Raw genomic sequence first — 72,089 nt, forward strand, 5'->3', positions numbered from 1 at the left:
ATAAAAACAACACAGGACATTTTAAATTTCTTTTAAATATCTTGACACAAAGAATGTCCTGTCTACAAGAATTGTAAGATAAGTTACTATAATGATCAATAAGCTTACAAGGCATATTTTATTTTACAAAAGAAATGCTTGCAACTGCATAAAATGGGACATGAAAAGAAAGCTGGTGTGTTATGATATATGCAAGCAAATTTTAAGCAAGCCAACCGACACGTCTGTGCCATGTTATGTCAAAACTACATTACTATAAAACCATGAATGTAAAAAAGACAACTGTTTCCATCAGAAAATTGAATTTATAGAATGTTGACAATATTTATCAGGGTACATAGAGAAGGAATAGTTTCTAAAAACTTCCTGGATCCTCTGCAGTACTAACAAATTGAGAATTTTTAAGAAAAATAGGTCTTCTAAGAGTCCGTTTTCTTACCTGCCCATTACATTACCACATCTGAAGTGCTGCCCCTTTATCAGCACCTTCATGCATGAAATCCTTTTCATGGAGAGCATACTTTGCTGTGAACATGCTGACTCTTCCTGGGTAAGATCATCACACTCTCTCGCCACATACCTTTCCTTATAGTTTTAAAATAAAATGATTGTGTAAACATCATATTGTCTCCTTGGTGTAGGAACCTGAAAGAATCAGTAAAACTCAAAAAGTACAATAGATGATAGGAAAGGGAAAGAAATTGCTCAAAGGAAGGAACGACTGGAATGAGGGAAAGAAGAAAAAAGGAAGAAGGCAATATATATATATATATATATATATGAATAGCTGCAATGACTGTACTGCTGATGTCTGATGATATATTGAAAGGAACAGTTAATGCTTAAAATTTTTTATGTTCTGATCAATTTTGCATGCTCGTGTCTGGTAATCTGGGTAGCTGATTTGAAGGTAACAATATGCAATGGAATTTCTTACCATGGTGAATTCTTGTCATCTTATCTAGTGTAACTTTGAATTATCTCTAATATTTTATCTCGTAATTATTTCTTATTTTCTTGAATGGTTTGAACAATCTTCCATTCTTACATCTGGTAATCTGAGCAACGTAGTTGAGGATAGTGATATGTAATATAACAACCACTGTTAAGTCGTATTATTTTGTCTTGAAACCCTGTATCACTTTAAATGTTTTTGCTTTGGTTTATTTATATTTGTAATACGGGTATGCTGCTATTGTTCTATTTTTTCTTTGTTTGTGTCTCGTGTATTACTCTCTTTAAAATAAAAAAATTGTAAAAAAATAAAAATAAATAAAATAAAATTATTTTAAAATTGTGTGTTCCATGGTGTCAGAAACTTTTTTATCTCATGCTCATGTCCAGCCGCTAAGAGGGTCTGACCTTAGCAGATGGCTCCTAAATGCTGTCATAAGTGACCATTTTCTTTAGGGTCATCAAGATTTATTATTCAGTCTCACACTGGCAGAAATAGACACAACTAGTTTTTCACTCTTCATTGTAAGGTTTTATTCATTATGTGATTTTGCTTGTGACTCCTTCCATCATAATTTGTATATGAAGAGCTTCATATTTACTACTCAACTCAAAGAGAATAAATGAGAATTCCAGATGAAAAATAAAATGATATAGTCATGTTGAAATCCTATTGGACCTTGCTTTATAGCTGAGTTTGTTTGTGAATGCATGTGACCATCCAAACTGTCTTTATTAGAGGGTGGGGATGGAGATTATTTTCTTACTAACACATCTGCCTGACAGATAAGGACATCTCTTATCTTCACATGTGGCCATTGGTGATTCTCATTTTTGCAGCAAATGTACACCTTCAGTGCATACCCAAGCCTTTACAACTCCACTCTGTATCATCAGCTCAGTATAAGGGAGAAGAAATTGTGATACCATGGGCCTATCTGTGATGGGACGGACTATTTTAAAACATAAGCCTTCAAGAAAAATTAAAAAAAAATAGAAATAAAATATAAGAGTTAGATGTTGTTGGTAGGTTCAAGTAAAAGTGGATCACCTGTTAACCAGATATATAGGTGGGATTTCGTTAAGGGTCAAATACATGTTGCCACTGTTAAATGTACCAGTATATTAATATTACAGCTCCTCACCCCCTCTAAAACAGATAAAAATATGTACTCTTAAGAGAATCCTTCCCTTGAGCCCTAATCACATCCTTTCTCCTCAAAGATCACTGCAAGAATTCTGTCTCCTGCATCTGAGGTTTGATGTCACTCTCCCCATACCATCTGATATCCTCCACTGAGTCCCTCCTCTGAGCCACCTTAAATCTCACCTCTCTTAACAATGACCATATTTCTGAGTTCTGCTATGCAGCAAATAGATCATAGATGCATCTCATTTTCTCTCCTTTTCCTTAGTCTTATTTTCCCTGAAGTCCACTTCAATTAGCTTTCTTATTATTCTGCAATTGCTTGCAGGAAAGCACCACAACATTCATGGACCAAACCCACCTCAGGGTCATCTGGCAGAAGGATGTGAGATGTGGGTACTGATCATCCTGAGTGTTGGGGTCTAGTTACTGGAAAACCTCATTAACCCTTTCTGATGAGCCATGCACTTTAGAAGAAAACAGGGAGCAGTGAAGCAGAAAAACTTGGGAAGTTGTTAGCATGGACTGAAACTGTCCCTAGCTGGGCCTAAGATTGGTCAAAGGTGAGTGGGCAACATGACACGCAGGAAAAGGTTCTGCTTCGACATTTTCTGTTTGCTGCATTGTACTCTGTGTTCATTGATCCTCCTCATTATCCTACCAGTTAAATTAGTATGTTTCAGAAGCTAATCCTCAGAACTTCCTCTTTTCTTTTTTTATTTTAAAGAGAAAAAATAGTAACAATAAAACAGTTTCAAAACAGGTTCGTAGGAGAGTTACAATAACTAATACATTGTGCTGTTTTCATAATAGTTATTCAGAGCACATTCAGTGACTTTAAACATCTTGTTTATGAAGTTAAAATTCATTTTTTCTTTTGTCCTTTTTTGAATTCTAAATCCCATGTAACAGGTACGAGTTTAGCCCCCGTACTTGTATGTTAGCTTAAAACAGAATCCTTGACATAACTGATCTTGTAATAGAGAATTTTCCTCCAAGGGACCTACTTCGAGAAACAAAACTGATTTCTGTACAGAGACTTGTACGTGATTGTTCAAGGCCAAATTATTTATATAACCCCAAACTAGAAACCTTGTGACTAGTGATATATGCATACAAGGGAATAATGATCCTCATCAAAAAGGAATGAGGTATTGATACATGCTATGTCACTGATGAGCCTCAGAACATATTACTAAATGAAAAAATTCAGACGTAAAGACTACATATTGTACGATTGGTGTGTGTGAAATGTCCAGAAAAGGGAAAGCCAAGGGAACAGAAAGTAGTTCAGAGGTTTGAGGTGAAAATAAAAAGTTAGCAGAAATGGATCCACAATGACTTTTGGGGGGGTGATTGGATTGCAATGTTCTGAAATTAGATTTAGCGACTCTAAGTTGAGTAGAAAGTCACTAAATGCTACCCTCAGGTGGATGAAGTTTATGGTATAGGAAAGGTACTTCAAACAGATTGTCGTGAAAAAATATTAACTCCTGAGCCTTGGTCTCGAATGTTTTCTTGTGGTGTTTTCCCTTTTCAGGAATTAGCAGCTCTCCTTTGCAGTCATGTAACAGGTAAGAAATCTTGGAAATATTTTAGCTCTTTCCTTTATTACAAACATAATCTGCCCCCACTACCAGATATCTCCTTCCATACTATCTTCTACTGTTAATCTTCCTCCCCATAACTCTGGCAAGCCACTTTCATCCCTTGCCTTGACTATAATGATAACTCTCAGCCAATCTGCACATATTTATCCTTACCATTGCATGATTTATTTTCTACATTATAAATTATTCTATTTCTTTGTCCAAAACCCTCCAATACCTTTCTTTATTACTGAGAGTAAAATCCAAAGATATTACTGTGGTAGAATTTCCAGGTTAATATAGGACACCCACTTATATATGAATTTCAAATGAACATCAAGTATTTTAAAATACATATGTCCTATGCAATAGTTGAGACATACACATATTGGAAATTGCTGTTCATCTAAAATTCAAATTTAGGAAGGCATTTTTTGTCTTTAATTGCTAAATCTAGCACCCTACATTTTGATTTAAAAAAATATGTACAGCCAGGCATGGTGGTGCATGTGTGTAATCCCAGCACTTGAGAGGCTGAAGCAAGAGGATTGTTGTGAGTTTGAGACCAGCATAGCCTACAAAGTGAGCTGAAGGCCAGCCTGAACTGCATAGCAAGACCCTGTCTCAAAAAGACACACAAAAAAAATGTATCATGATCTTAGTTCTATGTCTCTTTTGTCTTGCTTTCCTCCTGACTTCTTTTCATGAACTTACTAAGAATGTTTCACTACCATTCAAACAGAGTAAGAATATTTTTCACATAGGATCCTTGAACTCACTCTTCCCTCCACCAAGAAAATGCTTTCTCCAAATACCCTGCCTGATTTATTCTCAGGTTTCATTTACTTTTCTGCTTTCAACCAATCCAAAGTCACTCCTGTAGTCTTCCACTCTCAGGCCTCTGGTTAAGCTTTATTTATCTTCTTAGAATTTACTGCAAAGCACATGAAATAAATCCAAGTCATATCAATAGTGAAATAAAGGCAGAAAATTTTCCCCATGCCCACTTCTGCATGTGAAAGACTAGAATAGTATGTAATAGATAGTAAATGACCAATAAATTCCATCATCCATCATCCACCCACTTGCTCATCTGTATCTATTCATTTGTGCACTCATCCATTGAATATTTTTCTTTTCCTTTTCTAGGTTCTAGGTCTCAGATCACATGTAATTCCCCTGTCAGTGCTTTAAGTAGTATATTTTGGGGAGGTAAGTGGAAAAAGAAAAGTAGGGGTATCATGAAGCTAGCAGAGACAAATTGTCAGACAGAAATAGATGTGTGCCTTTGGACTAATAATAGCAGAGTCAGATGGATGGGAACATGTCTGCTGCACTTGTGGTGTTTGCCTGAGTGACAGGCCCACCCACTAAACTGGAGTTCAAGGGAGAGGTCAAGGGAAGAGACGGTATTTGGGAGTCATCTCCCTAGGGGTGATAGTTAAAATTGACATGTCCTGAATTCTTGTCAGCAGCTGCTCCTGCACACATAGGAACTCTCCATTAACATTTAAAGTGACTGTCAAGTCCATAATTTCGTCCTCTTCCTCCACCAATTACTCTCTTCCTTCTAAAATGCTGAAGTCCTCACTCTCCAATGGCACATTTACCATTGTTTATGCAGTTATGCTGTCTTCTTCATTTTAAAACATGTTTCTCATTTACTATCCAGAGTTGTTCCACTTTACTTCTCTTTTCTTTTATTCCTTTACTTTTAAACATATTATTCACTTTAGCTTTTGCATTGGAAATAAATTGTCCAAGATTATCAGTGACAACTGCATTATATTCTTCCACTCTTTATTTTCCTATACTTCTCAGAAGAATCTGAGACCAACCACCATTTCTTTTACCTTTATATTTTTCTTGCTTTATCTATCCAACATTACATAGCAAAGCCTGATATTTTTCCTGCCACTTTTATTGTCTTATTCTTCTCCAAACAATTGGGTATTTTTCTGTATGGTTTCACCCTCAAGTGTGAATCTTCCTCAAACATATTTCTCCTTCTTTATTGCTCTCTCTGGAGTCTTTTGCCTTTAGAAACTTCATACAACCACATGACTCTGAATGTCAGCACCTCCTGACTTTTCTTCCTCAATCAGAGTACGTGAATTTGCTTTCCTTTGCCCCCAGCACTGGTGACATATCACTTCTTGCTTACTAGATGTGCTCGTTGGAATGCACTGAAGCTACATAAATTTCAACCTGTTTAAAATATAACTTTTACCAGGCTTCTCAAAGAGACTTTTATGTCACTTAGCACACTGTGCTCTGGAAAATATTTCCAAAAAATATTTTTCTGTGTTCAAATTTGGGTAAATACTGTTTTAAATTCAAAGAAACCAGAAAGCTTAATTTCTTTATATAGCTTAAGGAGCATACATTAACATATACAAAGATTTTTTTTTTTTTTTTTTTTCTTTTCTTTTTTTTTTTTTTTTTTTTTGCTCCATTCTTGGTACTTTGCAACTTAATGTATCAGAGACACTGTCAGAAAGTTGGATGGTAATGCATCCATACCTGCCCACACACACACAATTTGCTTTCACACTCAGGGCTTTGGTTGGTGGCAAGCCATCACATTATACTCTAAACTGTGTCCTCTGCTTTGTTCTTGTCCAGCTCCAAAGATAGTGATTGAATAGCCAGCTGTGTTGGGAGAACTAGGACTGTGATTTCTCACCAAAACCAACCTGCCTCATTCCTGGTGATTCTCCCTGATGTCAGGGTTGCACAGCCTACTCAGCAGGTGGCAGGATTCTCATGAGGCAGAATTTTGCTACAGTTGAATTTCTGCCTCTTTAAATATGTTCCTTTTTTAAAATTCTTTTTCTATTTTAAAATGAATTTTAAAAAGATACAGAATTCCTAAACAAGATGATAGGAAATTAACAATGGTTACTATACTGTATGCTGTTATCTTCAAAGTAGTTGCTCAGATTACCAGATATAGCCACGTAAAATTGATCACAGTATAAACATTAACTGTTCCTTTCAATGAACTAATAGAAATTAGTAGCACAATTATCTGAGCTATCTTGTAAATTTGTACTTTCTTGAAAAATTTGTATTTGAGATTCATGTTGAAAGAATTTATTTTTCAGAACCTTATGAAGGATCAGCAAAGATATAGGTAAGCACAAAGATGAATGCAAATTAATCAATAAATATATTCTTAACTATTTGAAAAAAGGGGTAGAATTATGCACTGCTTTATGTTTCTTCTTCTGTATTTATTCTGTAGAAGGGCACTAAAGAAGAAACCTTGGGAACTTGAAGAGGGTGAGGAAATTTGAAGAAAACTTTTCAATTTTTAAGCCACCAAATTAAACAGAATTCATAAAAGAATGAAGGGAAAATGACAAAATGGAAATTCAAAAAGATGAGAATAGTCAGAGAAATTTATAAATCCACAAGCAATAAAAGATGTGTTAGTTTCATCATAGAGCTGTGTTATTACTAAAACAATAGTTTTAAATTAAAATAAAATACATAGAAAGGAAAACATTATGACCAAATATTCAAAATACATTAATGTTATAGAAAATAAATTTCCTTCATGTCAGAACACAAAAAAGAGTTTCAAATAATTGGCACAACGTGGTACAGTTCTGTGACTATCTAGATCTTTATGGAAATATTTTGCTGTTTACACATACCTACCTAAACAGTGTAAAGTTAGAGAATATGAATGAGAAATATATATAATCTAAATAGAAATTAGATGTAATTATCATATAGTGTCTTTCTATTTTCAAATATAGGCTATGAATATATATCAAAATCCACTGTAATAGATATAAATGGGAAAAATTTTTGAATCAGTAAGGCAACCATTAAAAATGTTAATATTATTAAAATGATAACATATGGTTACCTTTAACTGTCAAATTTCCTAGCCTAATCTGTCACATCAGTGTCTAATAGTGACAGTAAAGAGGGACAAAGTGGGATGGAAAAATCCAGTACATTGGCCCTTCCAGGAACGCAAAACTAAAAGCTCAGAGTGCCCCAGCAGGCAGGGCTGAGTGTTGTGGGTCAGGAGTCAGAGAACGCTGAGCTTCTTTGCTGAAGGAAGAGGTGCCAGCATAAGGACGAAAGTGTGAGTCCACCCAAAACAGTGTCTTAAAGTACTGTGTATTTGATGTGTCTATTAGGACATTAAGCCAAAATTCAAGTTTATGTAACTACCGTACTTTACTGGGTTGACCACAGATACATTTTCACAACATAAACTTGTAGAAATTAAGGTATGTATTACAGTTAATGTTAAATTAGACCATTAATTAGCATTAAATTATGCATTTTTTTTTCTCAGTGGTGATGCATTCTACAATGAATGGCACTTTAGAATTGAAGGGGTGCCTTCCTCACCTTCTCACCACTTTCTCACCACTGATGGCAGTGCACATTTCCAGGCACCGCCATCTTGAAAGAGGAGTTCATTTTGGCTCAGGGTTACAATCCATGGTGGGCTGACTCCTAGGCAAAGACCACTTGATGCAAAAGGTCCAGTAGAGGAAAGTTGCACACATAGTGGCAGAAAGCAAAAAGAAAAGGGAAGGTGGGGGTTCACCCTTCCAAGCCCCCAGTGACCCCTCTCTAACTAGGACCCAGCTCCCAAGGGCAAGCCAGCCATAGCTCCCCGTAATCCAGTCGCCTCTCCCAGTATGCTCTTCTGAGTGCTTGAGGGTTGGCAACACATTCTAGATACAAACCACAATAGAGAGGGAGGTTCACCTGTGACCCAGAAGAAAAGGGATGTGACTCTATTGCCTGCCACGGAGACTTAGCATCATTTGTACTAAAAATACTATCAGGATCAGAATATTTCTAGCCTTTAATTGCATGACCAATTTTCCACAAATATACACTCAACCTCCTCACTTGCTCCCTTTCCTGATGGAGATGATGTGATGCTGGGAAAAAGTTAAAGTAGCTTGTCTTTATAAAAGCATCTATAAAAACCTCAGGATGCTTCTTAATGATTTTTAAAATTTTGGAAGACACCGAGTTTTTGCAATTTTCTGTAGTGGAAAGGAGTGTTTTCACGGAGTAACAGATCTGAGCTGTAAACACTGTGTTCTATCTCAGAGTTTTCACTCTGTTAAGAGGAGTGCCATCAACCTCTGCAAGCAAAAGCTTCGAACTGACTGTTGCTAGCCGGATTCTCAGTTTTTGTTTTGTTGTTTAATAAGGCATAGTTTCCCATGCAGTAACATATGGTTTCAATATCTGAGCATTCTCAGCTATTTTCCCCATATGTTTGTTGCAATCAAGCAACCACACATGGCTAAATCCTGTCCTTAGACAAGCACAGAGGCTGCTCATCAAGGCTGAAGAAAACAAGAGCATTTTAGGCAACAAACTGTGACCCCAGAACAGGCCTCCAAGTCTCGATGTGCCCCCTAATGAATGGTACAAATGAGTGATTATTTATACAATTCCAAAGTGACACTGAGTGCAGTAGCTCATTGATTTGAGAATGTTCAAGATTCGCTGTTTGACAAAGGAGTTGTTGAGAGATTTGGGGAAAATTATGTGTGAAGGTACGCCAGTGTCGGGCAGGGAGACGGAGAACATCAAATACTATTTGTGCTGGGCCATGTTAGACTTCGCGGAATTAGTCATTATTGCATTCACTCCATAATGGTAGTGCACCTTCTAGACACTCCGTTTACATTTTCTGCTCTTACAGTTTTCTTTCTAGAGGCACAATACCGACAATAAACCATGACTGTAGTAAATAAACCAGGATACAGATGAGGAAACAAAACAATGCCATTGAAACTCATGTGAAAATTTTTGCTAGGGTAATCAGGTAAGTTCTGTCTCTGAAGAGTGGGTGATTGACCTATGGCTACAAAGACATGAAGGAACCAAGTATGTGAAATCTTCAGTGGAAGGAAGAACATGTAAGACAAGAAGAAGTGCCTTGGGATTGAATGAATTCAGGATTTGGAAACGGGGAGGATCAGTAGTACAGGCAAGGGCCAGATCATGTTAGTTTATGTAGACTATATTAAGTTTTGTGGATGTTGCTGTAAGAATTCTGAAGTGTTTTAAATTAAACAGTGATACAAGCTGAGTTAGTTGCACTTTCCTTTTTTTTTTTTTTTTTTTTTTCAGTAAAAACACAAGATATCACGGAGTTATTATGCTGTCCAGGCTGGGTTTGAACTTTGTATCTTCCTGCCTCAACCTCCCAGACTGCTGGATTTACAGGCATGTGCCAACACACCCACCTCATTTGCATTATTTATCTAAAAATCCCATTACAGTTGCAAATGATTACAACAAGAGTAATAATTAGGATATTACTGAAAAATTCTACTTTTTGTTGGGAAAGAAAATGGCCAGCTCAAGAACAACATGGCCTTCATACATCTGATTTGAGAAATCTTCCTATGAGCTTTCAGGAAATGAAGTTAACATTAACACTCTTACATCTAAAATAATTATTTAAAAAGTGGAGTAAGAAGTGTGATAGAGGTATTGTGTTTACACAAACATTTTTAAAATAGAAAAAAATGAATGTGTTTCAAAAGTATTAAATGGTTGTCAAAAGCTGAAGTTTGGCAGATTCACATTCAATAAATCTTCATACAGCCTTGTACACTTTCAGTTTAGGTCAAGTTTTATTCACTTTAAAAGTAGTACTGTGCCATTCACATATCAATGTCTTGTTTGGAAGAAGTTTCAACTGTTAGAATAGAAAAAACAAATATTTTTTTGTTGTAGCATCATTATCCAGCATCTGACCTTCTTACTTTGGTCCCCTAATGACAATAAAATGAAACCCCAGGGAAGACATTGGATGAAATTTGGAAACATGTAGTATTTGCTTATGGGTTTATTTTCCAAACGTTTGATGTGCATTTTTCAGGGTTCAGTTCCGTCACACTTTCAGATGGTTGTTGTATGTTCAGTAGCACAGTGAGATATGCTACAAACTCAAATTGCTTCCCAATGGGCTGCAGGATTCTGAAACTGATATATGTGGAGCGACTGAAATTTGTCTCACTGTTTGGAGAGGGAACAAACTTGCTAAATTAATTTGTAGCCAGAGACAGATATTTCTTATCCTTTGGGAACATCAGTTTGAATAGAGGCATTTTCCTGTGATAATACAAATTTCAGTGACTCAAAGAAGTTCATTTCTCCCTTATTTTTAATGTGATGGGCAGGAAGATTCTGCTGTTTATAGTCACTTGGGAATTTGAGTTGATGGAGGCTCAATCACTCTTTTTATTATAGTTCAGGTAATGCAACAAAACTCATGACTTTTAATTTTAATTTTTATATACACATTGTAGCATTGCACAATCGTCACCACTATTTCTCTACAATTTCTGTCAATCCATTCAGAATGACCCCTACTTCCTATTTTCCCTATCTCCTTGCCAAAAACCCTGCTCCACTTTCTTTCTTCAAGGATTTGGTGATCCTGGACATTCCATAGAAATACAAACATATATTAGGTGGCCCTTGGTCACTAGCTTCTTTCATGGAATATATTTTCAAGGTTCCCTCTCCTGTTTTAGCTAGATTCAATACCTGTTTTTGTCAAAATAATACTCCATTGTATGGATATACCACATTTGATTCATTAACTACTTAATAGACACTTGAATTTTTTCCACTTTTTTCATGTTACAAGTAACTACGAATATTAATGCACACGTTTTATGTGTATTTATTTTCGATTTTCTTGTGTATACACTCAGATGTGTAATAGCTGTGAGATATAGTAACTGTATGTTCACTTTTTTGAGGAATTCAAATTCCCATAGCTAGCATTTTATCATCCCATTAGCAGTGACTGTAATTTAAACTTCTCCACATTCACACCAAAAATTTCTTATTTATTTGTTCTCTCTTTTTTAATGGACATGCTTGTGGATATAAGGTGCTGTCTCACTGTGGTTTTGATTTGTATTTCTCTAATGACAGGTTTGGAGCAATATCTAATTAAGTCTTTTTCCATTCTTATAATTTCATTATTTTGTGTATGTTGTAAGAGTTATATTTATATTGTGGATAATATATCCTTATCAGATGGGACATTTACAATGTTTTCACTAATTCTGTGATTGCTATTTTACTATGCTGATAATGTTTTCTGAAGTACAAAATTCTCATATTTAAAGTCCAAAATACCTATTTTTAGTTTCTTGTGCTTTTACTGTCATACCTAGAAATTTTTGTCAAGTCCAAAATCATAAAGATTTATGTCTATTCCTTCTAAAATGTTTATACTATTAGTCCTTCTAATTAGATCTGTGCTCCCTTGGTTAATCATTTTCTCAATTTTCATTCTTTTGTTTGTGAACATGGAGTTTTTTAATTCCATTTGTTGAAAAGATTGTGTTGGAAATTGATAACAATAAATAGATTCATTTTTAACTCAACTTTGTTCTATTGATTATATATCTAACTTATCACACATTGATAGTGATAGTTTTAAAGTAAGTTTTGAAACAGGGAATTGAAAGTCCTCTGCCTTTCATTTAATTTTTAAAGATTGTGTTAACTTTCAGAGATCCTTTAAATTTCATTATAAATTTCAGTAATGCTTGTCTTTTTCTACAATAAAAGAGGAGGACTAGGAATTTTCATAGGGGTTTGTGCTGAATCTATACATCAATTTAGAAAGTACACTATTACCATCTAAACAATAGTAAGCTTTATAACTCATTATCAAAGAAGGTCATGCCATTTATTTAAGACTTTCTTTTTTTTGGTATCGGGAATCAAACTCAGGACCTTGCATTTGCCAAGCTCGCACTTATGCCACTGAGCTATATCCCCAGCCCTACATGAATTTTTAAATGTCTTTCCATACTCTTTCTGGTTTTTAGTATACAATAATTTATTTAAATAAATGCAATTATTTATTTAAAATTTTTCCTAAGAATATTATTTATTTCAATATGATTTTCCTTAACCTGAGGTACTCTCTTTTTTTTTTAATTTTGAAGATAAAAGAAAGAGCACACATTAACAAACACACATAAACAAAACAATACCAAAAAAATAGAAGCAATACAGAATTTCAGACAAAGTGATGGGAAATTAACAAGGGTTGTTGTATTACATATTGTTATCTTCATATTAGTTACTCAGTTAAACAAATATAGGCATAACATTTAAATAGATTTTTAAAATATTTTCTGATTGATTATCGAGTAATGTATTCTATAACTTTGTTGAACACATTTACTAGCTCTGGTTGTGTGTATGTGTATTCTTTAGTGTTTTTCTTTTTATATGTAGATGAGCATGTCACCAGCAAATAGATAATTTTAATTCTTTCTTTCCAATCTGGATGAAGTTTCTTTCCTTTTCTTGCCTCAATGCCCTGACTCCTTACTAGCAATTCTATTCAGTTACCTTACTCAGTGTCCTATCACTGGACACAACACCCAACACCCACAACTTAAAGGAGGAGAGGTTTATTTGGACTCTCTTGGTCTGTGGCTGGCAGAGAGCAAATGGAGGAGCAGAGGATAGAAATGAACCCTTCTAGGTCACACACTCACTGCTCCGGCTCTTCCAGCCATGACTTTCCCACTATCAGCACATTCATCTCTGAACTCAGCACTGGCGAGTGTAGTGCCCCATGACACCATCCCTTCCAGAAGTCTTACTTCTGAATACGTGAGTATTTTGGTGAGCATTCTAGATCTAAACCATAAGAATGTTCAGAAAAAGTGATAAGAACAGATATCCTCGTCTGGTTTGTGATTTTAAAGAGAAAGCTTTTGGTCTTTCTCCATTATGTATGATGTTACTTATGGGTATTTCAGAAACGTCCTTTGTCAGGTACACAGTGCCCTCTTACATTCCTAATTTGTTGAGTGTTTGAACTATGAAATTGTGCTGGAGTTTTTCACATTATTTTTTGCTTTTGAGATGATTACATGTATTTCCTTTTATTCTATTAACATGGTGTACTACATTGGTTTGTTTTAATATGTGACTGACTACATTTATAGGATACACTCAACTTTGGAATGGTATATAACTACTTTTTGTGTAATGCTGAACTCAAGTTTATAACATTTTTTTGAGGCTTTTTCTCCATCAGCATTTGTAAGGACGTTAATGTGTAGTTCTTTTGTGATGTCTTTACTGGCTTTTGTATTAAAATAATAGTGGCCCCACAGAATGAGTAAAACGTGTTCCCATCATTTGTATTTTCTGAAATTTGGAAGTGGATGGGTATCAATTCTTTTAAAAATACTTGTTACATTACAGCAGTAAAACCATCTGGGCCTGGACTTTTCTTTGATGGGAGTTTTACTAACTCAGTCATTTTGTTTATAGTAGTTCTATTCAGATTTTAATTTCTTACTGAATTAATTTTGGAAGCTTACTTTTTTTCAAGAATTTGTGCATTTCATCCAAATTACATAATTGAAATACAATATTCATAGAATTCACTTATAATCTGTTTTTTTCTGTAAGATAAATAGTAATGTCTCTCCTGCTGTTTCTGCTTTTAGTAGTCTTGTTTTGTTTTTTTCTTCATTATTCTACTTATAAGTTTGTCGAATTGGTTCTAGAGGTAGAGCTCAGTGGCACAGCACCTGCCTGGAAAGTGCAAAGTACTGAGTTTAAGTTTGTGTACCAAAAACAAAGTTTGTCTAATTATTTTATCTTTCCAAGGCTCAAGTGTTGTTCCACTGATTTCTCTTTTTCCAACACTCTTCAGTTATTTACACTCTAATAATATACATTATTTCTTTTCTACTTTGCTTTGGGTTTAGTTTTCTCTTTTTGTACATTTTATTAAGATAGATGGATAGGTCATTAATTTGATATCTCTCTGTTTAATGAAAGTTGGCCTGTAGATCTTTAAGCTGTAAATTCACCCTTAACTACATTGTCTAACATTTTATAAGCTTTGGTGGTCTGTTCTCTTTTTATACATTTCATGACTATTCAAATTTTTCTTGTAGTTTCTCTTTTGCTCCATTGGTTATTCAGGAGTTTATTAAGTATCCCCACTTATGATTAGCTTCTGCAAGTGATTTCTAGTTTCACTGCTATAAGAAAACATGCATCTGTATTTTCATATGTTTTAAACTAATGGAGATTGGTTTCATGGCCCCAATATATGGTCATTCTTGAAAAATGTTCCATGTGCTTTTGGCATTAATATGCACTTTTTTCTTGTTGTGTGGAATGCTTTATTGATACCCATTTGATCTATTAGGCTTATACTGCTGTCTAAGTTCCTTGTTTACTTATTGGTATTCCTTCTAGCTATCCTATAATTAAAAGTGAAATACTAAAGTTTCCAACTCTTCTTATTAATATACCTGTCCTTCCTTTCAATCCTCCCAGGCTTTTCTTCATGTACTATGAAAGCTGTGTTATTTGGTGCATCTATATTTGTGGTTGCATAGCTTCTTGATGGATTGGCCCTTATGTCAGTGTACAATGTCCTTCTTTTTCTCTGCCACACTGCTTTTGACTGTTTTTTAAATTTTGTTTTTTTACATATGTCGCCATTCCAGCTTTTTTTCTTTATTGATTACATGGAATATCTCTTTTATTTTCAACTGATTTGACGACCTCTTATATATATATATATATATATATATAATATCTATCTATCTATTTATCTTTCTATCATCTATCTATGTCCATTGGATTGTAGTGAACATTTTTCCATTATAGTCTAATTCATTTTCATTCTAACTTAATTTCAATAACATGCAAAATTTTGCTTCTTATTAACCTAAGGAATTTCTTTCTTGAAAAGTGAAGTAATATGCCAATGATGACTGTGATGGTTAACCTTCATTTGTGGACCTAATTGGCTTAAAAGAGACCTAGGAGACTAGTAGAGCACATTTGTGAGTGTGTTTAGATAGACTGCAGACTTGTGTCCTTGGCAACTATATCTGGTCCCTAGTCCTTTTCCCTTGGGCTCTTCCCTGGCTCTCTGCATACCAGATAACGTCAGTTCAACAGCTTTCCTTCACTGTACCCTTCTGCCATGATGTTCCTTCCTTCCAGCCAGCCAACCATGAACTGAGGCCTCTGAAACCATGAGTCAAAATAAATCTTTCCTTTTTAGGTTGCAAGAGTCATGTGTTTTGTCACAATAATAGAAAGCTGACTAGTAGACTAACTTAAAATATTTCAGAATTTTTGTTCAAACATATTTTTAAAAGCTTTTATGATTTTTTTTTTTGTACTACATGGTTCCATGGCCATGTCCAATTTGCCCTATAGTATTGCCCCAATATGAAACACTAAATGGGGTATCTGTAACATTCTAGTGAATGGAAAAAAACCAAGCACAAAAATGCATAGTCACTTAACTCAGAAAATTTTAAACTACACTCTTTTTCAGATGAAATTAATTAATTGAATAGGTTATATCATGGTATCATTTACATTTTATCAAAACACTTAGGGGTTGATAGTCTCCAAAGAGTCTGCACAAAGTCTTGAGGTAAGTAACATAGGTATTGATGGACGTAAATATGCTCCTGTCATAAAACTTGGAAGGGTCTATGAAAAACCTTATGGAGATAGAAAAAACTATGACCACAATTATATTAAATTCAACACAATTAAACAACTATGTACAACCTGCGGTCACTGCTGAAGAAAGGGTTTGGGTTCCTACATGCTAGTAATGACTGAGGAGATTTAGGGTGAGCCTCACCTAATGAACAGAGTAGAGTTAATCCTGTGGACAGGGCTGAAATCATGAATAACTTTCTTCAGTATATTATTTACTACTGTGTATTCAATTAGCATTAATTAAACATCGTTATTGACTCCAAAAACAATTGAAATACATTATAGTAAAAAGGCTGAGACAAGATTTTCCAATTTTTTTCTCTTAACTGCTGGCAAAAAAAAAAGTCTTGCTCACTCTTGTACTGTTTGCAATAATTCTTTTATCTATTTTAAAAACAAAAACCCACTAAAAATGCATATTTAATAACAATCAAATGAAAACATCTAGACAAAGTTGCCAAGGAAGGAACAGCCAAAGCAGTTTGAGGAAAATGTAGCACCAAATGACCCTAGGAAGGAGGGGAGGAAGTACAGAGAATCCTTCAATAACCATGGAATTCTTGCTACTGTCAACTGACGAAGAGGTCAAATAAGAGAAAGAGTGAAGCTTATCCATGTGCAGCATTTGTGACAGCAATTTTGGTAGACGAATGTGAGTGGGAGAGAGATGGGAAAGAGGACCTTGGATAGGTACCTGCTGATGTCAGCAAGTGGAAAGAGTTGACTCGTGATGACTCCTATTTTCTCCACTGAGTGGGAGGAAAGGTTATTTTCTGAGAATGAGGGATTGGGGTTAGGGCAAATGGTTTGGAGAGATGGCACTGACTTTGAAACTGTCATTCTGAAGAATAGGTGAGAGTGCTGATGAGGAAAATCAAAGAGCTACTAGGCAGCTCTGTAGACATGATCAGGTTTGCAGACCATGACGGTGGAGGGACACAGATGTTTTAGAGGAGACCAGGGAAAAGCTGTGATATTTCCTGTAAACTCAGGTTCCCTTGAACATAAACACTATCTTTACTCTCTAAGCTCAGCAGAAAACATAGTCCTTGTACTGCAACTAGTAACCTAAAAATGTACATAGAAATGCCCATCTCTGCCACAGGATAACAATGGTAAGTATTTAAGCTGATTTCTGGGCATCAAAAGACATACTACAATTACCCTCTCTACTCTCTTTCTCTGATATTTTCCCAGTCAAGGGATTGCAATCATAGAACACTAATTATCCATTAGCTTACAATTGCAAATCTTTCCGATGGTGATGGTTGGTATTACACCTCTGTTAAGTGAAACCTCCAAAAAGGAAACAACCTACTTGTGGAAATTTATTTCTTGATTTTCATTTCTAAATGCTGTTCTCCATCACAAAACTTGATATGTCTTAATAGTAAGCAATCAGAGACTCAGAATCAAATCATAAAATCAGTGTCTATAATACTAAACAAATGGTATTAGAACTAGACAGCTTCTGCTAACCAAGTAGAAAATCATCTCAAATTTATACAGTAGAACTTTAAGCAGAATGAATTCAGAGCTAAAACTTGAACTCCAGCTCTAAACTGGTTCAGGGAAAGAACAGCACTAATTCAAAGTAAGATCTTTCATTGCTCCGTTTTCAGTACTTATGATAACTTTTTCTAAGCATGTGGTTAGAAGTGAGCAATGACTATTGTGTGGTCTTTCATTTTCTGTAGACTAGTAGGGAGGAGTTGAAGGAATCAACCTGAGTTCACAGCAGCACATCTCACCCATGTCAGAGGACCCATGGGACAAGGTTTTTTCCACTTTGATTTAAATAATTTCTGTGCTTTTCCATTAATTCTTCCTTTATTAATGAATAGGATAGACTAAGACTCAAGAACATTATAGATAGATAAATAAATTTTAGATAGATAGATATAGATATATAGAGAGATAGATAGATACAGATATCATAGATTTCAAAAGGGTACTATCTGGGAAGTATAAGAATATCAAGCCCTCATCCTAAATTGTGCAGACACTAGTCTGCACTTACAAAAGTATGCCAGAAAAAAATTGCCTGATCACAGCCATGTTTTAAGATCTTTAATCCTTGTCTATGATTAGGGGTAAAATGGCTTTAAAAACTTTTTTTTTTTTTTGGAATTTCTGGCTTTTCTGTGAAGATCAGCCTCTTCCTAAGCTGCCTCAACTTCAAATATTCTGCTGGCAGTGTCTGCACAAGAGGCTGCTAGGCTTCAGTCTGTCACGGGCCCTGGGATTCTACAGGGTCTAGAATCCTATGGTGTATGTCTATTCATTTCAAATGGTTTTCAAAAATAGAAAAATGTGAGAGGATGAATGCTTAATATTAAATGAAAGGGATCTTGTGCTACAAAGCACACATTCTACTTCTGGTGTACCGAACCATAATTTTGAGGTTGAATTTATATTCTTAATGTAATTCTAAAGTGGAACATAGCTTTTAAAACAGTAAAACAATAAAGGTGGTCATGCATAGCTTACAGATATCACTGTACTGGTAATGCCTGTACGAAAGGAGTCAGAGTTCTCCATGCACAGGTTGCTTTTAAATCCAGCCAAGATTCCAAGATAGTTTTAAACACTTGGACCACACTCTAAGAAAATATATAATGAGAGCGAGAGCCAGAGCACACAAGAGAAAGATAGTTGTGAGTTTTGCATGAACACTCTTCCAATACTAAAGCTTAAATTCTCATTTTGTTTCTGCTTGAGTTCTCCAGGCGCTCTATAACGTTAATTATATCTTACAACTCCAGGATATCATTAAGAATATGTGAAATCCTCATTTGTATTATTGTTAATTTGCATTTGTTCTTATACGTCTTTAGGGCTTGAATAATACTAACAGGTAAAAATTTAAAAAAAGAAACTCAAACAAAACTCTCAGTATGAATCACAATGATAAAGATGGGGTATTTATTCAATTGTACCCTGCACCCATTTAATAGAATTTGATGTTTATAGCTATAGTCGCCATGTGTTTTATATTCCATCCAGAGGATAGAAGGCCATTAATAGATTTCTGTTTTCAAAAGCAGTATTTTTACAAATCAGAGTCAGAGAATGCAAATGAAAATTACAGTAACTGATTCTGCAGCACAAGGTTTGCCTTGCAGGTGAGGGATGATCTGGCAAATCGATTACATCACATTTCACCATTCCTTACCTGAGCAACATTATATTTTCAAGGGCATTAATTCCAATTTAAGTTCGTAAATAAATGACAAATCCAAATATTCATTGTGCTATTTTGTCACTTAGAATCTTTCTCCAATTACACAAAGAGAAAGATGCAGAATAGCACTCTTTTAGGATCAATTGTACCATATTAAAATTGAAAAAGACATTGTATTTTGTTATCATTAATAAAGCTGTTCCTTAAGTGAGAGAGGTCTATCATTTTTTTGAAAGGCTCTCAATTTTCCTTCCTAGTATATCATATGCTTTGCAGGCAACAATGACAAAAAATAAAGCAGAGAAATCATTTATACTCTAACTTGTGTCACCCCCTCCCGGCCACACCTTCCTCTCTGTGCTGCAATCAACAAAAAATGACTTGAACTTTCAGGAAGAGTTTACCGTGATGAATTGCTTCCCTGGTTTGTGTGTGCCCCGCTTCATTTTATGGTGAAGATTTCTGTCTCAAGAAATTGTCGACCCAAGACACTACATCAAAGATTAGATATTAGGAATAAAATAGTACAGGAGATATTCTGTGACTTCTTAGAACCGAAAAGCATTTTATTGAAAAAGGTTTGTTTTCCTTGGCAGCCTTCCATGACCTCCTACTGTTGCCAAAACTAGCAGCCTGTCCTGCTGGAAGTGTAACTGCGAGGCAAGAGCCGCTGCTACAGAGCTCTTGCAGGATTTATCTCTAAATTAATATTTTCATCGAACACACTCATGATACCCGCTGCATAATCTTTAAATTGTCGGAAAACGCTGGAAGGAGGTTCTGCGAGTGACTGGCTGAAGTCATGCTTGAGATTTATGAATCTCTCAAGTCCACATTTGTGACTGACCTACAGCCTACCAGGGCTGCTGTTTCCTTTTCCTGATTCATGGTAAGTGCAGTGCCCTCCCAATAAGCCCCTGAGCCCATTAGGACTCAGCTCGTTCCCGTATGGTAAATATGCACATCTCCAGTGCCTTAATGCTTGGCTGCGATGAACTTGAATAGCAAATCTGGTTGCCTTTTGGTACCGCAGACCCTTCTCAGAGTGTCCTTTTACTACAGCGTGGGTGCAGCAAAGTTCAACTTACCTCCAGCTAGACTTAGAGGGGGTGCTTTTTAATCTATTTTACTCATAAAATACAGAAAACAGTTTTTCCCTTGCAACACAAATCTTAAGGTCCCTGGCCCAGGAAGCTTCCCATTTCTCCCACTGCCAGCACCACAGCTAATTATCAAAATTGCATAAAGATGGATATGAAGGTAAATATTAAAAGCACAAAAGGGAAGAGAAAGCAAATTATTTAAAATGTCAGAAAAGCCAAGACATTCATCTTCCCTGCCGCAATTTGTTTTTCATTAATAAAATATACATTGTTTTCTGCTAGGAAAAATTAGTGGTCACACAGTCTGCACGAAGCTTTGTCTCTGGCGAAATGAAGTCTTTGTTTAGACATCGGGGATGGGGGTTTTGTGCCATTGTCTAATCTGTCAGATTAGATGAGCACGTGTATTTAGGGGTGCAAAGATGTGCAGCCACACCTGCTGTGCAAAGCTGTGAATTCACAACTCTTCTGACTATTAAAATGTGTTATGCTGGGAGCTCTTTTGTTGTAATGGAACTGTTGGTGGTTGCGTGTTTGAAGTGGCGCAAGTGTCAGGCCTTGTCACCGTCATCCTAATCACTCCCAAAATAACCTCATATTTTGACCAGTTAATGGTAATGTGTAGCAAATTAAAGACCAGGCACCTAATAGATTTGGGAATGTTAATTTCACTTTGCACTCAAGTTTTTGAAAGCAAATACAAAAGTCTATTAATGCAATAATATTCACAACCCAGAAAAGCACTAGTCATTGGAGAACGAGTTTTGAAATCATACAGGAAGCAAACAAAAGATGCAAAGCAAAATACAAGGCCCGTATTGTGACAATGAACTTCCTGGCAGGAGAATAATGCTAAATGTAATCCTTAAAGAAAGCTAATTACCATTTCTTTATTTGATGATGTTTGTGCCTTTCATATGAATGTACCATGATAGTGTGTTCCCTCAGTTAACTACAAAATTATGCCTGGAAAGAGATAATGTTTTCCACTTAGACCTGGTTACGTAGGCCAGATTTTATAGTTTTCCTTGTTTTACTTTGCTAAAATTTAGCTACATTTAATGATCTTAAAAAGAAAACAAACCATACACGATAATATTAATTGGCTCGTGGATTAGCTCACCATGCAGTTTCTTAGCTGCTTTTCTATTAATTTTTTTATTTTTTGATATTGTTCATTTAGGGGCACTGATGCTTTGTTGAGGGTCTAATACTATAGGAATTTCAGTAGTGTCACTTGGTAGAATATTTGCTGAAGAATAGGGGCATTTTTTTCAACATTCTAAAATCAAAGGCAAAAATGGAGAAGGGAACAAAATAGTCCCTGTTGTCATTTCCCTAACGCTGAGCAGCTTGTGGCAGGTTTAATAGACCCTAATGTAGAGAGGCCTTTTTAGGGACCTTAGACCTGGATGGCCTCATTAATTCAAATGGTACGTGACAGTTCAGAGGTATCCTACGCCAGCCATTACCTGCATAAACAGGCTCTGATGCCAGCGTGGCACGTATTGTCCTCGGATCAGAATTCCTCATATTCCAAAGCTGTGATTAGAGAAAATCTCAAACATGTAAGGATGCTCTTTCTTCCTAAGTACTAATCAAATCCGGTCCTAAGTTCTTTTCCAAAAGAGATTTTTAAGTAGCTTAATGTTATCCTACAAGAATACACTGCGAACTTAACAAGGGAGAGACATGGGCTTGAAATATTGAAAGATATTGACATCCTTCAGCTTTTCCCACATTGTCACCTCCCCTAGACTCTGGCATACAATGAAGTGGTTCTCATCTGACAACCATCACAATGCTGAGTTCCAGATTTCATACAGTGTAACATCTGGATGGTCCTGCAGATACAGCAGGGTGACAGCTTCACACATTCCCTGAAAAGAGGCGTCCACACGCTGACAGTTACTCATCATTGGGAAAAGAAAAAAAAAATGAAATGGAAGAGCGATTTTCTTTCAGCATTTTAATTTAGGCTAATCTATGTGCAATACATTATCTAATAGCAACCAGCCTACAAATAGTTCTCTGGTACAACTTAAATTTGCAGCTGGTCTGAATTATAGCAAGAAATATTTTACCTTGTGACAGAAAAGGGAAAAGTTTTCGCTGAAAACCAAACTTCATAGAGTGAAAGAAATAAAGAGAAATAAAAGATTGGGTTCAATTTAATTAACTTTGTAATAATCTTAAATTAATCCTATTTTTTCTCCTTATACAAATGCTGCGAAAAAGATGTTGAATAATGCCAAAATAAATGTACAAATTTGGTATTTAATTAAATCACATTGAAATTAATTTCAAGAACTGCTTATTCATTGAAAAAGGATTTCTTCATAACAGAATTTCTCAATTTAAAACTTAATAAAGAAATAATAAACATATGAACATTGGAAATCAGCATTCACATATATTTTTCTACTTAAAATTTTCTGCAAACTATTAATATTTACTTTTTCACTCAGCCTCTGTGACAATATTGACATTCTATTTTCTAAACATTTCTTCCAAACCCTGCATCCTTGTTTCTGGTCATGTTTTATCTGGGTATGAAAATACTGGTGCTCTTTAAAACTTTGCTCCACAGATCACATTTAAAGAGAAGCTGATATACAAAGATTGGTTTCCATTTCCTGAAATTAATGAAACTGATTCTATGCAGTAGATCTTTAGGAAGGAAAATGCTTTATTTAGTAGAAGATATTAAAAATGTTATGCAGACTTCTCCCTCTCTGCAGCATACCCAGTCCAGATAAAAAGATTCAATAGTCTGACTCACATTTTTACTTGCTGGATTAGTCTTTATATTTGTTTTGATAGAAAAGCAGGCAATAGCCTATTTCATGGACAATAAATTCAAGATAGTAATGATGAGATAGTATTGTCTCTGCTAAGTGCGCCCAGATTGGAAGGTCACATATTTGACCTTGATCTAGTGTGGTCCTTAATGAATCTATATACTTGATTAGAGTTACTGTCTTTTTATGGCTCAAAATAGCTTTGCATGGAAAACCAGTTCACTTTCTGTAGAACTGGGAGAATTATTTCGCTTCCAACGCATCCTTAAAACTTTCCCAAACACTTTTAATTGTGTGCTTTAAAATTTTTAACCTTCCAGAAAACTCTGTTTCTTCAGACCACTTCTAGTTCTGTTTTACAACCTTCATTGCCTATCACAGGCAAAAACCACCTCTCTGCACCTTTATTCTAATGAAAAATTTCTGACTTAAATACTCAGGAGAATTGATGAGATGTCACATTAAAGCCCTAGCCTTGTAGTTATTTCAGCATATTCAAAGCTTTCTTTTGCCTGTCCAATTCATGGAACAGATGGAAAAAATGCTGTTTAATATGTCACATGGAAAGATTTGTATAAATAAGGGTAAAATATCAGCAGAAAGGATTGCAACCCAGAGCCACTATATATACGTTTTGTCTTTTTTTTTTGTTTGCCTTCCTTCTTTTATTCACTTATTGTTATTGGCTATTGGCTACCAAATCATTGGGATTTATGTTTAGGACTGAGTCACAGATATCTCTATGAATGCACCACTTTGCACGCAGTACACTTTATTATACCAGGGTCTTTGACACGCTCCCTGCTCTGCGACGGAGCTCTCCTTACCTGTGGGGAAGCTCCATCTATCTGTCTCTCTGCTTCTCCAGCTGCATCACTCACTCTTAATTCAAGGAAGTGATTTCTTACTTCTTGTCATTGTCTTTCCTCCTCGCACTCACTCTCCATCCATCAGGACTCGTTTCCTGATTCTGTGACTGCTGGCCTCATGCGTTTCCCTTACTCCGGTCCTCTTTGAGAAACAGGACCCAGATTTTTTTTTCTCTCCCTTTTTCTTTTTAAATAAAACTTTTTGAACCTGTTTCTTTTTTTCCTTCTGTATCTTTGTTTTCCCATTTAAGACTGAGAGAGGGCACAGAATCGGTACAAAAGCAATCCCACATATGAACATTCCTGAAGAAATAAGATTTTTTTTTAAGTTTCCAATAGTATGGAATGGTAGGCTTCCAATTATTATCTATTAATAAATACAGTGATCTTTTAAAATCAAGAATGTTTACACCTTGGAGGGATTAGTTCTCAGGTGTAATGTCTTTCTAGCAACAATAAAAAATCAGAATAGAAGAGATGTTGCGTGCATTTCCAGTTGTGCTTTCTATTGCCAGACTCACATTTGGATCTACAAACTGTAGCACTTTATACACCTAACTCTTTCATAATGCTGCTCCTCTGCTTTTTAAAAATGTGCTGGACATATTTTAATATATGATTTTAGTGGATATATTTATTTTAAAATAGCAGTAGAAGACAAGTTATTCTAATCATAGCAGGAATCTCACATGGAATTTAATAGTTTCAAAAATGTTTGTATTGTATGAAGAGTTTGCTAAGCCCTTCACAATGAATAAACATCAACCTGTATATCCTAAAATTTAAAGATAAAACAAAATGCAATTTGAAAAGAGATTGCTGAGTCTATTCTTGAATTTCTTTCTGACATTAAACAAGGCCGAATTTCAGTTACGTACCACTTAACATAAACACCTCAGAAATGGTCATTTAAATAGATATTTTAATTCCATTCCGTTCCAATTTGAGTGGGAATTCTTTAGTAACTGTGAAACGTACTTTGTCTTTAAGAAAAAAAAGCCAAAACTACTTCCCTAAAGATCTTCAAATACTCATAAAAATCAAAAAGAAATTTTAACAAACCTCACAGTTTAAACTGAGAACCCAAACTATCTGTACCATCCCTGTAATATAATTTGTATCAATTTTTTTCCTAGGCAAAGTAATGACCCATTCACCCTTCCATTAATTACTACGGGAGGCGGGGAAACTCAGAGTGATATAAATGCAGTTCAATAGGAAATAAATTGATTTTCCTTTGCTGAATGTAATTGTCATATAAGTAGACCATAAGCTATGATACAGGCAACACCCATGGTTTATTGTAAGTGAGCTCACATTTTCATATACCCTAGTAAACGGAATAAAATATTTAACATGGTGTTAAGGCTCAATTTTCTTCCTCCTCTTCTTGACAATAATGCCATAGTTCAATATCTTGGACATTTTTTTCTTGAAGAGGATGAAGTACGATTCTTTGCAAGCGATATTAATCTATTTTGCTATCTTAGCAGGGATACATTAACCAGACCGAACTCTGAACACGTTTTTATTTCCTACTGTAGAAAAGACAGGAGATAGCTCATTAAAATATATCAATGAATAATAACTTCTTCCTTTAAATGAACTAATATCTAAGTTTAATGAAGCTCAGTTTATAGTGATTTTCTGGCTGAAGTACTCTTCTTTCTGCCTAATTATGGCACAGCTTGCAGACAACAAGGAGTGTCTTTAACATTGGATAAGAACCTAGGCTTTTATCGCAATCAATAGTCTTTAGCCTTTGAACTCGTGTCGGTGGAAGACCAGTCCGTCACGTTCAGTTCTACCTGACCTCTTTCTTCTTGATGCATGCTGCCATTTACAAAAGAAGCACCCCCCCACACACACATGCGTGCTCACACATGTTCATACACACCCATGCACACGCCTAAGACAGAAGCAGGCGAAGTGCACGCATTTTTTGTGTGCCCGTGTGTCCCTGTGCATGTGCACCAGCGTGTGCGGACAGGGTCCTTTATGGCTGTAAAGATGTGTGACTGTAATAATGATGTTAAAATTTTCTTGTTTCCTTTCACTGGGCTTTGTGTATCTCAAAGGAGCCCCATATGGTGCTCTTTGTCCGTGTCATTACCTCGTTACAGCCACTGTCTGCCAGCCAAAGGTAGACCGAGCTCTGCAGCTGTAGACAGCGATACAACTGGAATTGTCTAAGGTCAACAGTGCCGTAATTACTTTAAAATGTCAGCGTACAATAAAATACAACAGTTCATCTGGCAGAAAGCAAATTAGCTTTGACCATAGCGTAATTACCCTTTTCTCAGCACCATTAGAAGAGATCAAATCTCCACATTCAGTGTTTGAGGAAAGGCCATCAGAGTACACTCTACCTGACAAGGATGCACATTTGCCATTTTGAGATGTAATTAATTGTCCCTATAATAGAAATTTTTATATTTGACTCTGGAATTGAAATGTGTAATAACCTGGCTTCTTCATTTTAACCATTTTGATGCTGGGGGAAAAGGAATGTGTTGTGAAATACAAATATGTAGTATCAGTATCACTTGGAACATATTTTTATTTTGAGAACAATTAGTTCTGCTGCAGGAGGATTTATTCTGAAGTGATTTCCGCATGTGTTAAGGATGAGGCTAATATCTAGATCCTATATTGAAGGAAACGAATTTAAGAAATTAGCATTATTACCCTCTTCTGGTCATAGCTTCTGTTTCATCTTTGCATGTGCATTTCCTGTCTGCCAGGGATAATGCGACCTGAAGTGGCTTTCAGACATATTAAAGGTTGATTTCCGCCACTGATCTTCATCTACACCTCTACTGCACATGGGGTGATGTAGGAGGACGTGCACCCTCCCCCACCTCCCCCGGGCTTAATGTGCCTTTATGCCTAGAACATCCTCTGTTTTGCAGACAGCCATCATTAATGGTGCAGGGTATGAATGCAACAATGATACCGTAATTTGATTAGCTAGGAGACAAACAGCAAGGATCTGACCAGTGACAGTCCCTGAAGGGCAAAGTCTTCAACGCTGTTTGTTGACTTTCATTAATATTTAAGGGCGCCAAAGATGCTTTAAACTGATTTGAAATGACTTAAGGTGTCTGAGCAGCATTATTCCTTGTGCGTGGTTGTTGAAACACATGAAACAGCTGTTTGGTATTACAAGAGCCTGGCACTGTATTTAGGGAATTCCACCACCATAAAGATGTTTACACTTTCATGATGCTCCATTCACTGTGTTGTGGGCTTCTTCACAGTATTTCAAATGAAAAAGTGTTCTCTTGGGTTCAAAAATCTCCCTTTTAAGCACAGATTTCCTGGATGGGGGCAGAGGAGGACTATTCATGCAATCCTTGGGAAACATCTTAGATAGCAAGAAAATTCTTAACATGACCCCTTGTAATTGAACCATTGCTTGCTTTAATGTACTAAAGCCAAATTAATAAACAAACTTGCTGATGAAATCACTGGAGCACAGCATCGATCAATTTGTCTCTTTAGAGCCGAAATCCTCGCACACACTAGGGTTTTTCCGCAGATGCTTGGAATGTTTTGTCCAATGTTTTGGACTGTTTCAACGTGATATACTACTCACAGACAAGTTCACAGTATAAGACATAATAAGGGCAGGGGGATGTTTAAAAATAAGCTAAACCTCAGGTGAATTTGTGAAGGAGATGTAGTAAGTTAGGGAGAAGAGAAAATGCTTTCTTTGGGGCTCACCTAAACCTAGATTAAATCAAGATACTTGTAAATATATTCAAAGTGGCTGTCACATGGTGAGATTGAAAGGGCCTAGTCAGAATGACTCTTTTAAGTTGGAAAGCCTGAGTAGACTGTAACTTCCAGTAGCCAGTGAGTGATATAAATTAATGCCTTGCTATTCACTTGACAGAGATGTGATAAATTACTCAATATTTGGAAGGTCCTTTGGTGAGTAATCAGTCCTCCTCTGAAACAGCCTCAACCTTTCCTTAGCCCAGAATTTAAGGCCTTTCACAATCTTACCCAAATTCAACTTTGCATTCATCTTTTCTCACTGAAAATTTTCTACTCCAGCTACATTATCTCCCTAGCCTTCACATCCTTAGCCCTCCACTTCACAATGTGTCTTTGCAGGTGTTTCCCAGGGTGCTTTTTGTGGGGTCCCATTTCTGCTTCTTAGTCCTCCATAACAAGATTTGCATTCCACTGCCTATTGCAGAACGTCCATAACGATCTGATTCACTTTACAATCAGATCTTTCTTTTCTGAATATCTAAAAGTTATAGTAGTTTTGAAAGATTCCAACAAGGAGATGATGTCTTTGATGTTTTACCATTTCCTTCATTTCATCTGCATCAATTTTAATAAGAGAAGGGAGTTATTGATCGCAGAGATAAATTACTTGTCCTTGTTTCTACCCTTGGTCGGCTCTCATGCTGTGCCTCCAAAATGTGGGTAAGGCCATTTAGATGTGGAATTTACAACAGACAAACATGTAACAGTAGAGAGCAGAGTGATGGCTTCCAAAAGGGTGTTGGAAGGTGGGTGGAGAGATGGTACCCAGTAGCCACAATGAGTTACAATGAGAACAGAGAATACATTGCTGAGACCAGCGGCATAGCATGGGACGATGCTGCAGTTGATGATAATGAACGGCATATTTAACACCTGTTGGCAGTAGATTTGAACTGTTGTTAGTACAAAAAATAAGTAGGTGTGGTGATGAATGTTAATTAGCTTATTTTAATTCCACAATGAACACATTCATTATAATATCACATCAAAGTCCATAAATATATACAATTGCAATTTATCAAGCAGAAAGTTAAGTAGAAAGAAAAGGAGGTGAGAAACTTGAGAAAAGTGTGAAGTTAGCAGTGTTTATATAAAATAAGTGAATATTTGTTACATATGGAAAAAATAATTAGGAAGCAACAAGATGAAATGTTCCTAACCCTAAACAAACGCTCCGTCAATTTCAGCTTGTTTTTGTATGACCCAGTGGCATAAAATAAATCGCTCAAACTGAAAGCACTGTGCAGAAACACTATAAATGACTGTAAAGTTAAGGGCTGGGGATATAGCTCAGTGGCACAAGTGCTTGCCTAGCAAGCATGAGGTTTTGAGTTCAATTCCCAGTACCAGCAAAAAACGTGTGTAAAGTTAAGAAGGAAATCAGAAGCTAAATAGATTACTTTGTTAATGTATTCAATATCTTGGGGGAAAAAGCAAGCATTCTTGGAGAGACCACAAAGCAAATCAATCAAAAGATGTTATAAAGAAAATATAAAGAGGGATAAATCTTGAAAATAGAATTAAAATTAACATTATGCGTATTAGTGGAATTCTATCTGATTGTAGAGAGGCAAAAGTCCTGCAGAGAAAACAATGTATACCAGCTTTTCATCCTCAATTTAGCAAGTGGTCATTGGAAAAACATCCAGTTATTCACTTGCTTTACCTTTACTTTAGTTACCCAAATCATTAAATCTGTTTTTATAATAAAATATTTGTTAAATGTATCAGTTCTCAATTTTTTCCTTCAAACATTGATATCTGAGCATCAATTCATGAATCCATTAATTATTTCAATTAATGGAAGTCATTAACTCTTGCTTTAAACCACACATGGACCTGGACAGGCCAAGCCTACCACAGGGTTTAGGATTAAAAAAAAAATAAAATAAAGGCAAGTTTATGAAGAATTCCAAGTTTTTAAATTTATGAAGAATTCCAAATATTTAAAGTTATGAAGAATTCCAAGTTTTAAAATTTATATATATTTATATTTTAGCTCTTTCTACAAAACTATTTTGAAGCCACTTAACATTAAATAGAATGTGTAGCAGCTGTAATACAGTTTTAGAAGTAGATTTGATGTACTATCTTTGGATAGATCTATTTCATATCTTTACTTCTCTTGTTACACTTCAAACCCCCCTGCCTTCTGTCAGTCTCAATGCATGAACTGGCCTTTATTCCACTGCCAAAAACAAAACAAAGCAAGAATTTTACCTCTGGCCCAAATGAAGTAACAGGAGCAGACTTACTCTTAGCTGTCCTTTAAATGTGTCCTCCAAAATCCGTGTGTTGAGAGCTTAATGTTCAATGCCACAGTGATGGGAGGTAGAGACTAAAGAGAGGTGATCCTGACATGAGAAGTCTACCCTGATGAATGAATTTAATAGCAGCATCATGAGTGTTGGTTTGTTATACTTGCAAATTCAGTCCCCTCCTTCCTTCTCTTTTATGGTATGCATGATGTCTTAGCATGTGATGCTTCCCCCATGCCACAACACAGCCACAATGCACTCGTGAGATTTAGCCCAGTGAGTGTAGATCTCCCAGCCTCCTGAACCGTGATCAAAATAAGCTTTCATAGTTCACAGGTCACCAGTCTAGAGGTGTTCTAACAGCATGGAATGGACAAAGATTCCCTCTAGGCCCAAGTAACAGAAAACATTAAAAAATAGTTTGGAAAATAAATGAAAACAAATAGTGTATGATGGTGAGAGATCAGAAATCAATGAGTTAAGCCTTATTATTAGCACAGTTTACTGGCTTGAAAGAGATTCCAGACGGTACTATATGGAAGAGAAAATACAAGGAAGCCCAGGAAAGGACTCAGTAACTCCCTGCACCAAAAAGATAAAGTAGAATGTCTCAAAAGATGAAGTCAGGTGGATTTCCCAGGGCAGAATTTCAGAGAAAAGAGGTTTGTGTGAACAGAGAATCCCAAAATGCTGCAGAAAATGCTCAGCACAGCAGTGATGAGACCCTGTGTACGAGGAAACCACCCAAGATCAGAGAAGGAGCCTGCACAAAGATGGAAGAAAGCACTTCTATGGATCACAGTGCCAGGGAAAATGCCCGTTCCCCACCAGCGAGACTGGGAAACCACATTCACTCCTGAGGCACACAAGTTATGAGGAAGGTCTTGCTTCAGTACTGAGTAATAATTAGCTTCAGATAAATCACTGTTCCAGATCTCCTAAAAAATCCCAGAAGACCTACAAGTATCAAACTGTTTCTGAGTAATTGAATTCCAAAGCAAATCTAAAGGACACTTGCAGAAATAAAAATATCCACCACAAAACTAGGTAAAAATAACAGTGTTTGTCATCAAATAAAAGATTTCCAAGCCTGCAAAAAGAAAATAACATATATATATATAAAATGAATCATTAATTAATCAAAACTTACCCAAAACTGAAATAAATACTAGGATGAGCTAATGAGGGAATTAACAGTCATAATAAATTTTTTTAAGTAATAATTGTTTTAAAAATTGTAGTAATAAATTTTTTTAAAAAGCCAAGTGAGCATATGAAATATGTAAAGTAACTATAGACTAAATTAAACAACCAAATAAAACTGCTAGAGACAAAAATTAAAACATGTAACATTTTAAAAAATACCCTGAGTAAGACAGGTGGCAACTCAGTTCTGTAGAAGAAATAGCTAGTGAAATTGGGAAAAATGGAAATAGCAACTATCCAAAATAAAATAGACAGAGGGAAATTTTTTTTTTTAAATAAAACTAACCTCAGACACGCTAGAGAACTTCAAGTGAAGAAATAAGTGTGCAATTGGAGATGCTAATGATAAATGGGTGGGAATGTTTATAGATGCAAAGGCTGAAAAGTTATTCAATTTTATACATATCGTGAACCGTCAAATCAAAAACAATTCAATAAATTGGTTACAACCACTGATACACAGAAAGGCACAAAAAGGAGAGGGAGAAAAAGGCATTTTACCAACTGAGCTATCAAGAAAAGGATGACAGTTGATTTCTTTTGGAAAAAAATGAAAGCACAAAAGTTAGAAAATCATTGTTTTTTAATTTCTGAAAAATAAAAATATCCCTGACAACCTAGAATCCCAGGCATATGGAAATACATTTTTAAAAACAAATGTAAAGATAAACATGTCTCAAATATACAAAAACAAAAAGCTAAACAGATGAGTCAATAGCACACTGTCACTCCAAGTAGTTCTAGAAGAAGTCTTTTCAGGCAATAAGAAAATGGCAAATGGAAATAAATGTCAACAAAGGAATAAAGAATGCATAAAATGTTACCTCCATAAGTAAATGTATATGCTACTTTTCTCAAAAGAATTTTCTTACCAGAGATTTCTTATTTATGTCACTGAAAAAGGTAATTGTCTCAAAGAACAATGTGTTCTGGAGTATATTGCATGTAAAAGCAAATTTTATGACAAATGTCTAAAAGTAAAGGAATAGAAGTGTGCTATTGTAATAATATACATGAAGATGTATAGCAATGCTAATTCTATTACTATACTTGAGGATGCTATCATTAGAAGGCAGACTGTAATCACTGAAGGGCGTATACACGCTATGCAACTAAGGAAACTACTAAATTAGAAACATAATGAGTCATAAAAAAACCCAAAACTGAGGTAAAATGTAGTCAAAAATATTCTAAATTAGGATAATCTCCAAAAAACAATTAAGTACAAGAGGAAAATAAAGCATATAGCAAACTGATGGATGTAATTCCAATCATATCAATAATGGAAGAATGGAAGATATATTGTATATTAGTCCTAGTCAAAAGCAAACTATTAAAATCATGATAGATTACAGAAACAAAGAATACTGTAAAGACGATAAAAACAGGTTATTTCATAATGATAAAGTAGTCAATTAATCAGGACAAAAGCATTGTAATATTGTATATTTCCAATAACAGTTTCAGACACAAAAATAAAACTTCTAGATCTGTCAAGTGAAATTCACAAATGCACAATTATAGTTAGATTTCAGTACTATTTTCCTGATAACCGACAGAACATATAGATAAAAAATTAAGGAGGGTACAATAGCCCTGAACATGGCTATCAACCCATGTTATCTACCTGACATTCATGGAATAATCCATCTGAATAAACTAAACACCCTTCCTTCTCAAGGGCACATAGAACATTTATCAAGATTGATCACATATTGGATAAGAAGATGTCTCATTATTTCAAAAGGGTTCAAGTAATGAGAGTACGTAAGTACCACAACGTATTTCTCAGACTGCAAAGGAATTAAATTTGAAATTAAGTAAAGCAATATCTCAGAAAGGCCTTAAAATGTTTGGAAGCTAAGTGATATACTTCTGAATAAAAGATAAATTAAAGATGAAATCAAAATGCAAATTAGAAAGTATTTTTTAACTGAATACAACTAAAATCAGGACATTTGAAATGCTTAAGGAGCAGCTAAAGTGATATTTAGAAGGAAATGCATAACACTAAAGCTCCTACATTAGAAAATAAAGAAGGTTGCAAATCAGCATCTAAGCTCCCAAATTAAGAAATCAGGAAAAGCACAAAAACAAAGCATAAGAAATAAAAAGTTGGAACAATAGAAAAAATACCACAATGAGACAAAAATCAAGTTCTTTGAGAAAAAAGTCAAGAAAATGTTATAGCACTAGAACAGTTATTAAGAAAAAGGGAAAAGAGGAAAAAACAAATTATCACTGTAAAAAATAAGATAACATCAGTATACATTAAACATATTAAAAGGAAAATGAAATAATGTAATAAGCAAATTTTTTCTACAAATTTGAAAATTTAGAACTAGACAAAATATTTGAAGCAAAGTATTTCCAAAGCTCATTCAATAACCAAGAAGAAAACATAATAGTTCTCTTCCTATTACACTAGTTTGGACAATGGCTTAAAAATTTCCCAAAACAAAATGTGAGTAGGATATTTCAAAATGAATTTTTCCATTTTGAGATATTAGACAAATTTAGCTTTTACTTTCTACCTTGATATTTTCCGGAAAATTTACCCTCCAGAACAGAAGGAAAATATGCTCCTGCTTATTTCTATGTCATTATACAATGTGAAGGTGTTTGAATACTTCCTGACAATTGTTTAACAGTAATAGTTGGGCAGAAATAGTGGAATCTAGGTTATAGGCTTCCTCTATCCATATAACCTTGTCACTCATATAAGAAACTGCTCAAAACGTCATGTTGAGTAAGAAATCATGGTGATTCAGAGCTACATCCCTAACGGTGGTTATTAGCCCCACTTCTGTTATAAAATACTTTGAGAATCTCTGCTGAACGGTGCTTTGGAAACTAAGCACTCTTTAGCACATTTAAACACACACACACACACACACACACACACACACACAGTGTATTTCCCATCATACTATCCTAACAAAATGCATGTATCTTTTACTCTGATAAATAAGCTAATTGTATGTTTTTTCCTCAACAGTTTTTCTCATACACACCCCTAAATGGAGGCGTGTGTCAGCATAGGGCCAGTGAAAAGGATCAGGTACATACGCTTAAGTGAAAAAGCTCTGTCAAGATGCATTTCATCCTGATATGCGGTAATACAGATGGGCAAGGGAAAGCCAAACACCACATGGAGACCATTTGTTCCTTCAAAGCACCACGCAGATTCGAAACTTCAGATGAAAATGTCCGAGCTGGCAACTTCAAAGGGCAAGAATCAAAAACTAAAAACCAACAATTGAGAACTGTACCTTGCATACATAAACACTGAGTGTGCACATGTGTGCCAATACCGCCCATCCATGGAGCATATCTGATGTCAAAACATATTATCTTAATAGCTGAATTAGAAGATAACTGCTAAAAACTCTGAATTCATAATGCTTTGTGTACGTAAAAAAAATTCATAAGCTTCTAAAGAAATCCTGGAATATACATTTGACGTTCTTTACATTTAATTAGGCAAAATCAAATCCTACAAGTTGGTTTATTAGATTTCTCCAAGGCCAGTTGTTTATGTAAGTACTGAATCATTAATATGCAGCTTCTTCCATAATTATAAGGCTGACAGATAAGAAACCTGCTGCCGAGGACAGATAAAGAAACTTGGAGATAGTCCTAGATATAAACCCCAGTTCACACTGCTGGAGCATTTGGAAAAGTCTTACAGGACAATGATACTCACTTGAAAAAAGGCAAACTGCAGGGACCCAAAGGGAGCTGTAAAAGGCAGGGGGAATATTTGTTTTCCCTTCCTTTTAAAAGAGAAATTAAGTAGAAGAATCAAAGAGTGAGTGTATTTATTTGAATTAGCATTGTTTGACTTTAAGAGTTATTTCAAAGTTGAAAACCATTTTTTTTCTCAATGAAGATATTCAGAGGAGAAAGACGTCAGTGATACTGTGATATATTTCCATTGATTACAGTGGTGATGTCAGCCTGTGTTCTTGAGTCACTATTTTAAAAATAGTTTTAGTTTAAAAAACGCCTTAGTTAGGGCTCTCTGGAGGAACAGAATCAATCTAAATATATGTATAGGGAAGGCCCTCTGCCATATAAAAGGGCCTTTCTAAGTAGACATAGGGATCAGAAGGGCAAGGGTCCCAAAGGCCATTTGTGGACTCAGAGGAGGAAGAATCCCGAGGGCTGCTTGCACCCTGGGAGCCTCATGACGCAGAAGCAGTGGAAGCAATGGCCCGGAATCTCACAGGGAGCTCTGGAGGTGGGGGGTCCGTGTCAGGAAGCTGAAGAGCTACACTGGAAGGATGAGGAGTCCACACTGGAAGCCTGAGGAACCAGAGACAAGTGTCTGAAGGCTCGAGCAAAAAACGGAGCTCCTCTGCAGAAAAGGGGTGGTCTTGCTTCTTCTTTCCATTTTAATTCTCTCCAGGCTATTAACCAGAGTAGTGCCACCCACATCGCCATCCAAGTGAGGCTTTCCCTCCGTGTCTGTGGTCCACAAGCCAACTGTCCACACAGACAGCCGATGCCCTACTAATCTGCTAGGTGGCTTGGTCAAATCAAGTGAATGCAGCCCAAGTAACTCTGTCTTCCTGAGAACCATGGTGGGTCTAGTCTGTATAAATTGTCATATGTTCAACAACAACATTTTCAGACCTGAATGCTAATTCTCGTGCAGCTTCTGCCCAGTCACCTTCCTTTATTGCTCATGACCTTCACCTAGCTTTTGTAGTATGTGATGCTTGTTCCCCTACCCTTTCAGCTGAATTGAGCTTGACTTCATGGGTTCCTCATGCTCTCTTCTCAAGCAGACCTTCCATGGGCTTCTCTTCCTTCACTCAGTGACAAAAGCATCCTGGCAGGAGCTGGAAATCTCCTTTATTGCTTTGCCCTTTCTTATATATCTTCCCCAGACTCAGGGTCATAGTCCCTGTGTTCTCAATCATTTGAGCCTTTTTCCTGCCTCTTACAAAGAAGGCAAACCACAGTGTCTTCAGGGCATCCAAAATCTCATTTTACCAGTTCCTCCAGAGTTCCACAAAGACAAAAGACATTTTTATTAAACAAAATATATACTATACTTTTCCCGTTTAAGTTTACACAGTGTTCATTAATTGAACATGCTGAAAGGAACTCTGGGAGGCCCGGCAAGAGGACTGCAAGTTTGACTGTAGCCTGGGTCATCAGCATCTTTGTGAGACCATATCACAAATTAGAAAATAAAGAAGAGTTGAGATGCAGTTTAGTTTGTGTTGTCAGCAATAGTGGAGAAAAAAAATGGTGAAAGTAGAGCGGTAAAGATGAAGTTATTTTGTTTTTAGAGCAGTGCTTTCTAATGCTTCTGAAAATATAACCTTTTACTTTTATGTGTAAGAAAAAAATTTTGGAAATTAATTTTAAATTATTACGGTTAGTGTTATATGTCTTGAGTGTTCTGTTTATCAAATCACTGTAAGAAGTATATGTTCTAGTTTTACCCTACACAGACCCTTCATTCTGAGTGATTTCCACATATATTCAAGTCACCCACCTAAAAACTGCACCACACAAAGGCTCATTTTCATTAATGCAACTTTTAAATTTGTTCTACATCAGTCATGTTTTTTTCTTTTCGGTACCGGGAATCAAACTCACGACCTTGCGCTTGCCAGGCAGGTGCTGCGCCGCTGAGCTAAATCTCCAGCGCCTACATCAGTCATCTTAACAGTATGACCAAAGCCTTTGTTCCTTTACCTCAGAATAGTACTTCCAATTCCAAATCTCCTATCATTCCGCTTGGCAAACCTCCCCTCGGAGCTCCCGGTAACCCTTGAACAAACTCAGAGGTATCGCTAAAGTTTTCAGATGCTGAAGTCCTCTCCCACTTCTCTGATTTCTTCTTAACATGTATCATCCACAGTATTTTTCCACATTCCGATCTCATCACACAACCTTCTCTCCTGCTTTCTTGCTGGTTTTATTTTGTCTTTGTCTGCACATTTCGTTTTGATTAGGACGATTCCCAATAAATCAGCCTGATCTGCCATTCAATTCTTGTCTCTGATGTCCAAGCCCCATTACAAGCTCACATTCTAACCTCAAATTGCACAAGCCAAGAGCAGGTCTGTCTGCGTCCCTTGTCACAGTGGCCCATTTGTGATCAGGTTATCTTCATTTTCATAGTCTCACGGGTGAATCATTTCTCTGTCTTCATTTACTTTTTCCCTTGCCACAATCTTTCATCCAGTTCACCAACAAATTTGTTTTTCTTCCCCTTCGATGCATATTTTCTCTCATTATCAATGTCATTCCCACTTTTTAATTACCCCATAACTGCATTATATCAGTAACAGCCTCGGTATTCCCTCCCCGTGTATTCTAACCCTTATTGTGAGCTGTCTTGTTTTATCTTTAACATCACAAGTCACGCCCTTGCTAAAAAATCTTCAAAGACATGAAACATAGAACTAAAACCTTTAACTGTGTACTTGAGTCCTTTGTAATTTGGTCTCTCCCAGCTTTTCAAATACACCTTTCATTATTCCTCACCCACAGATTTCTTTCAGCTCGTCCTATCCAGTCACCCTCCTTCCCCTACACCTTGCATTGCTACCTTGCTGTTTTATCTCCTCCCTGTGCCCACCTGGTAGTCTGTACATTCTTAAAGGGACAGCTCTAGCCTCAACTTCTCCAGGAGTCTCTCCTGACCTTTTCAGGCTACAGTGCATTCCAGTTCCTCTAAATTCTAAAACACCTATGGCTTATGCCATTTGCATGGGCACTGAATCTGTATGCTTTCTATGGTTATTTGCATTTCCTATGTACATATGGTACATTTAAACGTACATTTGATTTCCCAAAATTTATACACCTGAGATAGAAAGTAAACATGAGTTAAATGAATGAGAGATAGTAAATATATGCAGATTATTTAAATCAGGGTACAAGAAAACTTATGAAATATACAAAAAAGTAATAACTGGAGTATATTAGTATTGGTGAGGTTCTAAAGCATTATAAACACTTAAAAATAATCTAAAATATAACACAATCATTTTAAGAGGCCACTTATTTGACACCAAATTCGATGGAGAAAGGGGCTTCACTTTGCTTGTCGTCTTTGTATTTGCTATTTGAATTATGAACTCTCCAATGTGTACACAAAACAGGAGTATCCTCAAATACTCAACAACATGCTTCAACATCAGAAGGAAAAATGCTGTATTCATTTACAGAGAAAAAATAAATAGACTTGGAACATTTGCAAAGAAGTAAGATAAAAATAGATTTTTTAAGTGAATAGAGGGGTTTCATTTAAAACAATGCCAAGGAAGTTCAGAATTCATTTTATTTACTATCATTCAAAAAATATATTTTACTGCAATGATTATCATACTGAAAACTAAGAAAACAATCAGGTGATTATATGTATATATATATGGTTCATTTCAGCATGATAAGAACATCATTACAAGAAGTTCTGGTTTAAAATGCATTATAAAGTATACATAAACATACAACATTAATGTGATATTGAAAGATGGTAACACTACATATTAAATTTCAGAGATATTGTACTTTGAATCACAAATTATTTTTGCAGTTTAAAACATTGCCTATCTTTTAGACAAAAAAAATCACTTGCACATTTTCAAAAGTGCACTGATAAGATTTTAAGGAAAAGATATAACAAATTATTTTAATTTTAATACTGACCTATTATAAGGATTCAATTTGTATCTTATGTTTATTCATTATTAATAACTATATGAGTGTATACTTAGCTTACTGAACAGCCATGAAATTCTAAGTAAGTTCACTATAAAAATATGATATGCAAATAGAATTATATTTCTTAGAAAACACACTGTAGGTATTATATTGACCTCTACATTGATTCCTATTTAAGGATCATGAAATTAAACCGTAAATAATTTTGTGTGCCTAGTATAAATAAATACATTTTCAAGTTGTTATAGAAGTATCACAACCAAAAAGGTGGTTTAAATAAATTTATTTAGAAGTAGAAATAATCCCTTGATTAAGTTAAAAGTATTATTTTTATTTGGACACTTTATAACTTATACATATTATCTTTCAAAATTTTAAGCAAAATAGAAATCTCTCAACTTTAACGTTAATATTTATGATTAAATCAGTTGAAAGTAACATAGAGAAGTATAGTCTATATATATATTTATTGCCAATGTAATACTTTTACTAATCTTCTTACAAAGGCATAATATTATTATTACTTTTGTTTGGGTTAATGACAGCCACTAAATCAGAATATATGTTAAGGCTTAAAATTCCATATTTAACCCTCTTTTTTCTCTTTTGGCAATCAAAATTTTAAGTACAATCAGTTGAAATTTGCACAATGTTAAAAATGTTTGATACTCTAATTTTCAAAATCTATTCAGCCAAAGAAAATTATCACAGCTTTTTACAAAGCGTTCTTCCTACACTGAATGCATCAGAGTCACCTGGCTACTTACAAAAAGTGTATAGTGCCTTGGTGAACTCCAAAGAACTGAAATTCGTAGAACACAAAGAGCTGTAGTTTTACTTTTTATGGTTAAGTTTAGTGATGTATTTTAAATACACATAGAGATCACTTTCATCGTAGGGACTTTGCACCCACACATGACTTACCTGAATTCCTTTTTCCCCCATTCCCTTATTTTCCCTTTAATCCCTCTTCCCCCACTCTTATTTATAAAAGCTTTGATTTCCATTTTTCCTTCTTTTTTCATTCTTTTTGTCCCTTCCTTCATTGCCCCCTTCCTTCCTAGTTCCCTTCCCAATTGAGCATTTTCTTCCTACTTCATAATCTTAGTACACTTTGTAGTTCTTGTTTACACTTTCAGTTTCTCACACCAGAGAAAGAATACAATATTTACACATATGTGTTCAATTTATTTTACTTAAGAGTATGGTCTCAAGGTGCATGCATTTACCTATAAATATCTCAAGTTTATTCTTCCTTATGGCTGAATAGTACTCCATTGTATAAAAATCACCTTGTCCATTCATCAGTTGGGCATTTGGGCTGTTTCCAAGATTTAGCTATTACAAATTGTGCCCCTATAAACATGTATGTGTATATATCACTGTAATATGATGTTTTTAAACCTTTTGGGAAGATACCACAGAAAAGACTATTTGGGTCAAATTGAACCCCTAGTTTTAGCTTTTTGCAGAATGTCCAGACTGTTTTCAACAGTGATTGCACCAGTCTACACACCTGCCAAAAGTGGAGAAGGGTTCCTTTTTCCCCACGTTCTTTCCAGAATTTGATATTGGTTGATTTCTTGATGACAGCCATTCTTTCTGGGGTGAAATGGAATCTCGGTGTTGTGTGAATTTGCATCTGTCAAATGACCAGTGATGGCGAATATTTTTTCATATATTTATTTGCTATTTCTACTTCTTCATCTGAAAAGCATGTATTCATTTGAGATTGAGTCTTTAAATTTGGAGGATTTATTCTTTCTTTGAGTTCTTTATCTATTCTAGATATTAGCCCTTCATCTGAGGAGCAATTGGCAAAATTTTTCTCCCACTCAGTGGGTTGTCTCTTCCCTCTTCAGGATTTCTTTTTCCGTACAAAGGCTTTTAATAAGATGACATCCCATTTGTTGATTCTTTGTGTTATTTTCCATGCAGTTGGGGCTTTGTTCATAAAAATCTTGGCCTTAAACCAATGTTTTCAAGAGTTCTACCTATTCTACCTTCCAACAGACTTAGTGTTTCTGTCTTAAAGTTTAGATCTTTGATCCAGTTCAAATTTAGTTCAGTGCACAGTGACACTAGTGGGTCTAGCTGTAGTCTTTGGTGTATGGAAAGTCAGGTTTTCCAGCACCATTTAAAATAAAGTAAACAGGCTATTTTTCTTCTAGTGAAGATGTTTGGTCCCTTTGTCAAAGGTAAAGTGACTGAATGTGTTTGGAGTTGTTTCGATGTCTTCCAATCAGATCCATTCACCCCTGGGTCTGCATTATTTATTTACTTATTCCTTTCTTTTTCCAGTACCATGCTGTTTTTATCACAGTAGCTTTGTAGTATGATTTAAAGTCAGGGATTCTGATGCCTCCTGACTTGTCTTTGTTGACCAGAATTGTTTTTGCTACTCTAGGTCTCTTCTGGTTCCAAATAACTATTAAGATTATTTTATCTAATTCTTCGAGGTATACTATTGGTATTTTGATCAGTATTACACTAAATCTGTATAAGAAATTTGGGAGTATGGCCACTTTCACTATGTTGTTTCTTCCTATGCAAGAACAATAGATATTCCCACTTTCCTGATGTCTGCTTTGATCTCCTTTTTAAGAATACTATAATTTTCAACCTAAAGGTCTTTTACTTCCTTCGCTAGATTGATTTGTAAGTATTCCATTTTATTAATGCTATTATGAAAGGCCTGGTTGCCCTAAATTTTCTCTCCGTGAATTTGTTGTTTGTGTACAGGAAGGCTACAGATTTTGAGTGTTGACTTTATTTCCAGCTATGCTACCAAATTTGGTTATTAAATCTAAAGCCTTCTGATAGAATTTCTGGGGTCTTCTGTGTAGAGTATCATGTCATCTGTAAATAATGATACTTAAATTCTTCCTTTCCTATCCTTATTCCTTTTATTTCTTTCTCACGTATAACTGCTCTGACTAACGTTTCCAGAGAAAAACTGAGTAAGAGTGCTGAAAAAGGGCATCATTTTCTTGTTCCTGTTTTTAGACTGAAAGGTTTAGCATTTGTCCATTTAATATGATGTTAGCTGCTGGTTTGTCATAGATAGCTTTTACTGAATTGAGATAAAGACCATTTACTCCATTTTTCTGTAGGGTTTTTATCATGAATGGGTGTTGGACTCTATCAGTTGTGCTTCACTACCAAGTCTGACAACTCGTCTTTTAGGGACATGTTCTTATCAAGTGCCTACTCAGGTTCATGGAAGCCAGTTGTAAATGTGGATAAATAAACTAGTAGTGTCATAGAAAATGTCTGGTTAAAACTTAAACTCACTGGAAATAATACCTCAAATTATACCTGTTTTAAACTGGGGTGGATTAAAAGCAGCAAAGAATTTGCAGACTTTTCCATCAAAACATTTAGTTATTCAAGTACTATATACTCCTTAATTGAGAAACTTTATTGCATCACACAGCAAATTTTTTTGCTACTAAGCTCTGTCCTAAAGATTTAAAAGAACAAATCAATTTAAATCTACAAGAATACTGGGATTCATGAGCTTTCAGATTTCAAGAGTTGGGAAGAAAACAAAATGAAACTTTAGATGACATTAAATGGTAATGGGTTTATTGTTTTAACCTGAGAGTTGTATTTGAATATTCATTAGTATGCAAATTGTAAAATAAACTACCATAAGCAAAAATAGTAGAAATTTCTTCTAACTGGGTGTGATGGTGCGTGCCTATGATCCCAGCACTCAGGAAGCAGAGGCAAGAAAACTTTGAGAATGAGGTCAGATTGACCTACATGGTGAAACCTTATTTCAAATAAATAAAAACAAACAAAAGTGCAAATATAAAAATTAACTATAATGCTTAAAAACATTTTTTAGTGTTTTGTTTGTTTTTGTTTTGTTTTTTTGTTTTTGTTTTTGGTTTTTCTCGGGTACCGGGAACCGAACTCACGACCTTGCGCTTGCCAGGCAGGCGCTTTGCCGCTGAGCTAAATCCCCAGCCCCTATTTTCTAGTGTTTTGATACTGGCCTTGCTATGTACCCCAGGTTGGCCTTAAACACCCCAGAATCTTCCTGCCTCAGCCTCTTGAGTCCTGGGATAACAGGAGCATGCCACCATGCCCTGCAACTTTTTAAAAGTATTTCCTTTCATAGAATTACTTTACTAATTCTTATGCTATAGTTTAATATAGAGTTATACAAGAATGAATTCTTTATAAGAAACAAACAAAAGCTCGGAGAAAAGGAATGAAGATGGTTAAAACTCACAATAAGAGGACAGATTTAGGCCCAAGAAGACTTAAAGGGCTGTGGAAGAGGGACTTGGGTATTTATGGTCTTGGATTTAGGGCCCACACTTGCCCCTTAGGTTGGGATTATGCATAGGAGAGTGGCAGAGGAACAGGAATGGAATGGGAGTCAGATGGCATAAATATTACAGGACATGTGGGATTTGGGAAAGAGCTGCAAAGGCCAGGGAAATTGATCACTGTATTTATTAATAGATAATAATTGGAAGCCTACCATTCCATACTATTGGAAACTTAAAAAAAAAAAAATCTTTATTTCTTCAGGAATGTGTGGTTCCTGTTGATGCTTGCACCAGGAAGCCTCTTACCTGAGAGCATAAAGGAATAGAGCACAGCTTGTTCTCTGCCACATCAGTAGGGGTCCACTCCTGCCACGTGGCTGTGTCTGTTACAGAAGATCCTTAAGGAATAACACAGCACAACAGTATTATCAGGAAGCATGTCCTGAGTCAGCTGTAAGCCAAGAACTTTACACACAGTGTTTTATTTTCCCCTGAAAATGCCTTCCTACCCCATTGTCTAGATAAAGAAATCTGTGCTCAGATGCTACTTTGTAGGAAACAACGCCAGCCCTCTCCATTAGTTCTGTGAGTGTTCCAGGTCTACATTTACTCCACTACAGGTTTATATCGTGTCTTCAGAACATAGGTTTCCTTATTTTAATGCTGAAAACTGTCAGTCATGATGCATAAAAAGGCAACAGCCAGAGGGTACAATTAAAAGTAGATGGAATCATCATTGACTCCATTCAGGACTCCTTTCAGTGTTTTGCAGGAAAACTTCTGAAACTAGGGTCCATGGAGTAATTTTTTTCTCTACTGACTTCTCTGAATCCTTGAATACTGGGGTGGATGGTTTCTTTTATGGAAGAGGGGATAAGAACTCATATTCTCACGCTTCATAAGGGGTAAAATTGGAGTTCTGAGTAGACAGTACGTTACACCTGCTTTCCATTGTTGAGTAGCCTAAAAGGATGCAGTGCCCCGAAGTGTTTCCTGTATTTGAGTAGCCCGGATACCCTCCTAGGAGAATGTATCTTCATTTGTATCCTTACTCTGAGAGTGGGAAGTGTTGGGTACAAATTTTCCAGGCTGCTATTTTCGGAACATATGGGCAAAGCTGAAATCTATGAACATATGTATGTATGTTTGTGTACGTATATGAGCATGTATATTTGTATAAGCAACCACATTTTTATTCTCCCCCTCAATCTCCCTCCCTCTTCTACATTTGGAAGATATTTGAAAGATGGAACATGTGTTGGGTGGGCAGGCAGTAAGTATTATTTCATAATAATTAACAATCGTGTGTGTATGTATTTCCCTCAACAAATCTACAAGCAATTAATCTACTCTGTAGCTAAAAATTATGCCACATGAATTATTTCTTTGTGTACATATGTTATATATTCTTTTATGAAGGCAGAAAGGATAAGTTATAAACTTGCTAGGAATATTTGTGTCTAAATTACTATGTATGCATGTACAGACAAATAAAGATTTGCTGAATTTAACAGTACACAAATATAAATAGCTATGATAGCTGGTGGCATTACTGTAGCATATTCACTCTAAAGACATCATGAAAGATAGGTGGGTTTCATGCTCACATAAATAAGTATGCACCTATGAGGAACAATCCAGGAATATACACATGGTGTGTATATCATGGTGTGAGTTCATACACAAGACAGGTTTTTCATTTATTTGACAAACTTTGTTGAAACTATTGACTGTCTTGGCCTTTTAAATACTCAATTATACTGATTTTATATTTGAAGTGTATCTAAATATCAAGAACTATACAATTATGTGTACTTTTTCAAAGCAAGCCGTAGACAACTATGTCTTCTTTTCTGTATTTCCTTTCTCTGTCCTTTGCATTTTAAATAAATCAATAAAAATGGCTAAGAGATATGGTTGATTTTGCAATTTTTAGATGGTGTAGTCCATTTAAAACCTCCATCTCCCACACAAAATGGTCCAACGTTACCCTCAGCCTTTTCAGAAAATGGGAAGGTGAAAACTAAATTACATTCAGAATACAATTTCACTACAGAAATATAGATTAAATGCTCTGGGTATTATTTGTTTATTTAAACCTTTATGGCATCATAGGCATTTTAAATGGTATTTGACTCCTCAAACTAAGGATTTTAATGTTGGAAAACCTAAAGGGACTCTTTAGCATCGTATCTGACTTAATGGTAAGAGTACCTCACTTTCCATTCAAGGTGTAGCCATTTCCTCAGCATGCACTATGTCATACTGTGCTCTAAGGATAAGGTATATGTACACTTCACAGAGTAATGGCCTTCTGTTCTCTGTGAACCTGAAGTGAAAAATAAATCATAATAAACACAATATTTGGTTCTTTGCTCGGTTAACCTCCTTGCGTGCCGAAGGTGGTTGAACAAAGCCATTTTACCCAAAAATCCTCTTTTTCCTTCAGGAAATCATTATACTCTTGATGAGGATTTCCCAACCTCAATTACTGTCCTCTTATTTCAGAAATATTAACCTACACTTTTAAAAATAGCAATCAGAGCACAATTAGAAGGTTTTTAACCCAGAAACATCACACATATCAGCCCAATACCCAATTTCTGGTCTTCCTCTTAGCGTTCTCTTATTACGATCTCACAAGCACTGCTTTCCTAAGAGCACCTTTCAAGTCCCTGCCTTTCACTGAAATGTGGCTGCTACTGTGTACTTGTTTTAAAAATGGCTTTGACAGAATTGCTAATGTTCTCATTCCTTCAGGATATTTCCTAATACTTGTAGCCTTTTCATGTTTCTAATTAGGCCAGTAATGGTCCCTGAAGTTAAACCAATTAAAATTATTTACTGTGACACACAGTGTGGAGATAATTATCTGATATCTGAATCCAACTTCTGCTTACTTCGCAACATTACTTAATAGAAAACAGAGAAACTGATGCCTGTGCTTTCATTTTACTTGTCTACCAAATGTGTTTGCCCTATAGCAAACTGTTTAAATAAAGCATTAAAATCTTTGTGGTGCTAATCAAAATGTTTAAAATCCACTCACACTCCCTTTATAGTTCTGAAAAGCATATAAAAACTCTTACACATTACCTTTTACATGATAGTTGCTGACCAATGTAGTATTAGACCCACATTATATACAGATAGTGCAGCTTCTGCACTTTCCACTGGCCACACATTTCTCTGTTCCTGCACTCCTTTTCTGTAATTATTTTTTTTTCTTTTCAACAGTTCTCTTCCTTTCTGTTTCTCTTTGTTTTGCCATGCTTTGTTTCAGTATCGCATAGTGCATCACTAAGGACATAAATCTGATAGACTTTGAAATATAAGTTTCATATGAACAGAAGTCATTCTGTACAGTCTAAACAGTTATAATAGCATCAAACAAAACAAGTCATATTTATTGTCGTTTTATTTTTCCGCAAAATGAGGTGTTTCGGAAGGCTGGGTGTTTACAAAAGGGATTAATTAACAGCAGAAGTCTTAGCAAAAATTAAGTTTACATTTAATGTAAAGCACAATCCCTCCAGAAAAAAAAAGGCACAGAGCAAGTAAATCATGTCGTGAAGTAATGCTTTTCATTAAGAGTTGGCTGCCGTTACACAGAGAATTTGGATAAACGTAAAGACAGAGCCTGTAACTTAGACTTGCATATGCTGTAGTTAAATGCCAAAGTGCAGTCTCATAAAGAATTATTGCTTAGACACTTTGAGAACATTTAGCCCATAATCCCAATGCAAATTATTCTAAGAGAAAATTGAGTTTCATGCCAAAATGCCACCTTGAGACAGACAATGTACAGTTGGCCATTTAGCCTGATCTTAGGATGAATCCTTATACTGTTTCCTGCTTTTTGTTCAAATACTCATGAAAACCCACCCAGAAACAGTACAGACAGATACATTTTCCAAGTCACCGTGTGCTTAACTAGAGGCCCATGGCATCATGTAATAACTTTAATGTCGAGAAACAAATTGCAACAGGGAGAATTTAGGCATGCCATTCAATTCAGAGCCATAGCCCAAGAGATTAGGTTCTGGAAATTTCTAGCCCACACCCTGGCTTTGGAATGCTGATGGAAAAGATTCTTGCCTGGGAAGGATCCTGAGATGTCCAAAGAGAGCAGGGAATGTTGATCAGGGCGCCTCCCATGCGGGGGCAGGCGCTAGGCCAGGAGAGTGCCTGAAAGAGTAGGTGGTATGTTCTGAAGCTTAGAACACTCCAGTATGGCTGAAACCCTGCATATCAGCTTGCCTTCATCCAAGTGGAATCTTAGCAGAATTACCGTGCTCATGGATATGTAGGATTGAAGAATTTGGCACTCCTCCTATATCATGTGTTTTTGTATATCCTTTGTATACCTTTCATTAACACAATAAGCTTCTTATATTCTGATTACTTCTGTATGTCCATAAACAAATTCTTTTACCTTTAACTTCAGTCAAAAGCATTTCTTCAAAGTTAACAACTTTGAGTCTTCTCTTTTTGGGATAGGTGAAGGTGTGGATTATAGATGTTAAAGTATCTTTAAAGATCAGCAGAAGGTGGACATTTCAAGTATTTTTTACTTAACTAAAGTTTGCTATTTTAAATAATTTATGCATAATATTTTTCATTGATGTATATTTTAAGCATAGTATCGAGGTTATCTTTGTCTTCTCAACTATTTCATAATGGTCTAAATAACTATGATTTGAAAAGAACTTTATACACAGAAGAATACTCATTGTTAGATTTGACATACAATTCAAGAGCTCTGGGTTTCATGCTATTAATACAGCAAGGGCTCAAGGAAAATGGTACACAGGGATAAATAAATTATGAGATTGCCTGTCTTCAAGATTAAATTGTAGGAAAGAGAATAGACAATCAACAAATGAAAAAATAAGATACTACCAGGATAAATATAAATGAAAATGAAAGGATAAAGCAGGGTAATGATGTACAGAGTAATAAAAATGACAATGGTGTAAGATGATATTTTTGTTAGCTGTAGTGGTTGGTAACAAAAGTTTAAAGAGGGGAAGTTATATGTCAGAATCTACAGAACAGAGCGGATGAACACAGCAATTTGAATTGTTTAGAACAGAACAGTACTGGTTCTTTCACTGTCTTAGTTACTTTTCTCATTGCTCAAACAAAACATGTAACATTGAAAATGAACGGAGGAAAGGGTTATTGTAGCTCACAGTTTGCACAGTCATGGTTGGCTGGCTCCAAGGCAAGGTACCATGGGAGACAGGCATTACAGAGGAGAAATAGTCCATGGTGGACAGAAGGCAGCAAAGCAGCAACTTAGCAAAGAAGCAGCAAGTGGTGACCCCAGCCATCTTTCTGTCCCTTATATGACATCCAGGCTACACTCCCTAAAACTGGTCAGCATTCACACCCAGGGTTGGCCTTCCCATTATACACACTCCGAACTACACCAGGACAATCAGTAGATTAATTCAGTAATCACAAACACTTGATCCCAGCATCATACTCTCCAGATCCACCCACCTTGGGGAGAAATCAATACACAAGCCATAATATTCTTTCTTTCTTTCTTTCTTTCTTTCTTTCTTTCTTTCTTTCTTTCTTTCTTTCTTTCTTTCTTTCTTCTTTCTTTCTTTCTTTCTTTCTTTCATTCATTCTTTCTTTCTTTCTCTTTCTTTTTCTTTCTTTATTTTGTTCTTTCATTCTTTCATTTGTTCTCTTTTTCTCCCCTTCCTTCTTCTTTCCTTTCTCCCATCCTTTCCATTCCCTCTCCTTCCCTTCCTCCATTTCTCTCTTCCTCCTTCCCTCCCTGTCTTTTCTTTCTCTCTTCCTCCCTTCCTCCATCACTTCCTCTTCTTCCATCTTTCTTTCATTCTTTTCACTTCTTTTGAGATGACTTTAGTCTCAAGTACAACATTATTATGTTTTAGGTGACTTTAGTCTCAAGAATAACATTATTTCAAAATTTCAAACATCTACTTAGGGACATAACTGTTAAGCCCTTTAACCCAGGAAGCCTATGAGGAGAAGCAGAGTGCACCAAGGTTATTTTTCCTTTGCTAGCTCTAACTCCTGCTCGCCCATTCAGTTGCCTGGATTCTTAACCCTTCAGTGGTTTTCCAATTTGGGGAGAGTGATTTTGGAAAAAGGATCTTATGAAAGAACATGGCTATGTACAGCACTAGAAATATTTATATTTGGCTTTTGATCTCTTAGACTACTTCATAGACTTGGCCAACAACAAAGGAAACCATTTAGGAAATCTCCAGTTGCTCTCATGGAGAAGGGAAACGGAGATGACTTTTTCTTGTAGAACACCAACACTCAATTCCCGTGTGTTCCTACGTGGATTCCTTTGGTTAAGATCATTGTCCCGTATCAAGGCTATCTTGAGCTCACTTGCATTCTGGACAGCTCTAGATTTTTTCTGATAGTTCATATTCAGGCCTCTAAAATCACATGTATTTTTTCTCCAATTGATACTATGACAGCCTTCCCCTAGTGTATTTCACTCTCTCTCTGTTCTACTGACTCAAATCCATCCTTTTTCTCATGAGTAGTATACTGTGTCCTTAATTCTAGGAATCACAATACAAACTCTTGAGTACTTCCTTAAAGCTATCTCAGAGATCCTGAATTAAGAATGTAGCCTCTCATCTAGGCATTATAGCAGCTGCCTGGAATCTCAGGACACAGGAGGATCTTCAATCCAAGGTTAAACCTAGGCTACATAGCAAGTTCAAGTCCAGTTTGTATTAAATAGTGAGACTGTGTCTCAAAAAAATGCAGCTTCTGTCCCTCTCTCACGGGGAGGGCTTAAGTAGCTTTTAAGACAGTAGAAGTGGACTGGAATGTTTTTCCAGTACTCTCTCTCTCTCTCTCTCTCTCTCTCTCTATATATATATATATATATATATATATATATAGTATATATGATATTTATTGAGTTTTTATTACCTATTATTTATAATTCCCTTTTATATCTTAAAATAGTGATAGTTATTATGTCCTTCCATGTTATAGACTGTCTGATAAATAGGTGCTATTATCAGTGCCTTTTATTTTTTGATGGTACCAGGAATTGAACTCATGACTTACCGCTTGCAGTGCAGGCTCTGTGCCATGGAGCTATATCCCCTGCCCGTATTAATATCTTTTGAAAGGTGAGAAAGTGAGGTGTAGTGAGGGTAAGTAACTTGTCTAAACTCGCATTGTTTACCTTGAGTAAACAATGTCATTAGTACTCTCCATGCGTTTTTCAGTTCTGTTATTGGACTTTGACTTTTGACTGTTTACCTGTGAGTGTTGCATGAAGTGTCACTTACCACTTTTGAGGTCCCTACTTTATAAGCCTAGCATACATCTTTGCAATACAGGGGAGATGGCACCAATCATTTTCTTCTTCGATTTCCTGGCTTTATAGGAAGTTGATAAAAACGAGTCCCATTTTATCATTCAGTCATGTGTGTATCAAGAAGTTTGGGTTATAGGATGAGGAGACAGGGCTAGGGTGGTACTCAAACTCCTGTGAATACAGTGCAGACTTTCTGCTGGGTTTCTATGCAGTCAGTGGAAATATCAGTGTTATACTTGCTTCGGTTGCCTCTAGACATATTTCCCCCAGACATCTTGAATGTGTTCTCAGGGATCTTCAGCATACAAGTGTTGGTCACTCTGGATCTTTGCCCATAAGCATTGGGAAGATTGTAAATGGCACAAACAATTCTCTCAACATGTTTTTGGTGCTCTGTTCACATTCCATTTCCTGGCTGGTTCACCATTTGCTGCTGGAATACTGAAAATGAACACTTTCACTTCTGGCCACCTAGCTTCTGTTGGCTAACACAGCCCGCTTACCTGGATTCTACACAGGGGTGGCAACAGTACTAGGGTATGAAATTCTTCATTTCCTGATTCAAGAGTAGTGATCCTGCTGATTATTTCATTCCCAACTTCCCTGGTAGGTGAAGCCAAGATTTGACTTTTCCTGACACCTCAGCTTAGTCTACTTCTTCTCCTTTATTATGGCTAATATCCAGCTGACCCTCCCAAAACTTCATATAATCCTGTGTGGGGCTCCTTGGAGGTGGCTGGATGTACAGTATGTGATTCTGAGAGCAAGTATATGATGCTGGAGTAAGCATGTGTGATTGCTAAATTGGTTTTAGTGTGGTTTGGCATAGTTCTGGGTGTGGATAATGGGGAGGTCCACCCTGGGGGTGGGCAGCACCATGCAAAGGGCAAGTGGCTTGGATATAATACAAGGGACAGAAAGAAGGCAGGGCTGCTGCTGCTACTTTGCTACTTTGCTACTTTGTTGCTTTGTTGCCTTCTACCCACCATGAATTGTTTCTCCTCTGTGCTGCCTCTCTACCATGCCACCCTGCCTTGAACTAAAACCTCTACAAACTGTGAGCTAAATAAACCTTTCCTCATTTAACTTTGGGTATTGGCTATTCTGTCTCAGCAATGAGAAAAGTAACTAAGGTACCCTTTCTTTTCTTCATTCCTTTAACTAAGAGATTGCTCCTGAAAGCATATTTCTCCTGAAATAGGAAGATTTTTAAATTCTTTATTGTATCAGTCAAGTTTTATTTCTCTTTAGAGTCAGATTAATATCTGACTTTTTTTTTGAGACAGGGTCTCCCTATGTAGTTTAGTCTGGTTTTGAACTCCTGGCGATTCTTCTATCTCAGCCTCCCAGCAATGTCTGACTTTGTAAAAATAGGTCTGTTTTACTTAGTTTTCACATTTGTTGACATGAATACTTTAATTATGTACTTACATTTATTTTTCTTTTTCATCTTAAATATTTATTTTTATTTTCATTTCTACTTTATATTTCTGAGGTTTTTATTCTTTTCAAAGTAATGATTTTGGCTATGTTGATTTCCTCCTTTTAATAATATGTTCTTATATTAGTGACTTTTCTTCATTATTTTGTTACTTTTACCTTCTTTGCATTTATTTTTTTCTAACTTATTTTCACACTTACTGCTATTACTATAAATATTTAACCACATATTTTCTTTCCCCTATTCTTTTGTTTTCATATGTGATGTACAACTTCCACATACTTTTCACTTCTATTTTCCATTTTATTATAATTTATTGATAGAGGGTTATTTTTAAAATTTAACATCGAACATTTGAAGCTTTTTTTATTGTCATTGATGTCTAATCTGGTTTTTTTTACTTCTCTGAGGATTTATCTATCCTGTCAATCCTTCTGGACTTCCTTACAGTTGTTATTGGATTCCTGAATGATGGAGTCTTATAAATCTTTTCTGTATCTTTGGAGAAATGGACAATTCATCAGTTGTTGCTACTTCAAGAAGTGCTATGTTTAGCTTCCTTATTCTGCATGTCATTGTTCCTCACTGTTAGATTGGTTTGCATTTTTTCCTACTTGATCTGTCTCTGAAAGATATGTTAATATTTCATTATCCTTTGCTGGATTTAACTTTTTCTTGCCATCAGTATTATTTGATTTTATTCTGTATGTATCTTCAGTCCAAATTTCATTTCAGAGTAGTCTAGGATGTATTATACCCTCCTGGTTAATTAAAATGTTGAGTGTTTAATGGCTGTTATTTTTTTATCTTGGCCTATTATGGCCTGAAAGTCATATATTAAGCTGTATTAGTTTTCCTTTAGTGAATATTTTCATGGTATATCTTTTCCAATCCATTTTGTTTCCTGTCTTCTATTTCCTTATGTTATACATTTGTCTTTTTCAGTCAACATATTTATTTCACCCATTTTGGCAAACTTTATTTTTTCTGATTTCCCTCTGATAGTAAAATATTTAAATCAGAGGAGAGATATGCCAACAAGACAGAGTGGCTCCCAGTCTTGCAACATTTGGCTGTGAACCAGCTGAATAGATTAACACACCTAGAATATGAGCTACTCTTGTCTTTGCTGTTTTCTTTCACACCTAACTCTTCCCACTTACTATGCACTTTTGTGATTTACTTCTGGATCTTTGTATAGTTGCTTTTTCCTTTTCCTTCTGGTAAGACCTTCAGTGCCCCTTCCTTTACTATTTTCTAGAAAATCAATATCCACCTGTGTTCTCTAGCTTTACCCCTTGTTTTAATTTCACTGCGCATTTAAGTTCTGTCTTAATTTTATCTATTCATTCATTCATGTACTTGGTGTTTATAGCTAAGTCATTCTAAGTTCCACAAATACAGGTGTTCTTGTATCCATCACAGTCAGAGAACTTAGTAGAGTTCCAGGCATACAGTAGACACTAACCTGTAGTGGTTAAAAGACTAAGCCATCCTTAAAGAAAGGATATCAATTTGAAGGAGGAGCCAACACCTGGGGAAGCAATGAAAATGTGACACATGAGCTGAGATCAGCAGTGACCTATACCCAGCATTGTTCCAAGAGAGAAACACTCTCACCAACAGCATGAACTTAGGCCCTATAATTAAGTTCATTCTCCCCCTGACACTTCTTGAATTTGTGCTTATGAGCATATTAGTTAACTCTTCTGTGCTAGTTTCTTCATTATAAAATGTGATAATAATGGAATTTGTCACAACATACATTAAATAAGCTAATTCATAGCTTAGAACAGTGCTTGGGCCACAGAAATCTTCCCTCTGTGTTAGGGACTAGTATTACCAGAAGCATCTCTATCAAAAAATGATGTACTATGCTGCTGTCTTAGCGTGATGATGTTAGAACTTTCAATCAATCTAAGTTTCCCTTGCACTGATTCTATATTCACAAAGGAATCTTCAAATGACTGTTTTGCTTCCCTTTTCATATGAAATAGGGAGTTAATTGTCCAGGTCCTTTCTTGAGACTCAGGGCTGTTAAATTCATTATAAATTAATAAATTTTTTTTGAACTGACTAATAAATCTGTCCATAAGGGTAAATTGTCTGGATAGGCTATCTAAACATAGAATATTCTGGTTCACTCTGTCAGTTACTTTTTGTGAATTAATTAACATGGAGTTTTGTTTAAAATCTTCATAAAGATGATTAATACCTAAGATATTGGTCTGTCTTGAAGGTATCAGGCAAAGACCCTGAACTATGAAGTCAGTGTCTTAGAAAAAAGTGCTAAACCTCTTCCAGGCTGACAGCAAATAGTCTCCCTACATTCCATATGCAGAGCTTTCCGGTCATTTGAAATTTTAGGATCACGCTATTATCTTTCTGTTATAGATGATCAGAGAAGCACTCACCCAAGATCTCATGAGCATCAGTGACTGGACCCGCAATCAGTCTCCACTTGTGCCATCAGCAAAGCTTTTTACTATATAGGTACTTGGCTTCAATACTACCAAGCAGAAGGTTGATCAGAAAATTCTTCATGTACAGATAAGTCCTTTGCAATATTTGCTTAATAGTAAGAACTTGATGTAAAAGAACTTTGCAAAATCAAGGGAACTTTTAGTTACCTATGCAGCTCCATTTATAGTTACTCTCAGTATACTCATAGAGTATTCATTCCTCATACAGATTTGCTAGCATAATGTCAATAGTGCTTTACATTTTTATGTTACACTCAACAAACTGAGGTAATAGGTTTAATTGGTGAGGAAAAAGAACATGCTTGGTGTAAATTTATTTTTTTTTATTTTTATTTTTTTTGTTTTTCTTCTGGTAGCAGGAATCGAACTCAGGACCTTGTGCTTGCCAGGCAGGCACTGTGCTGCTGATCTAAATCCCCAGCCCTGCTTGGTGTAAATTTAAAAAACTACTTCAGAAAAGTGAAATGTGGAATGCAAGTTACAGTTTAGCTGATTGAATAATTCGGTCATTCGAATTTAAATTTTTCATCCCCCAAATCCATTTGGATTAGCAGCAGATTTCTTATAAATAATATCTTCTCACATATATCAGTAATGTAATTGGTGAACTATTTGACAAGACAGTGGAAACTGAAATAAAACTATCACTTTGCTTTAATTCTGTTGTTGGGCTCTGCTCTATTTTCTGAAGATGAGTTTCCCCTCGTTCCATCCATCTCCTCCTGCTTAGAAGGCACCTACACTGCTGAGCTCTGTGGTCCTGGTTTCAGGTTTTGTTGAATATCATCTTTATTAATGCCTTCAAAAATAAATTGAATATTAACAAATCCATGAGATATCATGGCCAGTCACAGAAAAATCGAAACAAACTGAAATGAAAGCATGGAATTCTATGGTAAAGAATGCGGTAATAATGACAAATGAAAAGAATGACAATTAAATTAGAAGAGAGGAGGAACATGGAAAACTGTAGTAATAATGCTAAATAAAGCTCAAGAACAGTGATATACATACATTTATTTGGGTGGGGGCTGTACCAGGATTCAAACTCACACTTGCCAGGAAGGCACTACACCATTGCGCTAAATCCCCGGCCCCCCAGTGATATGTACTATTCCATATGTACTATATTGCATATGTATATTCCATTGTGTGTTAATTCAAGAAAACATACATGTCTTATATACTTGAATGTAATTTAGGAAAAGAGAACAACATCATTAAGAATATCAAAAGACTACCATTAAAATTGAAAAATTTATCTTAGCACTCCTGAGATTTATGCTTTCTTTCCATTTGTTTATTTATTTATTTATTTATTTATTTAAGATCCTGGACATTGACCACAGGACCTTCACACCACACTGAGCTACCTCCCCAGCCTGTTTCATTTTTCATTGTGAGACAGAGTCTTGGTAAGTGGCTCAGACTGGACTCAAACTTTTGATATTCAGCTTCAACCTCCCAAATCCTGAGATGAAAGGTGTGTGCCACCAAACTTCTTTACTTTTTATTCTGTTCCTGTTCTCTTGGTTCACCTTTCCCTTTGCAGCCCCATGGATGATTTCTCTTATTCCCTCAGAGCCTTGGATCTTTTTGCAAATAGAGGCAGTGTACAAGCATCCAGTGATCACTTGCCTGAGCTGTGAGTTCTCACTCAAGTCTCTGTGTGATTTTAGATTGCACGATGCACTGTCTCATTATATAAATATTTCTAAACATTTTCCACTTAGGTGTATTTGCCCTTTGGTTCTATACAATAATTTTGTGGACATTATTTATTATTTTTTAATGTTTTAGTAGATTTTCATAGTTTTATGCTTGGATCCTTCAGTAGCATTTTTGCAGTAATATACTACATTTCATGTAGAGTTTTCAGTTTGTTTAAGGCTAGATTCTTGTCCCAGAAATTGAGTTATATACAAGTGTTAAAAGAAAAACAGGGGCTGGAGATGTAGCTCAGTGGCACAAGTGCTTGCCTGGCAAGCACAAGGTCCTGAGTTCGATTCCCAGTACCTAAAAGAAAAGAAAAGAAAAAAAAACAACGACCATAACAACAACAATAGTACTACTACTATTACCAGTGGGTTCTTAGGTATTAGTAGTAGTGAAGCAAGACAAAAATGAAAATCAGAAGTATAGAAAACACGTTTTCAAAAACAAACTGCCATTTCATTCTCAGACTTTAGGAAAGTTTCTTAACCCAAGTCCTGAGTAGTAAAATGGAGGAAATTATACTCAATTTGTACATCTGACCACCTAGACATAGGGGTGATTTTGCTTTGTAAATAAACTGACTCAAGCAACCATTCTTTCTCTAAACCACTTTCCTGGTATTCACTGTCTCTCTGCTTGTAACTCTTTTCTATAAAGACATATTGTCTCATAAGAATACTTCTCTGTTATGAAGTTTTTAGCGAATACGCTGGAAAGAGTGTTTTATTCTACTAAAAAGCAATAGGAAATGTGAAATTTAGATTACACAGATTTAAAAGGAGCAATAAATATGTTCTTGAAGTTACAGCTAAAAAAATAAAAAAATGCTCTATTTTCTACCATTATTCCAATTAAATGACAAAAACAATCACCAGAATATAGTGATTTGGGGACTTATTTCAAAAGTTGTATACATAACATTAAACTTGTTCATAGTCGATAAAACTTGGAAAAATAGGCATTCCACGATGCTACCAAACGGCTGCAGTGCCCTGATAAAAGTTAGAAATTGCTTTAGGTAATCTGTCAGTGCAAGCAAATGTCCAGCAATCTCTCCTGCTAATGTCAGGCTGCCTAATCACCACATCTAATAGGTCCTGGCATCTGCATGCTTCAGTGGCCAGCAATGGCATAACGGCCAGTCCTCGGCAGTAAAGAGTTAAACACTCCTCAGTCCACACTTTGAACAAGTTTTGTGCCATGCCCTTTTAGACAATGACTAGCTGTTAAGCGCAAAACTAATTAACATTTCAAAAACTAGTGTTAATCAGTATTAGGAAGACTCTGGGGAAACACTTCCCTGCAGAGACCTTTTTCTTCTTTTGCTTTAAAGCAATAACTTCTAAATTATTACTTTAATTTTAAGTTGTGTTTGGCACACAGTAAACAAACTTGAAAATCAGGATGCTAAAAGAAGTGGAATCCAACTCAGTTCCTTATTTCTTATTCTTTGTAATAGAGGCAACCTCTGTTGCCCTGACTTTTTGCTTATAGAAGCCATTTCTATTCAGTGCTCCGCAAGGTGGGCCCATACACTCAGAGACGCAGAATGTGTGAGTGGTGAAACCTCATGCCTTATAGCATGACTCTTTTACTGCTGCCATCTGTAGGGTTGAGAATAAGCACCTTCTGAGAGATTAAAATTATCTCATTTAAAATTTTTTACTCAGATTTGGGAATTCTGTAACCAAAACTCCTTCTTATTGCCTCATTTACACACATGATCCCTGAGGTACAAAAATCAGAAAAATAGCCCCATGGGACCTCTAGTTTAGAACATCCACTTTTACTGTCCTCATGGATGAATGTTTAAATGAAAGGCACTAATCATCTGCTTAAAGTCCAGTATCTCTTAATTGGGGTAGGTAAATACTCTTCACAACCTACTCTTCACCCAAGAACTTCCTCAGGTTAAAATATTTTTTAAAATGTATTTTTTGCCGTAAACACTGTTTGGAGCTAACATGCTCACTTGATAGATACAGATCGGTGTAACACTTTTAATAAGTGCTTGGTGGTATATTGGCTCTCCGGGCTCAGGATATTGTTCCTGCGCTTGCTAACTTTGTGTCCTTGCTGCTAAGGTTGTCACACTAGGTTTTTGTTTTCTCATTTATAAAAGGAAGCTAATACTAGCTACCTCGTGCTCACTGTGAGCCTGAAAGGCGATAGTACATACACTCTTCCCTGCACATAGTAAGAGTTTGTTCAAGCTATACAGTAGATAAAGGTGTATTTAGATGGCAAGGTCAGGACCAGTAGAAAAATCAGCTCATATCATGGAAGACTGAAGTACTGTAAGATGCCTCTGAAACGCTGGATACATTTGCGGGGGTACTTTTTCCTTTTGTGGTAGTTATATCAAAGAAGCTGCATGTGACAATATAGATATGAAGTGGTGTGTTTCTTGTTACTTCGCCTTTAAAAAATGAAATAAGTGGTTCCAGAGAGTTCCTGGAAAAGAAAATAATCTGAGAAAGGACCTCATACCTGTGAAGATTTCAAATAGTCACAGTGAGAGCGATGGAAGTCATCAATGACACATTTTTTTTTATAACCTTACAGGCTGCATCTCACAAGCTGGGTAACAAATATAATCTTGAAGCCCATAATGATTTGAGGTTGTGAGGAAAACGATACTGAAGACTTCTGCTTTGGTCGGCACAATGTGCACATCTTAAAGCCCTCTGTGAATTGTCTCTCTTCCTGGCAGCCCTCTCACATTGCCCTGAGAGCTTTGCAATAGATTTTCACACTTAATGACATCCAGTCCAACCAGCTTCCAAGAACATTTGGTTTGACCACCCAAGCCGAAACACCATTTCCCCTAAATCAAACTCATTACTACATAGGAAGAGCTCTTTGGATTTAAGTGCACACAAGGAAAATTCAGAATTTCCTCCATCATTTTTAAGAGATATTTTATCAGTGGTTTTATAGCCAGTCCTGAGAAAAAAAAAGAAATGGAAGGCAGGAAACAAGGGAGGGGATAGAGTAGTGATGCTGTACTTTATGTGTTCTTTCCCTAATTCCAGTAATTACAAGAGAAAACACAACAGCAAAACTACAAAAAGATGCAAGTGTCTTCATTCTTTGAGTTAGAAAATTCACTGTCTAACCACTGAGTTTCCAGGGCCTGGTGTACTAACCATGAGTGCCAGAAAGTCAAAATTCACAAATATTTACAATTTCTGCTTACTTTCCTCATTCAGGCTATCTGAGAACCTAAGAAGTAGGTCTACTTCCCATGCATGTAATAATTGAAATCTCAGAAAAGGCTGAAAATAAAGAACATGACAGTCTTTCTAGCTGAAAAGCTCTACTTACTTCTAAAATGTTGTCGCTCTTAGGTAAATTTGCCTCTTACTCTCAGGAAGTTAGCAAAATCTGGTCAAGGAAGGATTATAGAGAGATCATAAAACTATTAAGAATTAGAGTATATGAACTCAAGGGAAAGAATGAATGATGGAGCTGTGTACATTTAGACAAAAAGAGCATTGAAGTTGCATAAAATTTACTTTTTGAACATAAAAGTAAGGAACATCTTTTAGGAGGAAATAAATTACAGGCATGTCTTAAGTTTATGGTATAAAATGTGATCTATTAAATATGCTTTTATAGGTTCAAGAAAATAACACATGCTCCAAATTCTTAAGAATTAGAAGAGAGAGACGAAGCTAAAGAAGCAGGACGTTTTCTCTTTCTATATAATACAGACCTATCATTAAAATTTATTAGCAAGTGTGATTTACTCTCCTAATAAGACAGTCAAGAAGTATACAAACTCTGCTTTCAGAATTGCAGGGATCAAACGCTTACATCTGCATGCTTTTATTTTCCCACCTGTAAACTTGTGATAATAGTATTTACTCTATAGAATTTTGAAGGTTACATGGAATGAAAACACAGGTAAACATTCAGTGGTGATGAGGACAGAGGAGCTGTCAGTAAATATCAGACATTAGTGGTGGTACTGTTATGTTTAGTAATCAGAAAAAGCAGTACCCAATTTTATAAAGTAAAAATGAACTTGCAAAGCATATGAAAGCAAACGTCATTTTTCAAGTTCCTTGTGTAGCATCTGTTTGTTCCAGGTCTGGGTGACCGCTCCCTGTGAGAGTTTCCCTGACCATTTCTTCTGCGTGTGTCCCTGTATTCATCACTATCCCTGCACCATGGGTATTTATTTTTTTTAAATGTCTCATTTCCCCATTAATTATCATTTACTTATTTCTCCTTCACCTCGCTTGAGAGTCTGCTGTCCATTATGGAGGAGGGGCGGGGTACAACCAGCCTGTAACACAGTTCTGTATACCCAGGCTGCACATCATGTCTGCTCATGGAGCAGAAACAATTGATACTTGGGTCAGTCCTCTTCGGCTCCTCGTAGCATGAACCCGGTTCAAATTATCACAAAAGAAGGATCCACTGTGTTGAGCAACGAACCACAAAGAAATGCAGGTACAGTAGGCTTCACTATGGTCTGAATTTCTGATGTCTAGATGCTGTCCTCTTTCTTTTTATGTCTACATCTTTTGAATACTTGTTCTGTTCAGAGCCCATGACTGCTAACAATCCTGAGACCACAGTCTTCTAACTCATGGTTTCAAAGGAAATAGAATTTGCTGTTGACCAAACCTCTGTCGCACATAGCATCTTGGGTGAGATTGGTGTGTGCAGACTGGCATCCCCCGAGCCCAAGGAATCCAGAGCTGTGAACGGATGAGTAGAATGCAATAGAGAAACAGAAAAAATGTGTATCCATCAGTAAAATCAATCATACCAGCATTGAGAAAATGTATAGGATCTTGTTTTCTGTGACTTGTGCTGTCAGACACTGGAACTGTAAGTTCCTTGAAATTCTTTTTCTTAAGGAATAAAATTTTAATATAAATCTCAGGCTACTTTATGCAACATAGATAAGTGGTTTGCTGGCTTAGATATGGAATATTTTAATAGAGTCACGTATTTAAGCAATGGAGTTGAAGGTAAGCCATTGATACTGTCAGTCTATTTCTCCATTTTGACAAGAGAGTAATTGCTGAATAGGGTAATGTAGAATTATTTGGGACAGAGCTGCTAAGAAAATGTGCTATCTAGAAATGTTTCCAATGACATGGTGAAAATATTCTATAATTTGGTCCTTAGGATCAATGCTATAAAAACACCAAGAAAAAAGTATGAAAATTAGTTCTTCTATAGCAAGTTTAAGAAGAAATTAGAAAAAAATCCAATAATGAAGAATTTTTATATTAGTTTTCTTTGTAGACTTAATATTTACAAAGATAGTTTAGGTTACTTGCTCTAAATAAAATGTCATGAATTATGTTTAAAAGAAGTAGCACATTGTAAGTCCCATTTTTATTTTAATTTTTCTTTGTTTTTCTTTCCAACTATTTGCTATTTCAACCACTGTAGGGATAAAATTGAATCTGGATGTCTTAATTGAGAAACTAGTATGACTCATATTCTGATGTTAAAAAGTTAATTCTCAGATTTAAAGATATCTTTGAACATATGCTGATATTAAAATTACTTTGGTCTTTGATCACCAAAGTTATGTGAAAATGAGTGTGTTGTTTGTATTTGATGATGTGCATATTACCTTCCATCTAAAAAATTTTACAAAGGGTAGATTTTGTGCTTTTCCATGACCCATGAATGGACATACACAGGGCTGGTAGCTAATGGAGGAGCTGTGCCAAGGAAAATCTTTGACTGCTTTGGTACATGCAGATGATGATTAAGTACATGACATTGCTTTCATTTATTTGGTGCTGAACCCATCAGAGTCCCAAGTCAGCCTGCTGCAAAGGGCTACTCTAGATGTGGGATTCTGAATAGGACAGAGTGTTAAAATGAGGTCATGACCACTTTTCATGGTCACTTTTTGCTTGGCTACCTTCCAGCTTCTCTAATTAAAGTCTGTCTTTGTAAGACCCCTTTACAGTTTTAATTGGGTATGTTATTTCTTGTGAACTGTATGGAATTGTTATTCACTGTCATAAGCAGTAGCTGTACTTTACCACAGAGGTGGCTGCATTTCATCATAGAGATCAAAGGAAGGGAAACATGAATATAACTTTTTATAAAGAGCACTTTGCAATGCTCTAAGCTCTTTGCAAGAAAGCACTAAAAAGAAAATAACAGTGTTCTTAAAATGTAAAGTATTGCTATTATCACTTTTGAAAGAAAAATGGGAGATTGAGAATGTGTTTTCTGGTGAAGTACAGGAAAAAATATTTTACTGTTTCAGAGAAAGGGGATAAATATAATTATAATTTGCAGAGCCAATGGAAAATTGTTGTCTTCTCTCAGAATTGTCTCTAATATCTTTATATAGGGAAAAGTGTTGGAATGTCTGAACCTCTCTGAGAAGATACTGTTCAGAATGCACTAATTTCTTAGGGCCAAGAAGACTACTACAAATGTTGGTCGGTTTATACATTAGCTAAGTTTTATTTACAGTTAATTTTCTTTTCTTTCTGTAGAGATTGACTGTCTATATTAAACAAATATACTCCTAGACAAGTGATAAACTTTCACGTCACATTGAGCCTTTGTTCAGCCTACATTTAGTGAGCTTCATTTATTGATTAAGCCACAGATCTTGGGAGTGGGCACACCCACACATGTCTACATGAACACACATAAAATACATAATGGTTGAATGAGGAGAAAGGGAAGTAGCTTTCTGCTACAGATAATAGGAACCAAAAAGTACTTGGTTGTTTTCCATGTATTTATATTTTTAGACACAAGAAATAGGGTTGATTTACAGAATAAAGAAAAAAAGAACACATCAAAAGTGGGAAATACAGACCTTTGAGATGGAAACCTGACTGATACAAAAATTAATTCAGGGATGCATCGCATACTTGTGACAAGTATTTCCCCCAGTTTTCTCTGTGCACTACAACAATCAGCACGATAAAAACTTACTTTCACAGTTTGTTGTCTCTACAACACAAACTGCTGAGGAATGTAGAATTATTTCTGTTTTGAAATTACTGTAGATTATTTTCCTTCTCGGAATTTCCACAAAGTAAATGTTGAACAGTTTCACAATGGCATCAAGAACACATGTACAGGAGACATGATGATCTTCACAGTGTTGTCCATTTTTGTAAAGATGTTAAAAATAAAAATATTAGAGGCTGGGGATTTAGCTAAGCGGCACAGTGCCTGCCTGGCAAGCACGAGGTCATGAGTTCGATTCCCGGCACTAAAAATAAGAATATGGTATTGTAGAGGAGTTTTGGTCTAGTAGAAGAGTTTGGTCATGGCTAATGTGTACTGTAACTCCCCTTGCTCCACACTTGTCTGACTGCTAAATTCCTGATTTTCACTTCATATGCTACTCTGTTATACACAGCAGCATCAAAATCAACACAGTGCTTGTTATTTGGTAACCTAAGAATAGTGACATGTGACAGATCATCTCACCATGTAAGTTGCAGGTGTTCATGTACACAAAATTTGGCTGTAAACAAAAACCTAGGATAAAAGAATATTCCATAAGTTTCTGTGTCTGTGTTTCATTTTTCTTTGTTAATTTAGCATTTAAAACTCCCTTAAAAATACATGCATATGTATAATGTAGTGTGTGTGAGTGTGTGTGTGTATGTGTACAAAATTCATTCACAATCCTTGGTTCTTAACAAACTACCATCTTTGGTCCTTATATATTTTCTTTATATTCATTCATTCAGTCATTCATTCAAAATATCATAAACATCCTAGACACAGTACCACCACTATTTGTACCTAAGGCATGAAAAAGATGTTCCACTAATTTATTCCTTCTCTCTCCATTCTCCTCCTTTCCTCAGAAGCAGCTACACAAGCTACACACTGCCCTAAGTACTGCATTTATCTTCTTTCCTAAACATATACTTTCTTGGTTACTATTCTGTCATTGCTGAGACAAAATACCTGACACCTAAATTAGGGAAAGAAAGGTTTATTTTGCTCACAGTTTGGAGGTTTCAGTCTGTAATCAGCTGGTCCCAAGGCAGAGTGGCATGGTACAGGGGCAACAGTTCAAAGTGGTAGAAAAGAGCAAAAGCAGCAAGAGCAAAAGTGGGGGACAACAAGCTTCTTTTCTCCCCTTATATTGTAAGCAGGCTATCCCCCACAATCACCAGGGCTGGTGTAGTATTCACACCATCTTAATGCCCTCCTCTTGCACAGGATAAGGATGTTTACAAAGTGAGGACCCTGGTCCCCTGCTGAGTCATTTAGTTAAGCTTCTAAACTTAATTCTCAAGTTGACACAATTCATCAACCATAACAATCCACTCCTTGTCAACTTAGCAACCAGACACATTTCTTTAAACAGGTTTCCAGATACAAACACATACTTATTCACATCATTTCAAAACTTGAACATTATAACATAGATTTAACAATCTTTAAGAAGCAGTATTAAGTCTATCAAAATTATATTACATTAGAACCATAACATTCTGCCCCTGGTCCTCCAAAGACACATGCACACCACTTCATGTAAAAGGCATTTAGTCCACCTCTTAAGAGTTGCCACAGTCCTAACAGTTTTAGTATTGCTAAAAACTCCAAGTCCCAAGTCTCCTCTGAGATTTAAAGCAAACTCTCAGCTGCAAGCCCCTGTACTAATGAAAATAAAGTTAAAGACTTCCAACCTTCAATGTCACAAGATAAACATTTTCATTCCAAAAGATACAAAGAGGGGGATACATAGAATTGGGACCAAAGCAAGCCCAAAATCCAGCAGGGCAAACATAAAGTCCTGTAGTTCCATTTCCAGCATCTGAAGCAATCTCTGGCAAGTTGTAAGCTCCCAAGGGCTTGCATGACTCCAACCCTATGACGCTTCTGGTGGTTTCAGCTCCCCTAGATTCTCTTAAGCTTGTTTTGCTCCCTCCTTGCAGCTTTCCTTAAATGATCCATGCTCCTAGCTTTTCCAAATTTCTGGAGTCTCCACTGTACCTTTGGCTTCTCTTTCTCAGCTTTACACCCTGCACTTGCAGGGACACACTGCTTGACCGCCTAGGCTTCTGAAATCAGGGTGGAAGCTGCCTTAAACTCACAATTCTTGCATTCTGCATGCACCTAAAACCAGTGCCACATGGATGATGCCAACGTCTGCTGCCAGTTGGAGCAGTAGCCAGGCTTCCTCCTCTCTTAGCTGTAGGGATCGAGTGCCTGGATTGGTGAGCACTCTGAATCTAATTCTGAGGAAAAAATTCTTTATGTTGCCCTCATTGTGGAACACGGCGCTCTGCGACATTCTTCTCAGGTTTTGAGGCTGCAAAGAGTGGAGGCTTGCTGCTTCTTGTGATGCCCTCAGACCTTCTTTTCAATTCCTTTGTTCCTTCTCAGCAATCAAGATCTCCTCTGCTCTATATTTGCAGTCCACAGCTTTATTTGGGCTTCCTTTCTGGCCAAACTCACAACAGGGCTCTTGCTCTTGATTCTCAACATAAATCTAGATAAAAGCCTAACAATAGCCATACCACCACCTCCACAATACACTGCATTGAAATTTCTTCTACCATATTAATCAGTCTACTGCCCTTAATTTCAGTCTCAGGTAAAGCCTCTGGACAGGAGCAAAATGTAGACAAACGTTTTGCCAAGACATAACACACATCATCTGGACTCCAATCACCAGTGTATTCCTTCTTCCCAACAGAAACCTGCTGATCCTGATCTTTACCAGTTTTCTGGTCTTCTGAGCTCTCACCAGAATCTCCCCTACAAAACAGCCAAAGGTGGTCCAGCTCTACTCTTTCAGGCGACATCTCTGAACATTTCCAAACTCCTCCCACAAATTATTCCCAAAGATTCTTAAACCACATGGTCAGGTATAGTCACAGCAAGGACCCCATTCCTCTGGTACCAAATTATGTGTTGTTTACTTTTCTTTCACTGCTGAGATAAAATACCCAACACCCAAAATTAAGGAAAGAAAGGTTTATTTAGATCACAGTTTGTAGAAGTTTCAGTCTGTAATTCGTTGGCTCCAAGGCAGCATGGCATGGCACAGGGCAATAGTTCAAGGAAGTATAACACATCAAAAGTAGCGAGAGCAAAAGTAGGGGGAGAACAAGCCTCTTTTCCTCCTTTATATTGTAAGCAGGCTACTGCCCCCAGGGAGGGTACAGCACTCCCACTATCTTTGTGCCCTCTTCTTGTACAGGATGAGGATGTTTACAGAGTGAGAACCCTTGGCCCCCTGCTGAGTGCCTTAGTTAAACTTCTAAACTTGTCAAGTTGACACATGTTTCAACAATTACACACACACAGGTATATATATATATATATATATATATATATATATATATATATGGGCTTGATCAGTTATTTTTAAATTAAAAGACATTAGCTTTTTAAAAAGTGTTAAGATTGTACTACTCTTCTGGTCACTTCTTAGACTTCTGTCCAATTTGTTCATGGAACTGATGGTAGCTATAGTTATTTGGTTTCTACACTGTGTGATATTTCATGGTGCAAGTATACCCTCCCTGTTCTTTTTGTTTTCTTGACTATGCTAAGTTCTAGTTTTTCACTATTATTAATAGTGATACTGTGCATGTTTTTGTACACATCTCATGCAAATGTGTAAGAGTTTCTTTTGAATATGCATCTAGGAATGAAATTGCTGGGTCTTAGGTTATGTTCAGCTGTACAGGAGAAAACAAATTTCTCACAATTTTCACTTCTCCCAGCCATATTCAAGATCTCCTTTCTGATAGTATCAAAAGATTTCTTGACATTTGACCAACAAATGAGCAGAAAATGGTATTTATATTGATGATAATGTATTTATTAATTGATAGATACAATATTTCCTTCAACTAGAGCATAATCTTCTTTAAATCTAGTATGTTGTCTTTTCTTATATTTTCATCCCAAGAGCCTACTATGGATCTAATACATTAAGATTTGCTAAATGAATAACCATTAAATGGAGTGAATATGAAATTATGTACCATTGATAACAAAAACAATATTTCATGCCACACTTAAAGCAAGAAAACATACATGTAAGTAAAACATATAGTAAATTCCTAAAGATAAGTGTTTGTGAGAAATCTAATCGCAGTCCACAGTTCATTTTACAGATACAAGTGGGTGTTTGCATCTAATGTTTTATCGTTTTAAGCTTACTTAATAAATATCTTAAGAAGAAAGCCAGTATCATTTTAATTGGAAAATACTGAGCAATGCTGATAGGACTAAGGAAGACATTTCCCCATTAAAGACCTCAAAGATTCCTGACAATGCACAGCGCTATATACCAGTAGAGGTACAAATGTTCATAGCTGGTTCACCAAAGACCTAGCACCGCTCTCAGTCATTAACATAAATGATTGTATTGTCTGCTCACCGAAGTACTTAAATGCATCTCAGAGTTTTACAGTACTCATGTATTAGTATAACCAGAAGTTCATATTGAAAATTGTTAATTATTTAAAGGAGCTCTTATAAAATGATTTTTCAGTTCCTGGTCTATAAGTTTTCATTCCACTAACTCAGAAAAAAATGTTGAGTGATTTTAGTGAAATTTGAATTTAGATTTTGGTACCGGGAATCAAATTTAGGACCTTGCACTTGCCAGGCAGGCACTAGTGCCACTGAGCTATATTCCCAGGCCCCGAATATATATTTTGTAAGGCAGTGGTTCTCCAAGTGTGGTTTGAGGAACTGTGGTTTGGGCTCTCTCAGATGCTTTTTGGGGATTCACAAAGCCCTTGCTTTCCCAGTCATGTATGTACCATATATGAGGAAATATGTTTTCATATCTTTATCAGAAATGACATGCTGCAACAGACTGAATGCTGTGGCAGACTTGAGAATTTCATTGTCTCTATTATCTAGCTACAAAAAAGGTTTTACAAATATAAAATGATACTGTTCTTTTCACTAGCTCATTTTTGTAATATAATTATTTTCATGAGAGTATATTTTGCTAACTTTTCATTGCTTAATCACACTTATTTTAAAAGTAATTAATAAACATTTTCAAGATTTCTCAATTGAATTTCTAATGTGGTAGCCAGTGACAGCGAAAACCCACAAGTACAGAATCACTATGCAAGTCTCAATTTTCTGGAAGAAAAGGAATGATTTCCAGAACTGAACTGTTTGTGAACTGTTTGTGAACTGCTGCTCTTGTAGAAAGTATATTTTAGGTATTTAATTAGAGACTCAAGCAGATCCATAAGACATCAAAAGAGTTTTTTCTTATCCTTAATAAGAAAAAAAATATCTGACCTATTCTTTCCTTCATCAGAAAGTTGTAGAGCTCATACTGTGCATCACGCCTGGCGGCATGCTACTAAACACCTGTGGGGTGCCGATGAAAACTGAATACTTAATCCTTTTCCCTGTGCAGTAGAACTGCCATAAGCCACCAACCAAAAAGTAGGATAATAGCAATGCAATCAGATTTCAAAAGTTTTAACTTGTCAATATTATTAATTATATTAGAATATCTGGTACTATAGAGAAACAGAGTTACCAAATCAAAGCCTGTTGTAGTCAGGGTTTGCAAGGAAATCAATACAATACAGGACACATGATTTGCATGATTATTTTATAATAGTCACTCCAAGAGTCATATACAAAGAGAGTGCAGGAAATCTCTTCACACACTAAGACCAAAAGAATCCAGCTGATGGCCTGGATCCCATGGCAATATTTTGTATGAATTGAGCTAAAGACCCAGAGCCCATAACAGTGTCCCCACAAGTCCAGACAGAGGCCTAGAGCCTACCACAATGTCTTATGCAAGTCTGTTTCACATATCTGTGCTGGGAAGGCCCAAAGGTCAGTGGCGGAAACTAGAAAGTCTGTGCTAGCGGGATGAAGGAGCTGTGCTAGCAGGCTGAGGGATCTGCACTGGAGCTAGGGAACAACAATCAAAGTAATGACCAGAGCTCCTCTGAAATGTATCACAGCCATCCTCAGCAACAGTGATACCCTGAGCTCTCCAAAAATGAGAAGATCTGGATCCATATCAGGAAAACCAGGGCAACAAGCTTCTCCAGGAGACTGAACAATGCACCGTCTTCCCCTTCAGAGCCAGGAAATGATGCTCAAAGTGAGGACCAGAGATCCCGCAAAGTGAACTGGAGACATTCTCAGCAACAACAAGGTCCTGAGCACCTTCAATAATGAGAACAGCTGAGCTCATCAGGAACTCAGATGGTTCTCCAGGAGAAGCCAGCATGACAATCTCCTCCAGAACAACCAATAGCCCCAGGAAAACCAACAGCCTCTTAACAACCACTCTTCTTCTCCAGTTCTGCTTCTTATGCTGCTTGCAACAATCCTCAAGTGGGCTTTCACACCACAACTGTGCTGGTTCAGTTCAGTTGGGCGTTACAAGTTGACCACCAGTTGTCAATCCACCACAAAGCCTATGCTGTGTCTTGTGTTCGTGCTCACTCCTTATACATGATCATGCGGATGTTTTCAAAAGTTTATAAAAGCTCAGAGATGGTACAGTTTCAAATCAAACTTTAAATCCTAATGCATTAAATAAAAGGTGTCAAAATTTGAGAATTGATTTTTTTTCTAAATTCTAAAATATTTAATTATTTATTTTTATTCATTTTGTGGTAGTACTGAAAATTTGAACTTAGGCACACCGCACTGAATTATCTCTCAGCGATTTTTCTTTCTTCTCCTCCTCCTTCTCTTTTTTTGAGTTTTAAAGCAGGCTGAACTCAGACTTGTGACCCTCTTGCCTAACCCTCCCACTGTGTGAGAAGTACAGTTTTACATCATCATGCCTAACTCAGGGTCCTAGAATTATTTTAGAAAGAAAATTTTAGAAGATTGTGTGTGAAATTAAGTTATGCAAAAAAGCCCAATATGATTATCAGTTTGATGAATACATTTCCCTGGTTAGATTTACAGTCAAATACACTATCTCATCTTATTTGCTGTTCATGCAGTTGACTAATAATAGGTTAGTTTTCCAAACATAGAATATTTTAAAATATAAATGTAGTAACATGAGAGTGTAGTCTACTCATTGACCCATCAATGAGTCAAAATACACATATTTCACTGATAACTATTCAAAGAAATACATATGTAAAATATTTAAAGATATCTGGAAGCTCGAAAACAAGTCATTACATCAGAGAAGAAAAATGGACATATAAAGAAAACATGTATGTTGATTGGAGGAAAAAAAAAATCACTGATTTTCCGTGATTATTAACTAAAATCTACATAGCCAGGTACATGTGCCTGGGAAAAAGATTCCTATCACATCCTCTCATTGTCAGCTTATGTTGCTGTGGGTTCCTGAGGACAGAGTCTACAGAGAAATGTGAGTTTACTATAGATTGAGGAGGTTTTCAAACCCTGAGGTGAAGTCGGAGGAGGCTGCACTACTCACTCATTTCCTGCTGCCATCTTGGATTTTACATGCTGTTTTATATATTGATTCAGTACATTTTTACCCTACTGATGTAGACTCTTATGCCAACTGTCTTCCTCCATTCTGCTTAGCTGTTCTCTTAGGTATTTTTAACTAGATGTAAAGGTGAGACATTGCAATAAATTGTCTAGTTAGGATTACAATTTCCTTTATGAGTGACATCTTTCATACGGTAAGAGAGTGTAACCACAAGCCCGCCATGAATGCCTTTTAAATCATCTCTACAGCAAAGAGGAAAAACCTGCACTCAACATTATGTTTGGATCACAAAAGTGTGGTTTTATGCATCTGAAAGCATATTAACAGGTTCATGCTATTTTATTGTACACTTAGCTGTCTATCTTCTTGTTCACTGCAGTGATGGGCTTGTCCCATGGTCCCTACCCCTCTTCTGTCTGGCCCATGTCTGAGCCAAGTACGGTGGGCACCCATGGGGTGAACTTGGCAGCTGTGAGACCCAGATGCTGATCTCCAGCATGTAATTTTCCAGCAAGAGCATCTGGGTGTTTGGTTGGCCTTTTATCTGGTTTATGTTGTCTGTCATGGTAGCTGTAGAAAGTCTGTGAATCTGGCAAAGAATTCATCTTGTCTGTGGGCCTATCTTGTCCATAAAAAATGTCACTTCCAGTTTATCTTCACTTGGCATTGTTTAGTTATCCCCTAATGTACATTTGGATAAGAAACCTTAGTGAAATTCCCTGGAAGTCACCTTGCACATTGGACCTTTTCAAATTGTCCCCATTCTAATTTCTTTGCCCAATCAAATGCTGTATATGTTCTACTTATGGGCTGTGGTCGTATGTTCACTCTTACCCACATTTCCTCTGTGAGTCGGAAAGTATAATAAAATGATTCAGCGGTTGGCGTATGTGTGCAGGGGCTCCATCCCTGTGATTGGACCCCTAAGGCTCTCCAGCTTCTTTCAGTTTCAGGTTCTGATTTTAGATCTGGACTATCAAATACAACCTGTGCCTTATAGGCGGTGTTCATTGTTTGAATCAAAGAACAAGATTATGCAAGTTGTAAAACAGGGTGAATCTTTTAATCGAAACATAAACACAACCTGGCTGTCTGCTTTTAATACTCTCACACAGCAAATACAGAATAACTTTTCATTTTATGTCTCTTTGAAACAAGATCATATGCTTTGATAAAGATTATGTGTTTTGTTTTTCTCTTCCTTTCCTGGTTTGCATATCAGCAATGTTTAAAAAGTTCTCTTTTGCTAAGGACTTAGATTACAATT

The 72,089-nt window shown here is 36.1% G+C and overlaps 1 long non-coding RNA gene across 1 annotated transcript; it reads left to right on the top strand.

Annotated features, from left to right (window-relative positions):
- The first annotated feature begins 13,290 nt into the window (after positions 1–13,290).
- On the top strand, positions 13,291–56,305 carry LOC102024337. Its single transcript, XR_260572.1, has 4 exons — positions 13,291–13,353; positions 28,738–28,740; positions 54,596–54,745; positions 56,014–56,305. It is a non-coding gene; the product is annotated as an uncharacterized LOC102024337 (long non-coding RNA).
- Positions 56,306–72,089: the final 15,784 nt, after the last annotated feature.

Source organism: Chinchilla lanigera, unplaced genomic scaffold (assembly GCF_000276665.1).
Source record: "Chinchilla lanigera isolate Chin_1 unplaced genomic scaffold, ChiLan1.0 scaffold00017, whole genome shotgun sequence".
In the NCBI taxonomy this organism is placed as follows: Eukaryota; Metazoa; Chordata; class Mammalia; order Rodentia; family Chinchillidae; genus Chinchilla; species Chinchilla lanigera.